This window comes from Lithobates pipiens, unplaced genomic scaffold (assembly GCF_037356315.1).
Source record: "Lithobates pipiens isolate NorthernLeopardFrog02 unplaced genomic scaffold, aLitPip1_a1.2 Scaffold_13, whole genome shotgun sequence".
Classification (NCBI taxonomy): Eukaryota; Metazoa; Chordata; class Amphibia; order Anura; family Ranidae; genus Lithobates; species Lithobates pipiens.
The window spans coordinates 446,048,010-446,120,098 of NW_027507718.1; positions in this window are offsets into that span (position 1 = coordinate 446,048,010).

Below are 72,089 nucleotides of genomic sequence, written 5' to 3' on the forward strand. Positions count from 1 at the left end.
CATTCCGACCTATAAAATACAACACCAGGAACCCAATCTCCTCATCAGCAACCACCCCACCCAAACTCTGTACCAGACTGCACCATTCCTCCCAGGTTTTTGAATAAACCGCCCAAGAAGCCTCACTCACTGTGTGAACGAATGTAATGTACATAATAACAATCAAAAAATGTCTATTTGCTTATGTGTATACATGTTTCTATGCAACTCCTTACTTATTATGTAGTATACAGATTGGCTTTTAAAGATGGCGGGTACCCCTTGCTTCCCACACATTAGAAGAATGCATATGAGATAAGAGAACCAGCTTCAACCAAACTTCAAGCATCAAGTTTCTCCATTTCTCTTGTATTTTAACCGATAAGATGTACCAATTAGACTGACATAGCAATGACGTATCTTTCTGTATAAAATATTAACACCGCACACGAATAAATCAGAAGTTAGAAGTAACCGAGCTGAACGTGTCTCAGAGAGTGTTTACTTCTAATGTGCATGCACGTTTATACTTTTTAATTAGAAACAGCAGCAGATAACCTTGAACTAGATTGTAGTTCTTATCCATTTCAATTGGCGCCCAGAACATGGGGGCTCCAGGCTTCAATCGAAGGGAGACCGCATTCCAGGACTGAACAGCTGGCCAAATCAGAGAAGGGGGTTAAGCGCGCAGCCCTAACATTACGGTAAGCATATTTATTCTTACCATTGTACAACTTCTCTGGTTGGGCCGGTTGATTTTGTCTTGTTGGCTCTTTTAGATTGTCCAAAGAGGCAGGTAACTTATTTCTCGCCTGGGGCTGTTTTAACAAACCTGCCAATGGTTTTCTGCTGACTATTATCTGTTCAGTGTCTGTCATTCTGAAGGACTGCGGAAATTGGCAGACTGAAAGAAGGCTTGCTAGAATTTGGCAGTCTTGCAAACGTCTATAAACGGTTTTCTCGGGTGAGCTTTTCCTGAGGGTTTTTCTCAGCTGCGGAAATTGGAAGTCTGAATAAAGGCTTGCTGGAATTTGGCAGTCTTGCAACTCCGGTGAGCTGCTCCTGAGGCTGTCTTTGCAGTTCAAAGAGTGTCAGGTGTAATGTCTTGTCCTGAGTGTATTTGTGGATTACTATTTGCCATACACAAGGAGGGTTGGGGATTGGTGAAGGTGAGAGAAGGTGGCTACCTGAAGGATCAGTTGGGCCATTAGCCACTGCTCCCCACCACCCCTGACATGCTAGTTTTGAGATTAAACGTACATTACCCAGTGAAAGGGGGGTTTGGACAGACCCTCGAAGAGATAGAACAGAGAGCCACGCAGGAGGGTTATCAAGCTATCAGTTGTCCTTACTCCCCCCTCAAACCGTCAGCCGAGACTGCTGTAGAGGAGCAGAACAGAGGAAAAGACAGTGGTTACGTGTTGGGAGGCCCAAAGAAAGGAGGGGAGATGGGTCACAAGAACACTAAGCCGGAGAAAGGAATACTAGCTTGTGATATTGTGAAGAGGAGAGAGGGCAGTGAAGCAGTTAAAAGGTTGTCCAAAATAGTGAAGGTTTTTGATTTGAAAGACTGTGTTGCTAGACTACAAGCAGAGGAATGGCGTGTGCTGATAAGAGAACAAAGGGGCGCTCTATGTGATAACGGCTTATTGGATGTGGCAGAAGCATGGTACAGGACGGCAAGGGCATTGCACAAAGAGGGTTGGATAGAACAGGAAATCAAGAAAGATGCCAATTGTACTATGTATGTGTATCAGAGAGTTGATAATGTGGCTGTACCGCGCTATGCAAAAACCTGAAAGAGAGGAGGGAAGGGGCAACCCTAAAACCCACTCCCTTCTCACCACTCCAGCCCAAGCACAACCCACTGTGACAACTCTTATTGCAGAGCATGGATTCCAGAAGGCTCCCTACTGATGCAAGCTTTGTATGATGCTCTGAAATCAGACCCCTTCCAGATTTCCAGATGTCTCCTGAAGCAATATCCAACTTTGAGGCCTTCAAGCATACCATCTCTGGCGCTAGGGCTCCCAGACTACGACAAAACGTTCAAGCTTTTTGTATCCGAACATCTGGGACATGCTACAGGTGTACTCACCCAATCACACGGCATTTGCCTACGACCTATAGGTTATTATTCCTGTCGGCTGTATGCGATAGCAAGAGGAGGCCCATGGTGTCTGCGAGCTGTCTTTGCTGCACAAGCCTTGTTTGACAAAACTTCAGACTGAGCTCTCGGACTCTGCCTCGTTCTGCTTGCTCCCCATGACATTGCTCCCATACTCAACCAAGATCCAGCCGAAAAACATCTGTCCACTGCCAGACATTTGACTCCTGTGTTCCCACCTTCTAGAAAGCATTACTCTATTACGTTGTCAAACACTGAAACCTACCACACTTCTTCCACTTCTTGAGGGGGGAAAGGAGGAGGAGTTGAGTCTTGACTTGTCATCCCATGACTGCATCGAACGAATGCGGGTGGAAACCACGCATCTCCCCACCGTGAGTGAAATACCCCTGCAGGATCCAAGTCACCACTGAAAACTCGGTTCTCCAAACTGAAACCTTACCACCGGTGATGTCTGCACAGGTGGCAGAACTGCAAGCACTTACTACAGCATGTTAATTGGCAGAGGCAAAAAGAGCCAACATTCATACAGACTCAAGATATGCTTTCAGCGTTGCCCATGATTTTGGTGTTATCTGGAAGGACAGAGGGTTCCTGACGGCTGCAAGAACACCTGTGAAACAGAACGCCCTGTTTCTCCCAACCCAAGTGACTATTCTAAAAGTAATAGCACATGACAAACTCAACTCGAAGGAAGCACGAGGCAATCTAGCCGATTCAGCTGCCAGACAGCCAGTGGTCCACAGGAAGTGGACAGCAGGGTGGTAGAAGAAGACCACCCTGTGCTTATCCTACAGACTCTCCCAGTGGACAGAGTTTATCTGGAAGAATTAGAGGAAGCAGCAAGTTCGGATGAGAAGGAAAGCTGGAAAATGGAGAGGAGGAACTCTCAGAGATGGACTATTTGAGTGCAACAAGAAGCCTTGTCTACCCAAGAGTATGTACCCAGCCGTGGTGCAATGGGCAAATGGAGCTGCCCATTTGACAAAGACTCTTATGAACTCTCTTATCAAGAACTATGTAGCACCAGGAGTTACTCCATTGACTAACAACTTCTGCAGATCATGCACTATCTGTGACAAATGTAACCCAGAACATACAGAAGAAGCACTTGGCAAAAGCCCTATACCCCCTTCCAGAGTATACAACTTGATCACTCCCAAATGCCAAGGAGTGGCAGATTCAAATACGCCCTAGTGGAGGTGGACATAACTGCTAGGACCACAGCTAAGGAACTACTGAGTGAGATAGTATGTAGATTTAAGGTCCCAGAGGTGATAAGAGAGCGATCAGGGCCCAGCCTTCACAGCAACCCTTACAAAAAAGAGATTTGGGCATCACTGGGGGTTCAGTTGGCTCTACACACCCCTTACCACCCTCAAAGTAGTGGGAAGGTAGAAAGGATGAAAAAGGACACTAAAAAACAGAATGTTAAAGATGGCCCAAAAGATTAACATGAGTCAGCCAGACAGTTTTCCCATTGCCCTGTTCAGTGTCAGACACACTCCCCGGGGGAAACATGCCCTATCCCCTTATGAAATTGTTTGGTTCAGCCCCCAGACTTGGCTGTTACTTTCCACAACAGTTACAGTTGCAATCTGATGTGTTTTATCACGAGAATTAACCCAAATGCATGTCCAGGTGTTTTCTTCCATTCCAGCTCCTGAATTAGATACAGGAACACACCAACTACTGCCTGGAGATTGGGGGCTGGTAAAGAAATTTGTGAGAAAACATTCTCTTGTACCCAGATATGATGGTCCATTCCAAGTTTTGCTGACCTCAGTCGAATTGTCCGGGAAGAACACCTGAATACACGCTTCCCACTGCAAGAAAGCTCCAACCCCTGAGGACAAGATCCCGCCCACTTCACGACGACCATGCTGCATATCCTTTTTCTGTTTGGTCTAGGGGGGGAGGCCCAGGAGGTGGCCATCACAAAAAAAGATAACATAATTACATTTTGGTATAACTCTTCAGGTACACATGTGACCACCTTTACCTTTGATTACTGTGACATATTACCTTGTCCATTTGACTCTTTCATGGCAATGCCATTGGTACAGTGACATCCCTGATGGTAAGGATATATATGTGTGTTTTACAGGCAGTTACTGGGGACAGAATTGTGGTTCCTGGGAGGGACAGTGGGTTGGAACATAGGACCAGATTAGAGGGTATCTGGACCGGTGAAAATGCCCTTGAAAAGGACATTATGCCCCTCCATATCCTAGCAGAAAATACTCCTGATACATACACTGACCCAGCACCTAGTCAGAGGAGGAAGCAAGCAGCTCTCTGCGAAAGCTTTGACCCTCATTTGTACATGTCATAGGCCAAGGGGATCCCTGATGAATTCAAATCCAGGGATCAGGTAAAAGCTGGTTTTGAGTCTTTGATCCCCATAATAACTGTCAACAAGAATGTAGATTGGAGTTTAAGAACTCAGGTATTACAGACCCATGGGATCAATATTTTAGCTGGATGAGTGGGTGGCAAAAAGTGCTCGCCCAGATAGGGGTAACGGTACTAATAATCCTGGTTCTTTTAGCCCCGATTGTATGCTGTATTCTACCTTTCGTAAAGAAGTTAATGAGCAAGGCTGTAGACAACAGCACACCTACATTTCTCCCCCAAGAAGAAGAGGACCCTCTTATGATGGAGGATGACAAACCCTTCACTCCTCTACAGTCACTCCCTGTCCAAAATCTCACAATCCTATAGGGTTATAAGGATAGATAGCACCTGATTGCCCTTCTCCAGCTGTATTGAGGGGGTAGTGAACTAGTTGCTGCCTAACTCTGTATACAGCTTAAAAAGAGTTGCTGAGGAGAATGGGCCAGGTGAGTAGGACCTTTAGATGAGGGACAGAAGAAAATAGCCATTTTAGGGGGGACTGTGAAGGAATGTAATGTACATAATGATAATCAGAAAATGTCTATTTGCTTATGTGTATACATGTTTCTATGCAACTCCTTACTTATTATGTAGTATACAGATTGGCTCTTAAAGATGGTGGGTACCCCTTGCTTCCCACACATTAGAAGAATGCATATGAGATAAGAGAACCAGCTTCAACCAAACTTCAAGCATCAAGTTTCTCCATTTCTCTTGTATTTTAACCAATAAGATGTACCAATTAGACTGACATAGCAATGACGTATCTTTCTGTATAAAATATTAACACCGCCCATGAATAAATCAGAAGTTAGAAGTAACCGAGCTGAACGTGTCTCAGAGAGTGTTTACTTCTAATGTGCATGCACGTTTATACTTTTTAATTAGAAACAGCAGCAGATAACCTTGAACTAGATTGTAGTTCTTATCCATTTCAACTGACCGCCAAATCAGCATTGCAGTCAATCTAAGGCAATTCGCCACAGCTGTGCTGGACAAGGAACTCCCAGTTGCACTGCTCCCGGAGCCAACAATCGGACCTTTTCCCACTGAAACTGAGAAAGAGCATCAGCCAATGAATTAGCTCACCCCAGGACATGAACCGCATATACAAAAGCATTGCAACGCAAACAAGCCAACATCAAATGCCTCAATAAATGCACCACCGGTGGCGACGAAGCTGACGCGCTATTAATAGCTTGCATAACAGCCATATTATCGCAGTTAAAACAGATCTTCTTATTGCCGAACTGAGAACCCCAGAGCTCCACCTCAAGCACAATCGGAAACAGTTCTAAAGGTGCCAAATTCCTGGTGAACCCAGTCTCTTGCCATTCCAACTGCCATGGGCCCACAAACAACTGCTCCCCAGAAATGTGCCCCATAGCCCGCCAATCCCGCGGCATCAGTAAACAGCTCCAAATCAAAACTGGACATAGCTTCCGACATCCAAACCAACCTGCCATTATAAGAATCTAAAAAGGATTCCCAAACACCCAGGTCCGCCTTATGTTCCTGGGTTAGGCGAATGTGATGTCCCGGAGTTTGAACCCCTGCTGTAGCTGCCGCCAGCCAGCGGTTAAAAACCCTGCCATCGGCATTATCCGACAAGCAAAGTTCAGTTTTCCCAGAAGTGACTGAAGGCAACTTGCTGTGCTGAAACCACTGCAGCCCGCAAGTCAGTCAACTTGTCTTCGGGGAGGCGGCATTCCATTGCCTCAGTATCAATTAGAATCCTGAGAAAACAGACTCTAGCAGGTCCTTCCATTTTGTCTGCTGCCAGCAGAACGCCAAAGCGTTCCGCCATGTGCTGAATCATAGCCAACAAAATCCTACACTGATAAGATGTGGCCGGCCTGATGCACAAAAAATCATCCAAGTAGTGGATGGCAGATGGAAGCCCAGACACCTCCCTGACTAAGGATGAGCTGAACACCCCCCCAGTTCAGTTCGCACCAGAACCTGCGAACAGACCTAAACTTCTTGTGAACTTTAGAACCCTATAAAAGTCTATGGGACTTGAGCGTTCCAAATCAAAAGTGCTAATTTTAAAGGCTTATATGCAAGTTATTGTCCAAAAAAGTGTTTGGGGACCTGGGTTCTGCCCCAGGGGACATGTATCAATGCAAAAAAAGTTTTAAAAACTTTTTTCAGGAGCAGTGATTTTAATAATGTTTAAAGTGAAACAATAAAAGTGTAATATTCCTTTAAATTTCGTACCTGGGGGTGTGTATAGTATGCCTGTAAAGGGGCGAATGTTTCCCATGCTTAGAACTGACCCTGCACAAAGTGTAATTTCTGCAGGAAAAAAAAGTAATTTAAAAGCACTTGCGGCTATAATGAATTTTTTATAAAAAAAAAAAAAAAGCGTGGGGTTCCCCCCAAATTCAATTACAAGGTCCTTCAGGTCTGGTATGGATATTAAGGGGAACCCCACGTCAAATTAAAAAAAAAATGACGTGGGGTTCCCCCCAAATATCCATACCAGACCCTTTATCCGAGCATGCAACCTGGCAGGCCGCAGGAAAAGAGGGGGGACAAGAAAGCGCCCCCCCCCCCGAACCGTACCAGGCCACATGCCCACAACCCTGGCCGATGGTTGTGGGGGTCTGCGGGTGGGGGACTTATCAGAATCTGGAAGCCCCCTTTAACAAGGGGACCCCAGATCCCCCTCCCCTGTTTCAAATGGTAAGAGGGTACAAAAGTACCCCTACCATTTCCCAAAGAAAGCGTAAAAAATTGTTAAAAAACACACACACACACACACACACACCCTTTGGAAAAGTCCTTTATTAAAAATATTTTTTTTTTAAAAAGATTCTAGCGGTGGTAATCCACTCTTGTTATCCAGCGATGGGTGATCTCTTCTCCGGGGTCCAGCAATGGGTGATCTCTCCCGATGGTCCAGCGCAGTGCATCCATCCTGTCTCCACTGCAGACACTGCGGGAATCCCGGCAGCCTGACACATCTTAGCTGAGGAGGACAGGCCACCCGTCACCTGACCCCGCCTCCCTCTGACGCAAGGGGAAAGCCAGGCTTCCCCAGTGATGTACGGGTGGCCCCGCCCCCTTTGATGTAACGTAGGTTTCCGTTACATCAGAGGGGGGCGGGGTCACCCGCACATCACTGGGGAAGCCCGGCTTTCCCCTTGCGTCAGAGGGGGTGGGGTCAGGTGACGGGTGGCCCCATCCTCCTCAGCTAAGACGTGTCAGGCTGCCGGGATTCCTGCAGTGTCTCCGTTGGAGACATTACTCATCACTGGACCATCGGGAGAGATCACCCATTGCTGGACCCCGGAGAAGAGATCAGATCACCCATCGCTGTACCCCGGAGAAGAGATCACCCATCACTGGATAGCAAGAGTGGATTACCACCGCTTGAATCTTTTTTTATTTTTTTATTTTTAATAAAGGACTTTTCCCAATGGTGTGTGTGTGTGTGTGTTTTTAAAAAAAAATTACACTTTCTTTGTGAAACGATAGGGGTACATTTGTACCCCCTTACCATTTCAAACGGGGGGGCGGGATCTGGGGGTCCCCTTGTTAAAGGGGGCTTCCAGATTCTGATAAGCCCCCCGCCCACAGACCCCCACAACCACCAGCCAGGGTTGTGGGGATGAGGCCCTTGTCCCCATCAACATGGGGACATGGTGCTTTGAGGGGTCGCAGACCCCCAAAGCATCCTCCCAATGTTGAGGGCATGTGGCCTGGTACGCTTCAGGAGGGGGCCCTCTCTCGTCGCCCCCTCTTTTCTTGGGAACTCCACTGCATTTTTTCTTAAATTTGGTGTGGAGTTCCCCTTAAAATGCATACCAGACCTGAAGGGTATGGTATGGATATTTGGGGGGAACCCCACATCATTTTTTTTTATTTGACGCAGGGTTCCCCTTAATATCCATACCAGACCTGATGGGCCTGGTAATTGAATTTGGGGGGAACCCCACGCTTTTTTTTTTATCAATGACTTTCAATGACTGTTCTCTGTATTACGGGGAGCCCACAATTCATTATAGCCACGAGTGCTTTTAAATTACTTTTTTTCCTGCAGAAATGACACTTTGTGCAGGTACAGTTCTAAGCACGGGAAACATGCGCCCCTTTACAGGCATACTATACACACCGCCCAGGTACGAAATTTAAAGGAATATTACACTTCAGCGAACAGGCAATGTTCGAGTCGAACTCGAAGCTCATCCCTATCCCTGACCACCCACTCAAAAAATGAACTAAAAGTTTCAAACAAGGAACACGAAATGGAGCACCCCATGGGCAAACATTGATCAACGAAGTAGCACCCCTGCCACTTACAACACAGGAAGTGAAAACTGTCGGGATGCACCGGTAATCCGCAAAAAAGCAGATTCAATAACGGTTTTTGCCAATAAAGCCCCCCCGCCCATAAACCCAAACCCAACGCACCGCAGCTGCAAATGATGTATAAGAAACGGAGCATAGGTCCAGATCTATGGACTCATTCACAGAACCCCCTTTGGGATAAGACAAATGATGGATCAATCTAAACTTGTTGGGTTCCTTCTTGGGGACCACCCCCAAAGGAGAAACTCTGTTGCTCTCTCCATAGAATCTATTTGGATAACAACTTCAGCTTGTTCAATTAAGCTTTGACATTAAAACCTGGAAGCTGATTGGTTTCTATGCAGAGCTGCACCAGATTTTGCATGCTCCAGTTTTAGTAAATTGACCCCAATGTCCATGTCCCCACTGAAGAGATATATCTGTGAGGCCCCGGTTGTATCACCAGTGCCTCATTCAACCAGGAAGTAGAAAAACAGTAACTGTAACTAAAAGCATAAAACGATCATTTACCTAAATAATGTAAGATGATTTCAAATCAGGCTGCAGGGCTGCATGCTAACAGGGTTTTTAGTAAAAAAAAAAAAAAAAAAAAAAGGAGGAAGGTCCACTGTAAAACCTGCATAAAATACATAAACACATGCAAAACCACTAATAAAAACACTGCCAAGAACTTCAACCCTTCCTCACTTTTTCCAAAATGAAATTGTTTTTGGCTGGAGCTGAGCTTAAAAAATACTTTACCTACAAGCTTTCACCTGTGGATGTCCATGATCTGTGTAGAAAAAAATGTAAGCATAGAATGGCTGATTTAATTAGACATATTTCTTTATTTTATAAAAGGGTTAACAATGTCTGCAGCAAGCAAATCCCAGTGGCTATAGGTAACCTATTTGCTCTTTTTTTTCCTCCAGAATTGAGATTGATTTTGTCAGCAGGTTTATGAAAATGACCAATGGTTGATTTATTAATGACTTGATTTCGGAGAAAAGCAGAAAGTTATTGGAGAAACACCTGAAATAAAAATTTGATTGAATAATATCTCTTTATTATGAAATGTTAGCACTTGAAAAATTGCATTGATCATTTAATTCATCCATTAACAATAATTTAACATTAATATTTATGGTACTTTCCTATCACTGAGGTCTAATTAATTCTGCAAGGTTCATGCCTCCTGTTTTACACTGAACACAATTAATCAAATACCTATGTAGCAAATCTGTTTTATCATCCTAGTAGTTCAGGGTTTCAGTCATCTCTGTTTTAATTGATTCTGCCAAAGATTTGTTTGCTTTTCCCTTGAGCAGTAATGAAAACTTACCATGTATTATATTTAAGCTACCTTAAAAATATATCAACCATTGTAATTAACACTTTAGCATTAATAAACTGTTCTATATGTAGGGGCACAATGCAATTTTTTCTCAGCCACTTCACCATGCTGAGATTATTTCTCTACGTGTACAGTGGCAACATTTCTCTTCCAATGGCCTTGGTGTAAAGGTTAAAGTGGAAGTAAACCCATCAATTTAAACAGTTTAAAAAAAAGGCATGTCGGGAATGCCAACTGCACATTGGCTGTGCTCTTAGCCAAACTATCAAACCATCCAATGGCTGGTGTCATAACGAATCACATGTGCAGCACCATAGCAGTTGAAGATTAAACAGAGGCAAAGATGGCAGCTTCCTTGGCTGAAAACGATAGGGGAGTTTATTTCCACTTTAAGCAACATATACCCAATGCTACAGAGAAGGTAACAGTGATCTCAGCACCTCACAGATGCCTTCAGTAAGCTACACTCAGGAGGTTGTGCGACCGGGAGCCAAATCTCCATAGGGAGAAAAACTGCAATCGGTTGTAGGGGCGTACCTAGAGCATTTGGCACCCAGGGTGGATCCTATATCTGGCACCCCCCCTCACTGATCAAGCCTGTACGCACTCAGCCCCTCACACCTTTACACACTCAGCTGCCCCCCTCACACCTGTACACACTCAGCTGCCCCCACCTCACACCTGTACACAATCAGCTGCCCTCCCACCTGTACACACTCAGCTGCCCCCCTGTACACAAACAACCTCCTCCCTTGTACTCACAGCCCCCACTTGTAAGATGGTCTTCCTTTTCCCAGGTCTTAATTCTACAAGTCCCTGTGAAAATACATTACTGGCAGCACACACGAGAGGTGCACATACATGAAGCAGCCAGAGGTGGCAGTATAGAGCCAGATGTGAGCTCAATGACACTGAACAACAGAACCTTCCGACTCACACGAACACAGAGAGCCAGCATAGCTACAGAGAACCTCCTGCACACGCCACTGCCTGTGGCGTCTGATAGCCGGCCTGACACCCCCCAATGTGTGGCACCCAGGGCGGACCCCCCCCCCCCAAAGGTAGGTACGCCACTGCCCAGTTGCATAAACTAAACTACATTGAAAGAGGAGGAATCAAAGGCATGTCAGAGGGATAATTAAAAATGCAATAACCCAAGTTAAAAACAAATAAGCTGCATTTTTGAAAAAGGGAAGCAATCACCTTTATAGTGATAATCTATTCATTCTCATTGGTGTTCACATTCACCTGTAAGGCCCCCTTCACAGAAGTGGTCAAATCGGGTCTGCCCATCAGTTTTTCAAACAGACCTGAACAGAAACTCCATTTTGGTCTATGGGTGCGCAGATGTAAAAGACTTGCATACTCTTAGACCTAATTATCTCTGAATCTGTCCAGGTTAAAAAAGTACATTTTTACTTTTTTCGGATCAAAAAAATGATGGATCAGAGGTAATAAAATGTAAATAGATGCAGATCTAATAAGGGTATGGAAAGCTCAGATTTTTAAATGCAGTCTCCACGTCGTCCAAGTTCCCCTCCTCATTGGGCACCAAGCAGGGGTCATGTGTTAGGCTTACCCCAGGGTGGGTCCTACTGAGCTATGTTAGGCACTTTGTACAGGGTCACTGACATGCACATGGGGTACCTTTTCTTGAGCCATGCTCATGACCCAGGTAGATGACTAGACATGAACAAACTCATTAGTTACCTTTGATAATAACTTGTATCTTCACACTGTATAAACTCTTGTAATTATGTCTTCATATCCCAAAGCGTTTAGTGACCCGAATTGTAGTCTATATGTGTCGGTTACCCACATTGCATCCTTTTGGTAACTTCAGACCAGGCAAAGGTTCAAAAGCTTCACGTAAAGAATAAATTAACATGGTTATAGCAACAATGGATAGTACAAGATAAAGTGCAGACAGTCCCTAACATCCCTAGTCCCTAACTACAGGCTTGTGGCTGCCCAAGCATACATTTTTAATCAAAATCCAATGTTGGAGTCCATATCGGGAATTTAACTCTGGCTTCGCCAGAACACCGGCAATTTAGATTCCGACAACAGCACCAGGCAGCATCAATGTAAGTCTCCCCCAGGAATCAGGCCCTCATCCCTTTTATAGCACACAGGACCTGATGGTCAGACCAAAGAAAAATCCGCCATGAAAAACCTAGGAGTGCCTTTAACCCCACTGGAGCAGCAGTAACCATTACCTGTCTACAAAGGGATCTGTTCACGGATCCCTGGCTGATAGGACTGGACACTGCCAATGAAAAAGGAGCATAACACAAAAAAAAGTGGTGTCTCTCTCCTGTCTTATGCCCCATGCACACGATCGGAAATTCTGCCAGCAAAAGTCCAATTTGAGCTTTTCGTCCGAAATTCCGACCATGTGTATGCTCCATCGGACTTTTGCTGGCGGAATTCCCACCAGCAAAAGTTTTAGAGCAGGTTCTTAATTTTTCGCTCGGAAAAATTCCGATCGTCTGTAGCAATCCCAACGTGCAAAATACCTATGCAAGCTCGGAAACAATTTGACGCATGCTCAGAAGTATTGAACTTTATTTCCTCGGCTCGTCGTAGTAATGCATGTCACTGCCTTCTTGACGGTCGAAAGTTCAGAGAACTTTTGTGTGGTCATGTGTATGCAAGCCAACTTTGAGCGGAATTCTGTCGGAAAAACCATCTAAGTTTTTTCTGTTGGAAAATCCGATCGTGTGTACGCGGCATTAGCCGTCTGAAAGATGTACATAAATCACAAATGGTTCTGTACAGAATTAGGGATCCTCTGGAAAATCCCTTGGAAGATAAATCCTTATACCTTACTGATTCACAGAAGCATTTTCAGTCTGAGGAGAGGGAAGTGTTAGATGTATTAGCTGATGTAGACGGACTTTACAACAAATTTAAGTCAAACTCCAGATAACAATGTATAAGCAGTTACAGTAACCGTTTGTTTTCCTTTTCGGGTAAAGGTTTTGCATAAATTAATAAATAGACCATTGCAAGCACCTCTCTCAATGATGAATGGAACTGCCACTTTTGCAGCACACTTTGGTCTGTTAAAGGAAGCTGAAAAATAACAGACTTACTGGCCAGATCACCAGGTGAAAATAAATAACAGCCTAAAAAAAAGAAAGAGTATACAGCCACCACATCTAAGAATTGGTAGGTAATTAGTAATCTTATATATATACACTGTATATATGTGTGTGTGTGTATGTATATATATATATATATATATATATATATATATATATATATATATATATATATACTATTTACCAATAGTATTGATTTGGCCCACCCTTTGCAGCTATAACAGCTTTAACTGTTCTGGGAAGGCTGTCCAGAAGGTTTAGGAGTGTGTCTATGGGAATATTTGACCATTCTTCCAGGTCTTGGGGCCGAAACGATCTCAACCTATGCCCATACAGTTCTAAGCACGGGAAACATGCGCCCCTTTACAGGCATACTATACACACCGCCCAGGTATGAAATTTAAAGGAATATTACACTTCAGCGAACAGTCAAGCCAACAGGGGAAGGTACCTTGTATATCTTGTCTGGTGAAGCATGTTGGTAATAACTTCCAAAGTCTGTGTGGCTATTACATTTTCTAGGCCACCGGGGAGAGGTAGTATGTGCCTCTGGCTTATTGAGTTGTCCCAGTCACACTATTTAAAAATACTTTAAAGTACATCTATCAAGCTAGGATTATTCAGAGTGATCCACGTTTGTAGTACTGGAAGTGAAGTAGTGTTACTCTAACAGGGTTTGCAGTGGAAGATTTGTACAGGAGAAGTGACACTCTGCAGGAGTCAGTGCAGGGGAGGAGAAGCAACATCCTGCAGATGGGACCTGCTGGAGGAATGTGCTGCAAATGTTAGAGATGCAACACTTCAAAGCAGAATCTATTAGTTACTTTTCTACAAATGTGAATCAAGTGCTATGGGCATGTTGAAATAGTAGAAGCAGATAATTCCCTGTATTTTTCTAAATATCCCACATTTTGGTCACTAGATGGAGCTGACAATATAAGAAATCATAGGATTAGAGAAAATAATGTCCTACATAAATGCTTGTGACATTTGTCCAACAAATGTTTTCATAATAGAACCATCTTTAAAAGAATATTATAAAAAAAATAACAAAAATTAGAAACATATAGCATGATTAGTAACTAGTACAATTGCTATTTTTTTTATAAATTGAATCTCTTCTATATTATTAATTTATAGATTGCTATGTATCATAAACAATATGATTTTAATGAAAGCTGCAGATTTTAAAATAAATGGAAAATCATTTTTGAAATTACTAAAACAGTTTGAATTAGATTTTGGTGACTGGTTTTACATATACTGTATATTAAATGTGCAAATAATAAAAAAAACAGCTTGGCCTGGCTGCTATAGGCTGCAGCAATTTTGTACATTGTTTTTTAATAAATACATATGCATATTTAAGTTACTGTGTACTGTTTTTCATAACAATAAACACTTCTAAGAAGGGCTCATATGAGGTTCACCTTACTCGCAGACCTGAAAAACTACAAATCATATGCTTAAAATGGTTAAAATAAAATAATACGGTACAAATAGAGCAGCATCAGCAAATTGAGACATAACAGGCTACAGATTAATAGGCCAATATTCTAAAAGCATACAAAATCCATATTGGTATTGATTCTTATAAATTTGTAACTAATCATTCTTATGTGTCCTGCACTGCAAATCACAGAAGATTATTTGCTGATGGCAAACCTTTTGATCAATAAAACTTATGATGTAATGCAGATTGCCAGCAGAAATGGCCATATTACTCATTCATTGATAATAACAGAAAAAGAAAACTATACTTACCTGATAATTCTATCTTTAAATGGATAATAAACTAGGCAAGTATGCAGATCAATTTGTGCAGGTTTTGTATCATGTTATCAGGTTTTGTATCATGTATACTTGAACTCAGAACATAGCATGTTTTAAGGCAGCTGTCACAAAATTGCATTTGCCAAGCCAGAATTGTCTCTAATCTGTTTTGTGGCTGACCCATTCATCTACCTAGAATGGAGCATGGCTGCTGCTAGCACTAGAACTAGATCGGTGGACTGTGACATTGCGGGGTAGTGGATTATGGTATTACTGACTGTTACAAATTTTAGTCCAACAAACATTTACAGAATAAACTATGAGGGCTCAAGGCTTTGAGCCCGACAGCATGGGCATGCGGTCGCCCTCCCTTTATTAATAAGAGGATAGAAGCAATATTGTAAATATTTAGGGCTATATACAGCTTAATGTATTTGGGTTAATGTCCCTTTAAGAGAATGGAAAATTGGGCTGGGGGCGGGATTAAGGGTCGCAAGGCTATTGGTGATATCCCAAATGGTCACGTGACCTAAGGGGAATGTTCTAGAAAGGGGGCTTATTATATATATGACCCTCTCACAGGTGCACTCATACCCAGCCAGGCAGTGAAGGTGCAACAAGCTTCCCACCCCCCCCCCCTTCCCTTGTCGCTAAGCATGTTTATGTGATCTGTCACCCTACGTGATGTAGGGGGGACTTTGGTTAAAAGATTTATGTATGCTCGAGTCCTTTAAGACTGGGCTGTTTTGAAGTTGATCGTTTGAAATATAAGAATTTTATGATGCAATAAAATGATCAGAATATGATTATTATTTATTTATTTATTGATTTGAATATACCAATAAAATGCAGCGGCCAATTCTTTGCCAATAAGTGTTTTGAGTCATTATTTAAATAGGCTATATAAGTTTTGGTATTTGGGGAGGGTAGGTGCGGCCTGCATTCCCATGCTTGTGACTGGGGTTGGGAGTCACTATTTTTTGTAAGCTGCCTTTGGTTTTAAAGAGACTCTTTTTAAAAAAAAAAATAAGCTGTCATTTAGCCCATTCTTCTAAATGGGCAAAGTGAGTCATACAGGTAGTGATCTTTTGGGGGCTTCCACTACAGAATTTTAATCTCTTAAAAATTAATTGCATGTACAGTTGGAAAACTTGTAGATGGCCTATAGTAAACAATTTGGTAGTGCAATAAAACACCAGAGCCAGTTCACAACTAATTAAATAGGTTCACTGAAGTCTACAGTAAAGGATGGTTCTTTGAATACAAAACCTAATAAGTTGCCACCATGGAGGATTTAGGATATGTTACCTAAGAAGATGTAATGGTGTGCGCATGTTTTTCATGTTACAGTTAGGGAAGCACACTTCATTTCAGCAGGAGGTGTCTGATAAACATGACGCCTCGTAACTTCTCAAAAAAGTACATAAAGAACAATGAAAATGGTACCAAATGGAAGTGTATAAATTTATCTTCACTTTGAGACTAAAGATTATTACCTAACTAATTTATTGTTTTTTTATTGCAAGGTACATTTGTCTTGGTCAGATCTATGCATCATACAGTTGGTGGCTGGTGAAAGTGTCATTGCCTAACATTTCCAAGGAACAGGTTCGTAATATTTTCCCTCAGAAGCCAAGATATCTCAAAACTGTAAACAACGCATATAACTTCTGCTACATTTGTAGCAAGGGTACATTTGCATCTCAAAAGTGCAGTATGACAGACAACAGTGGTAAAAAAAAGACATACCACCTATATTTTGGATGCAAAATAGGGGATCAGGACAAGAGTTGGGCCCTTTATTATTGTTGCATTACATGTGCAACTTATCTGCGTCTTTGGCTAAACAAGAAGAAAAAGTCCATGCCTTTCGCAGTCCCAATGGTGTGGAGGGAGCATGAAAATGATACATGAAAAAACAATAACTGAATTTAAAGTTATGTTATTGGTATCAATAAAATTATAAATTTCTGATTGGTGTGACACCATTCACATTGCTATATCACGTTTTGCAGAAAAGTTATGGAGCATAATCTCACATCCCCCTTCCAAAATTACCTGCAGAAGTTATAGCAGTGTAGCGCCACCTCTGTGAGGGCCATTGGAAGATGACTGACTCCAAAGGTTGCCCTGAACTTGCAAGCCTCCCGACACCTCTGTCACCTTGGGTTTGGACATATTTCAAAGTGATTGTACAATTACAAAGACACCAGACTGTAGCAAAGTAACAAATATTTTTACTTAAGTTTCTTGAAGCAGATAAGAACAAAAATGACTTGGGCAGATATCTTTCAGTATTAAACTCTTATGCCGCGTACACATGATCGGACATTGATCGGACATTCCAACAACAAAATCCATGGATTTTTTTCTGACGGATGTTGGCTCAAACATATCTTGCATATATGCGGTCACACAAAGTTGGTCGGAAATTTACGAAGGTCAAAAATGTGGTGACGTACAACACGTATGACAAACTGAGACGAAATGAAGTTCAATAGCCAGTGTGGCTCTTCTGCTTGATTCTGAGCATGCGTGGAACTTTGTGCATTGGAATTGTGTACACACGATCTGAATTTCTGACAATGGATTTTGTTGTCAGAAAATTTGAGATCTAGATCTCAAATTTTGTGTGACGGAAATTCCAATGGAAAATGTCCGATGGAGCCTGTACATTGTCGGAATTTCTGATAAAAAGCTCCCATCGAACATTTTCCATCAGAAAATCCGACCGTGTGTATGGGGCATAACTCTTGGTAAATATGCAAAGGATATGCAATGCAAAGAAAAACACAATAAGTCAAACAGTGTTAACCAGTAGGTCCTGAAAGAACCTATGACCCCAGGTATAAAAGAAAAGAGAGAATGACCTTTTATGTCAGACTGCTCCCTTCAAATCCTGATGCCACAGGCCCAACAAGTTTGTGGCACAAATAATAAACAAGTAATGCAGTAATTAATCTCTGAGTAGAGTTACTCTTAATTTGTGCAGATAGTGTGCACAGAGTCCTTTAAGTGGGGGAGAAGAGAAGAGTCCTTGTGATATAGATGTTCAGTGTCTTCAGCTAGTTCAACAAGGGCCCAAAAGAATTGCTGTGCAATGGCGACCAACAACCAATGGAATCTACAATCAGTGAAGGGTGCCTGGCCGTGCACCTAGTGACAATGGGTCTGTACCAGTAAAGATGAGAGTGACCCCCCAACAGTCACTCAGTCAACAGGGAGCTGGCAATGATGGATCTGCTCGCTCACGCACTGGAGACCCTCCATTCTGCCTAAACCACGGAGCTTTCTCGCATCCCCCAGAGTGGCTGGGTCGCTGCTCTGCACTGAAGGCCGTGGTCCCAAAGACTCCTCCCTGAAACAGGCTATTTGTGGCCTCACCCAGCATTCCTCTCTCTCTCTCCTAGCCGGCTGGAACTTGCAGTCTGCAGAAGTCTGGCTGCAATGCAAATCCTGGCTCCTCAGATCACATATCCCATGATCCCCTGCTCTCAGCTGGGGTCTCTGCTTGTTCTGCATTCAGGAGATGATGACACAGTGTCCAGACTGAACACTAGAGTGAAACAGGCTTACTGCATATGGTGTTAAAGGATATGCCACAATGACACCAGTAAAGTTAGCCAGCACCTGGCTACAGCAGTATAAAACCTAAAGACAAAATGTATTATATTGTAGCTTACAAATTCTTAAATGTTATGGCTCCCTTAGCATTGTATTTTAGGCTTTTTCCTTTATTGTTATCTGCTGGTCAGGTCAATACATCTATTCATTTTCAACAGACCAAGCTGTCCAAAAGTGGCAGTTAGAGGGTTGCAACAAACCATTTAACACTAAAAGGGTACTTATAGTAGTCAACTTTTATTCCTTTATTTTACAAGCCTTGTGATGATGTCTCAGGGAGTAATAAAATGCAACTGAGCCATAGTATTTGTATTGGCAACAACTCGGTTTAGTACATTTGGTGATACTTTTGTTATTTTCTCTAAAAGTTGAAACTTCAGGACACGTTTTAAGGGTGTTTTCTTTCTTCTCAGTCCAATCTATGCTAAGGTGCGAAGCTTTAGCAAATTTGCTAATAAAAATAATGGGGGGGGCACAAATATGAAAACGGTCATAAAATTTTGTCATACAGTATTTGATAGTGACTTACAAAACTGAGGTCCACAAGCTGACCAAATCCTCTTACGTCAAACAGAATTACCATTCATAGTTCAAAGGTTTTTCCTTTCTTGAGTGTTTTTTTTTTTTGACTCACAGTAAGCACTTGCCTACTGGGCACTTTTACCCCCTTCCTGACCAGGCCAATTTTCAGCTTTCAGCACTGTCACTCTTTTGAATGACAATTGGGTGGTAATGCAACATTGTACCCAAAACAGAATTTTTATAATTTTTCCACACAAATAGAGCTTTCTTTGGGTGGTATATACTGTAATCACCACTGTGTTTTTACATTTTTTGCGAAAATTTAAAAAAAAAAAAAACATTTTCATAGTTTGTTATAAAATTTAGATAATTTTTCTCCTTCACTGATGTGATCTGATGAGGCTGCACTGATGGACACTAACGAGGCGTCACTGATGGGCAATGATAGGCTGCACTGATGGGCACTGATGAGAAGACACTGATGGGCATTGATAGGCAGCACTGATGGACACTAATAGGTGGCACCGATGGACACTGATAGGTGGCACTGATGAGGAGGCACTGATGGGCATTGATTGTCAGCACTGGTTTGCATTTATTTGCAGCACTGTTGGGCACAGATGGGCAGTACTGGTGGGCACAAATTGGCAGCACTGGTGGGCACTTTAGGGACCGTACTGATAGTCAGAACACTGTGTTCTGATTATCAGTGTACATTTCCCTTTTAGAGAAGGCGGTTATCGGCTCTCTTCTCCTCTCCTCATGCTGTCAGCATGCTGTCAGCATGCTGTCAGCATGAGGAAAGCAGTGTTGATAACTGACTTCTATATACATGCATGATCAGCTGTGATTATAAACAGCTGATCATGTGGTAAAGAACTGCTGATTGGCTCTTTACCTCAATCTGTGGTCAGCAGCCCCACGGCGGGCGCGATCACAGGAGGCCATCATATAATGGCCTCCCAGAACTAACCGCCTGTTCTGTAGCTCCGCCTGTTCTGTAGTTCTGTAGCTGTTCCGCCATTCAGCTATAGCACGGTCGACAAGTGGTTAATAACCAAAAACATTCATGTCTTTCACAGAATGTAATTTCTGTCCTGTTTCACCAATGTAATTCACCAATCAAATATCCCTAGTTGCACTTGTTACACTAAATACACTACATTACTGTTGGTGCAGCTGTATAATCTAGTAATATTCCCTTTGAGTGTGTGACACTTTGTATTGGGTTGAGGTGGCTGCACCATTTGCAGCATTTATTGTTGCAAGGTTTTCTTTCCCTTGTTTGAATACCTGTAATCAGAATTATGTTTCCTGCTGCTTTGGGGCTGTTGGAAGATTTTTTTTTTTCAGAATTTCATCCTGTTATGACAGTTACAGCTGGATTATCTTTGTAAACCTTTCTACTGTTGGACTAGTTGTGGTCACTGGAGGTAAATGGTTATTTGTTATTTGTTCTCTTTCTCTTCAGGCTTTCATGGCAGTGTTTGTGCTTGTACTGATGGTATGGTGTTATACCCATTCCTAAAAAAAGATTCTGTTTGTTCTCTGACATGTAAATGTAGCACTGCCCATGTAGGAGGTGTTGGATAGGATGGGTCCATCTCAAGAACCTCAGCCACTCTAACACACCAAGTTGAGTGTACAAACGTACAATATCACAGGAATTCACTGAAAGTAAAAGTACCCAATAGTAGTGCTAAATCAAAGAAAACAGGCACCAAACCATGTACTAAAGGTAAACTTAATACATTGTCAACCAAAAAGGTTGGTGACTAGGCAAGCACAAAATGGATCAACAGTGCTAATACAATTTAGTATACAAAGTGATTAACAGTACGGACTATGAATAAAATTATATTCAGATCAGCATAAAAAGTTGCAAGGCCACCTCAATTGCAGCAGAGAGCAGCAGTAAAATGTAATCTACAGAGTGCTGGAACTACTGCCAGAGAGCATGTATAGCGGCAATGCTAGTCCTAGACCAACTGGGTATGCACTGTTCAAAAGAAAAGGAGGATGGTAGTGGAGGGGGCATGGGAACAAAGGGGGTTTGCTAAATATTTATAATGGGAGGGGCAGTCGTTTGGGATGTTCTTCTGCCAGCTATCGCTGGGGCCCAGTTAACCTGCATGCAGTATTGGTACGGTATAGGTACAGTATAGGTACAGTATAGTCTCTACCAGTGGAAGCTGGTGCTCAAAAATTTGGGGGGGGGGGGGCGCAAACAAACTGAAAAATGTAACTGCTAGTGATGCAGGACTGTAAATAGCCATTTATCAGGTGATTATGTATCATTACTGCTAGATAAAACTGCGCCCATGAAATGCAGCCTCACTGTGCCCAACAATTGCAGTCTCACTGTGCCTGTCAATTGCAGCCTCACTGTGCCAATCAATTACAGCCTCACTTTGCCACTTAATTGCAGCCTCACTTTGCCAATCAATTTCAGCCTCGCTGTGCCCATCAATTACCCATCAATTGCAGCTTCATTGTGCCCGTTACAGTAGGCTAATCACATTCACATTTCAAGTAAAATAAAATAAAAAAACTTAATATAAGGTGTCCTCATCAGAGCCCCCTTTTACATCAGATGTCCAAATCAGAGTCCTCATATACATTAGGTGTCCCAATCAGAGTCCCCCTTTACAGCAGGTATGCCTCCCTTTATATCAGATGTCCCAATCAAAGTCCGCCTTTACAACAGGTGTCCCCATCAGCATCCCCCTATATATCAGGTGCCCTCATCAGACTCCCCCTATATATTAGGTGTCCCAATCAGAGTCCCCTTTTACAGCAGGTGCCCCCCTTTGCAACAGGTGTCCCTATCAGCATCCCTCTATGAATCAGATGTCCTCATTAGAGTCCCTCGTTTACATCAGATGTCACCCTCAGAGACCCCTTTTTCATTAGATGTCCTTATCAGAATCCCCCTTTACATTAGATGCCCCCATCAGAGTCCTCCTTTACATCAGATGTCCCCATCAGAGCTCCCTGTTACATCAGATTTCCCCATCAGACTCCCCCTTTACATCATATGTCCTCATCAGAGTCCTCCTTTACATTAGATGTCCTCATCAGAGTCCCCCTTTACATTAAATGTCCCCATCAGAGTCCTCCTTTACATCAGATGTCCCCATCAGATACCCTATTTATATCAGATGTCCCCATCAGAGTCCCATTTTACATCAGATGTCCCCATCAGAGTCCCTCTTTACATCAGATGTTCTCATCAGAGTCCTCCTTTACATTAAATGTCCCCATCAGAGTCCTCGTTTACATCAGATGTCACCCTCAGAGACCCCTTTTACATTAGATGTCCCCATCAGAGTCCCCCTTTACATTAGATGCCCCCATCAGAGTCCTCCTTTACATCAGATGTCCCCATCAGAGTTCCCCTTTACATCAGATGTCCCCATCAGAGATCCCGTTTACATCAAAAGTCCCCATCAGAGTTCCCCTTTACATCAGATGTCCCCATCAGTGTCCTCCTTTACATCAGATGTCACCATCAGAGACCCCCTTTACATTATATGCCTCCATCAGAATCCCCCTTTACATTAGATGTCCCCATCAGAGTCTCCCTTTACATTAGATGTCCCCATCAGAGTCCCCCTTTACGTTAAATGTCACCATCAGAGTCCCCCTTTACATTAGATGTCCCCATCAAAGTGCTTCTTTACATTAGATGTCCCCCCTCTCCTCCCCCCCCCCCCCCCTCGTACTCACAGCTCTCACAGCAAGTCGCCTTCCATCCACCTTCAGACCAGCCAGAATGAGTCAGAGAAACCGGAAGTGACAGCGCGGGACCCGCCAATCACACACCACAGCAGGAAACAATGTTATAGAGGGAGTGTTCAGGATGCAGAGCACACACTTAAAGGGCCATTATTCATCTGTTTTTGTTTATTTGTTATAGATGTGTTATAGATGTGGTGTAGATGAGGTAAAGGTTCAGTACAATGCCATATAGGGTTGGTATAGGTGCAGTCTAGGTTTGAAATAAATGTGGAATAGCGTGGCGTCCGTGTCTGGAACCAGGATGGTTCTCCATTGTGGGCACTTCACAGGTTGGGCTATACACCTTTCCTTCCCCTTCCCAGCACATTCACATATAATTTTCACACAAACTTCCCTTGCCCTATCACATTAGGTTCCCCCTAAGCTCTCACTCCCCATTCTGTTTTCCCCCCTTTTTTTCTTTTGTTATGGTGGTCTTTGTTCTTTGTTAGTTTGTTAGTTTTATCACGGTTTTCCTTTTTGCCCCTTTGTCACTTCACCACATTTATCTCCAACACATATATCTTACACACAACACATATACAGATCCATATGTGGTCTGTTTCTCATAGATCTTTCACATAGATATCTTCATTCATTCCACAGACCCTGCACCCTCTACCCACCCTGGGAGTGCCCATTTTGGTGGTTACCTGTTCTGCAGGCTGCCTCGGTGCTTGGCAGCTATGCACTGCGGCTCTTTCTGTGGACCCTGATGCCGTTTCACTGGCCCGCTGATGCAGACGTGAGTTGGACGCCTAGCCTTCAAATTAATTATAATTATTAAATTATTTTGCTAATTTTTACCTAATTTATATATTAAATACATTTTTTTCTTTTCATACATTTTGTAGAATTGTGCCATGATGTATGCTCCTGATGAGCGGTTGGAATACCGCGAAACGCGTAGAGCTTTTAGCCATTATCATCTACCCCAATCATGGAAAATCAAGATTCATATGATCTTTTTTGATTCATTAATTATTATTCAGGCATCTTTAATTGATTTATTTATTATTCAGTTACCATGGTTATCTTGGCCATTTTGGGTTCAACCACAGCAAAATAATGTATATACATGCATACTGTGTTTTTTTTTTTTTGTGTTTTATGAGAATGCTTTTAGGATTGTAAATTATTGTGAAATATTAGTCCATGACTCATTGTATGGAGGCTGTATGCCCAGAGCATTGTAGAGGTTGATGCCCAAAATGTTTGTATGACTTATCATGGACTATACAAAATAAATATTCATTGCAGTCACTTAACTTATTTTCTTACTGATGTGTGCTTCATTTAAAGTCCCAATTCTGTTCTCTCCTCTCATATAACATTGATAGGGATGGAGGCAGGCATTCCTTTAGTGCCAGCCTCATTTAAAGTCCCAAAAATCCTCCTTCTATTTTTTATCAAATACCCGGGATGGAAGCACACATCAGTAGTTTGCACATTATTTTTACTAGTATGTATGGGCTGTTGTTATAAATGGTCCTATTGTTACTATTTATTTAGTTTTAACTAGGCAAATGCGTCCCGCTTGGAATGCATCCGCGGGCCCTTGGCGGTGACTCGGGTCTCGCAGACCTGTCCGTCATTGCCGGCCTCTATGTGCGGAGGTATGCTTTGTGGATTTCCTCCCCTCTCCCCGCCTGTTGGTCACGTGGAGGGGGCGGATACTTGGTCTCTTTTCATGGACGTCATGCTATATGTGCCGGGCACTAGGCGTCCTCGTGGCGCGCTGGTGCCGTCGGATTGCCATCCCTTAGCGAACACACTGGGGAGATGGACTGGCGCTAATCGCCAGACGGCTGAGCCACCCAGGTGAAGGCGGTCCTACTCTCCGGCAGTATGGTCGCCAGCATGGCGTCCGTGTCTGGAACCAGGATGGTTCTCCATTGTGGGCACTTCACAGGTTGGGCTATACACCTTTCCTTCCCCTTCCCAGCACATTCACATATAATTTTCACACAAACTTCCCTTACCCTATCACATTAGGTTCCCCCTAAGCTCTCACTCCCCATTCTGTTTTCCCCCCTTTTTTTCTTTTGTTATGGTGGTCTTTGTTCTTTGTTAGTTTGTTAGTTTTATCACGGTTTTCCTTTTTGCCCCTTTGTCACTTCACCACATTTATCTCCAACACATATATCTTACACACAACACATATACAGATCCATATGTGGTCTGTTTCTCATAGATCTTTCACATAGATATCTTCATTCATTCCACAGACCCTGCACCCTCTACCCACCCTGGGAGTGCCCATTTTGGTGGTTACCTGTTCTGCAGGCTGCCTCGGTGCTTGGCAGCTATGCACTGCGGCTCTTTCTGCGGACCCTGATGCCGTTTCACTGGCCCGCTGATGCAGACGTGAGTTGGACGCCTAGCCTTCAAATTAATTATAATTATTAAATTATTTTGCTAATTTTTACCTAATTTATATATTAAATACATTTTTTTCTTTTCATACATTTTGTAGAATTATGCCATGATGTATGCTCCTGATGAGCGGTTGGAATACCGCGAAACGCGTAGAGCTTTTAGCCATTATCATCTACCCCAATCATGGAAAATCAAGATTCATATGATCTTTTTTGATTCATTAATTATTATTCAGGCATCTTTAATTGATTTATTTATTATTCAGTTACTATGGTTATCTTGGCCATTTTGGGTTCAACCACAGCAAAATAATGTATATACATGCATACTGTGTTTTTTTTTTGTTTTGTTTTTTGTGTTTTATGAGAATGCTTTTTGGATTGTAAATTATTGTGAAATATTAGTCCATGACTCATTGTATGGAGGCTGTATGCCCAGAGCATTGTAGAGGTTGATGCCCAAAATGTTTGTATGACTTATCATGGACTATACAAAATAAATATTCATTGCAGTCACTTGACTTATTTTCTTACTGATGTGTGCTTCATTTAAAGTCCCAATTCTGTTCTCTCCTCTCAAATGTGGAATAGAGTGCAGTATGGGTGCAGTATGATTTGGGTACAGTTGGTGTCCGGCTCTCAGTGGCTCAATCCCTGCCAGCAGTATCAGCAATGGGCAAATAGCCCTCTCACCAGTCCTCAGGATGCTGCGTAAAAAGGGGGGCCCTCGGTCTTTCCAAGAATACCTTGTGTGATCGGTGGTGGGAAGCAGAGGGTGAGTAAGCGCTCCAGTCTCCCTGTGGCAGTGGTGCAAGTCCTGTGATGTGGGTGGCGCTGTGCTAGGTGTCCTCACTCCCAGTCTCAGATTTCTGCTCAAATTGTCTCCAGCTGGCAGACAACTATCCAGACAGAGGTGCTCTTTCTCTAATTTCTTTGGTGCCAAGAGGAAACACTTTCCAAGGTAGTTTAAAAAAAAATCACCTCTCCAGTCCTTCTACTGTGCCTATTGGAATCTGTAGTGCAAGAAGTCTATTTTTTTCCATTATATGGCTGCCATCTCAGAATAACATTTCCAAGAGTCTCAATGCTCAGCATAGAAGCCTATGGGCATTCTTGGCTTTAGCTTTCCACCTGTTGGCCAGAGGAGAATGGTGCAGCATACCATCAGTATCTCAGTAGAGGGAGAAAAGAATAAAAGGCAATGTCTCTGCCCCATATTGCTGTAGGCCAGCACCTACCTACATGTCTTTCTGTCTCTTGGGTTACAGCATATCAGTTGGTATTTAGTAGCCTGGCTATGTATGATGGCCCTTTTGGTGTGTTGGGGTGGAAGCTGAAACTGTGAAAATAGTTGTATCACACGATGGGTTCTCTGTATATGTACAGAGACGTAGGGAATACTCAGAAAGCTCATCCTGAAAATTGTTCAAACACAAAAGTATCATATACAATACTTGACCAGTGGTTATCATTTAAAGATTTGCAAGTAAACTATTTTTTTATGTTGTAACATATGGTATTTGTATATTTTATGTATATGACAAAGACTTGCCTCTTTATATAAATTGCTTTCTTTTTATTGCAAGTATTTTTTAAAATCAGATATATTATACCATTCTAACCTTATATTTGTATTTATCCTTACTGTATGTGCCTGGATTAATTACTCGTGTGGGTTACATTCACTTGTTTGCATTTGTACAGTATTCAGCAAACTATATCTTAAATAGTAATAAATGTTACTGCATATAAATCATGTCTAAAATACAACACACCCCAATAGCAATGTATAAAACCCACAGAGGTGTGAAGACAGCCAAGTGTTTTGATGGTCTGTTAATGTTTATGTTATAATACAATTATTAGATATGCTTATATACAGGAGCACACCTTGGTTTCTTCTTCCCTTGGTCTTATGATAAAATGATTTTCCTTAATCTTTTTATTATTGCACTGCAATTAATATATATGAAAGGTGTAATTTTAATTATTTTCACCTGTCCTAAAATCTAATTAAAATACAGCAGGCAATTAAAATGTAAAGCTGGCTTTGAAACAAAAATAAATTTGCAGTGCCAATGAACATGTGTCCTTATAGTACAAGTTGATGTCAATCAAATAAGGTGTTAAGATACAGTAAACCTTTCTCCACCTATCGTCACCTTTGGTTAATTATGACTATTTTTATTATTATTATTCCTTGTCTATGATTGTTTTTGAAAAATACTTTTAATTATACAGGAGATAATCAGTTCTGATCTTCAAACCTGGTTTTGTTGGTGTAATAGTACGGTATACTGTTTACGTACTACATATTAAAACTAACCACAGTCGTCATCTAATAAGTAATATATTTTATTAAGATAAACACATCTAATCCTTCAAAGCATTTGCATATTCAGTGATACTTACAAAAGTAATTCGATGAAGATTAACCTACACATACAGTATGCTGTATTACTATAAAACCATCAATATACACTAGACTTGCACAACGGAAAATTTTGTTTAGTTTCGGTTCGTTGTCATTCATAAAATACATCATTTCGTTCTGTTATATTCGTTATGTTACGTTAATACGTTTTCGGATAATTAGTTATTATTTGTAGAGTGTCGAATTCATTTGTTCGTATTCGTTGAAATTCGCTATTTATGTATGTATAGACATTCGTGATAATGATTCGTAGTTTGGAAAGTCGTTTGTTTTTTGAATCTTTTAACACACAATGACAACGTCTCTTCTCCTCGGCTCAAATACAATACAACACCCTTCTCACTCAGTTCTCAGGAATGCACTTTGCCAGTAATCCAACCTCCGGCACAAAATTAATTAGCTGATTGGACTATAAGATTTACTTTGAGCTGACCTTTTGTTTCATTAGATCTTTAACCACTTGCCGACCGCCTCACGCCGATGTACGTCGGCAGAATGGCACGGGCAGGCATAAGCACGTACATGTACGTGATTTGCCTCCCGCGGGTCGGGGGCCCGATCGGGCCCCCGCCCGGTGCCTGCGGCGGTCGGTTTTCGTTCGGGAGCGATCCCGGACGAGGGGACGGCCATTCATTCATGGCCACCCCCTCGCGATCGCTCCCGACGAATGGAAATCCCCGGTGACATCACTTCCTCTCCTGTAATGTAAACACAGGAGAGGAAGTGATGTATTCTCTCCTCCGTGTCGGTATTTTTCGTTCCGACACGGAGGAGAGCGGATCAGTGAGTTGCACCAACACATCCCACACACAGTAGAACATGCCAGGCACACTCACACCCCCCCTTTACCCCCCGATCACCCCCCCAATTACCCCTGCCCCCCCAGTCACAGTGACACCAATGTCATTTTTTTTTTTTTTTTTTTGCATTGGTGTCATTTGTGACTGTAATAACTGTTAGGGCAGTTAGGGTTAGCCCCCTTTAGTTCTAATGTACCCCCCTAACCCCCCCAATAAAGGTTTAACCCCGTGATCACCCCCCGTCGCCAGTGTCACTAAGGCTGGGTTCACATTGCAGCGGTTTATGAGAACGAATGTGATTCGCACCGCACTGCAGTGCAAATCACATCCGATCTCTGTGCGATTCGAGTTCAGCCATTCGCCGCACCCGCCACACCCGCCGCACCCGCCGCAAATTCGCACGGGACCCTTTTTTTGGCCCGCAGCAGAATCGGATCGCATGGGTGTTCACACCATGCGATCCGAGTTTGCAGATCGCACTGCGATATGCGAACTGATCTGGGGGTGTCAGTAACATTTCACTGACACTCCCAGCAGTTCGCATAGGGCAGTGTGAACTGCCGCCGGGAGGCATGCGATGCGGGAACCCGCCGCGGATTCGCGGCGTTTCCGCATCGCTCCAGTGTGAACCCAGCCTAATAAGCGATCATTTTTCTGATCGCCGTATTAGTGTCACAGGTGACGCTAGTTAGGCAGGTAGGTATTTAGGTTCGCCGCAGCTTTTTATAGCGCTAGGGACCCCCATATACTACCGCATAAAGCCCCCTGATTGCCCCCTAGTTAACCCTTTCACCAGTGATCACCATATAACTGTTACAGGTGACGCTGGTTGGTTAGTTATTTTTTTATAGTTTCAGGGCACCCGCCATTTATTACCTAATAAAGGTTTAACCCCCTGATCACCCGGCAGGTGTCATTTGTGACTAATAACTGTTAGGGCAGTTAGGGTTAGCCCCCTTTAGTTCTAAGGTACCCCCCTAACCCCCCCAATAAAGGTTTAACCCCGTGATCACCCCCCGTCGCCAGTGTCACTAGGGCTGGGTTCACATTGCAGCGGTTTATGAGAACGGATGTGATTCGCACCGCACTGCAGTGCAAATCACATCCGATCTCTGTGCGATTCGAGTTCAGCTATACAGATAGTATGGCTGAATTCGTGTCGCACCCGCCGCACCCGCCGCAAACTCGCACGGGACCCTTTTTTTGGTCCGCAGCAGAATCGGATCGCATGGGTGTTCACACCATGCGATCCAAGTTTGCAGATCGCACTGCGATATGCGAACTGATCTGGGGGTGTCATTAACATTTCACTGACACTCCCAGCAGTTCGCATAGGGCAGTGTGAACTGCCGCCGGGAGGCATGCGATGCGGGAACCCGCCGCGCATTCGTGGCGTTCCCGCATCGCTCCAGTGTGAACCCAGCCTAATAAGCGATCGTTTTTCTGATCGCTGTATTAGTGTCACAGGTGACGCTAGTTAGGCAGGTAGGTATTTAGGTTCGCCGCAGCTTTTTATAGCGCCAGGGACCCCCATATACTACCGCATAAAGCCCCCTGATTGCCCCCTAGTTAACCCTTTCACCAGTGATCACCATATAACTGTTACAGGTGACGCTGGTTGGTTAGTTATTTTTTTATAGTTTCAGGGCACCCGCCATTTATTACCTAGTCTCACTAGTGTACCCCTAAATTTAGGGGTGTCTACTTTCTAAAATGGGGTCATTTGGGGGGGGGGTTTGTGCCATCTTGGCATTTTATGGCCTTCAAAACTGTAACGCCCTTAGAAAGCCTGAAGGCGGTGCTTGGTTTTTGGGGCCCCGTACGCGGCTAGGCTCCCAAAAAGTCCCACATATGTGGTATCCCCGTACTCAGGAGAAGCAGCAGAATTTATTTTGGGGTGTCATTTCACATATGCCCATGGCATGCGTGAGCAATATATCATTTAGTGACAACTTTGTGAAAAAAAAAAAAAGTTTGTAATTTTCCCGCAACTTGTGGCAAAATATAAAATATTCCATGGACTCAACATGCCTCTCAGCAAATAGCTTGGGGTGTCTACTTTCTAAAATGGGGTCATTTGTGGGGGTTTTGTGCCATCTTGGCATTTTATGGCCTTCAAAACTGTAATAGGTAGTGAGAAGTGAACTCAAAAAATTACGCCCTTAGAAAGCCTGAAGGCGGTGCTTGGTTTTCGGGGCCCCGTACGCGGCTAGGCTCCCAAAAAGTCCCACATATGTGGTATCCCCGTACTCAGGAGAAGCAGCAGAATTTATTTTGGGGTGTCATTTCACATATGCCCATGGCATGCATGAGCAATATATCATTTAGTGACAACTTTGTGAAAAAAAAAAAAAAAAAAAAAAGTTTGTAATTTTCCCGCAACTTGTGGCAAAATATAAAATATTCCATGGACTCAACATGCCTCTCAGCAAATAGCTTGGGGTGTCTACTTTCTAAAATGGGGTCATTTGTGGGGGTTTTGTGCCATCTTGGCATTTTATGGCCTTCAAAACTGTAATAGGTAGTGAGGCGTGAAATCAAAAATTTACGCCCTTAGAAAGCCTGAAGGCGGTGCTTGGTTTTCGGGGCCCTGTACGCGGCTAGGCTCCCAAAAAGTCCCACATATGTGGTATCCCCGTACTCAGGAGAAGCAGCAGAATTTATTTTGGGGTGTCATTTCACATACGCCCATAGCATGTGTGAGCAATATATCATTTAGTGACAACTTTGTGTAAAAAAAAAAAAAAAATTTTTTTTTTGTCATTATTCAATCGCTTGAGGCAAAAAAATAAAATATTCAATGGGCTCAACATGCCTCTTATCAATTTCCTTAGGGGGTCTACTTTCCAAAATGGGGTCATTTGGGGGGGTTTTGTACTGCCCTGTCATTTTAGCACCTCAAGAAATGAGATAGGCAGTCGTAAACTAAAAGCTGCGTAAATTCCAGAAAACGTACCTTAGTTTGTAGATGTGACAACTTTTGCGCAAACCAATAAATATACAATTATTGACTTTTTTTTTACCAAAGACATGTGGCTGAATACATTTTGGCCTAAATGTATGACTAAAATTGAGTTTATTGGATTTTTCTAATAACAAAAAGTAGAAAATATCATTTTTTTTCAAAATTTGCGGTCTTTTTACGTTTATATCGCAAAAAATAAAAATCGCAGAGGCAATCAAATACCATCAAAAGAAAGCTCTATTTGTGGGAAGAAAAGGACGCAAATTTTGTTTGGGTACAACATTGCATGACCGCGCAATTACCAGTTAAAGCAGCGCAGTGCCAAAGTGTAAAAAGACCTCTGGTCATTTACCAGCAAAATGGTCCGGTCTGAAAGTGGTTAACCACCTTCAGACCGGACCATTTTGCTGGTAAATGACCAGAGGTCTTTTTACAATTTGGCACTGCGCTGCTTTAACTGGTAATTGCGCGGTCATGCAATGTTGTACCCAAACAAAATTTGCGTCCTTTTCTTCCCACAAATAGAGCTTTCTTTTGATGGTATTTGATTGCCTCTGCGATTTTTATTTTTTGCGATATAAACGTAAAAAGACCGCAAATTTTGAAAAAAAATGATATTTTCTACTTTTTGTTATTAGAAAAATCCAATAAACTCAATTTTAGTCATACATTTAGGCCAAAATGTATTCAGCCACATGTCTTTGGTAAAAAAAAAGTCAATAATTGTATATTTATTGGTTTGCGCAAAAGTTGTCACATCTACAAACTAAGGTACGTTTTCTGGAATTTACGCAGCTTTTAGTTTACGACTGCCTATCTCATTTCTTGAGGTGCTAAAATGGCAGGGCAGTACAAAACCCCCCCAAATGACCCCATTTTGGAAAGTAGACACCCTGAGGAAATTGATAAGTGGCATGTTGAGCCCATTGAATATTTTATTTTTTTGCCTCAAGCGATTGAATAATGACAAAAAATTTTTTTTTTTTTTTTTTTACACAAAGTTGTCACTAAATGATATATTGCTCACACATGCTATGGGCATATGTCAAATGACACCCCAAAATAAATTCTGCTGCTTCTCCTGAGTATGGGGATACCACATATGTGGGACTTTTTGGGAGCCTAGCCGCGTACGGGGCCCCGAAAACCAAGCACCGCCTTCAGGCTTTCTAAGGGCGTAAATTTTTGATTTCACGCCTCACTACCTATTACAGTTTTTAAGGCCATAAAATGCCAAGATGGCACAAAACCCCCACAAATGACCCCATTTTAGAAAGTAGACACCCCAAGCTATTTGCTGAGAGGCATTTTGAGTCCATGGAATATTTTATATTTTGCCACAAGTTGCGGGAAAATTACAAACTTTAATTTTTTTTTATTTTTTTTTCACAAAGTTGTCACTAAATGATATATTGCTCACACATGCTATGGGCATATGTGAAATGACACCCCAAAATAAATTCTGCTGCTTCTCCTGAGTACGGGGATACCACATATGTGGGACTTTTTGGGAGCCTAGCCGCGTACGGGGCCCCGAAAGCCAAGAACCGCCTTCAGGTTTTCTAAGGGCATAAATATTTGACTTCACTCCTCACTACCTATTACAGTTTTGAAGGCCATAAAATGCCAAGATGGCACAAAACCCCCACAAATGACCCCATTTTAGAAAGTAGACACCCCAAGCTATTTGCTGAAAGGCATGTTGAGTCCATGGAATATTTTATATTTTGCCACAAGTTGCGGGAAAATTACAAACTTTTTTTTTTTTTTTTTTTTTTCACAAAGTTGTCACTAAATGATATATTGCTCACGCATGCCATGGGCATATGTGAAATGACACCCCAAAATAAATTCTGCTGCTTCTCCTGAGTACGGGGATACCACATATGTGGGACTTTTTGGGAGCCTAGCCGCGTACGGGGCCCCGAAAACCAAGCACCGCCTTCAGGCTTTCTAAGGGCGTTACAGTTTTGAAGGCCATAAAATGCCAAGATGGCACAAACCCCCCCCAAATGACCCCATTTTGGAAAGTAGACACCCCTAAATTTAGGAGTACACTAGTGAGACTAGGTAATAAATGGCGGGTGCCCTGAAACTATAAAAAAAATAACTAACCAATCAGCGTCACCTGTAACAGTTATATGGTGATCACTGGTGAAAGGGTTAACTAGGGGGCAATCAGGGGGCTTTATGCGGTAGTATATGGGGGTCCCTGGCGCTATAAAAAGCTGCGGCGAACCTAAATACCTACCTGCCTAACTAGCGTCACCTGTGACACTAATACAGCGATCAGAAAAACGATCGCTTATTAGGCTGGGTTCACACTGGAGCGATGCGGGAACGCCACGAATGCGCGGCGGGTTCCCGCATCGCATGCCTCCCGGCGGCAGTTCACACTGCCCTATGCGAACTGCTGGGAGTGTCAGTGAAATGTTAATGACACCCCCAGATCAGTTCGCATATCGCAGTGCGATCTGCAAACTCGGATCGCATGGTGTGAACACCCATGCGATCCGATTCTGCTGCGGACCAAAAAAAGGGTCCCATGCGAGTTTGCGGCGGGTGCGGCGGGTGCGACACGAATTCAGCCATACTATCTGTATGGCTGAACTCGAATCGCACAGAGATCGGATGTGATTTGCACTGCAGTGCGGTGCGAATCACATCCGTTCTCATAAACCGCTGCAATGTGAACCCAGCCTTAGTGACACTGGCGACGGGGGGTGATCACGGGGTTAAACCTTTATTGGGTGGGTTAGGGGGGTACCTTAGAACTAAAGGGGGCTAACCCTAACTGCCCTAACAGTTATTACAGTCACAAATGACACCCGCCGGGTGATCAGGGGGTTAAACCTTTATTAGGTAATAAATGGCGGGTGCCCTGAAACTATAAAAAAATAACTAACCAACCAGCGTCACCTGTAACAGTTATATGGTGATCACTGGTGAAAGGGTTAACTAGGGGGCAATCAGGGGGCTTTATGCGGTAGTATATGGGGGTCCCTGGCGCTATAAAAAGCTGCGGCGAACCTAAATACCTACCTGCCTAACTAGCGTCACCTGTGACACTAATACGGGGATCAGAAAAATGATCGCTTATTAGGCTGGGTTCACACTGGAGCGATGCGGAAACGCCACGAATCCGCGGCGGGTTCCCGCATCGCATGCCTCCCGGCGGCAGTTCACACTGCCCTATGCGAACTGCTGGGAGTGTCAGTGAAATGTTACTGACACCCCCAGATCAGTTCGCATATCGCAGTGCGATCTGCAAACTCGGATCGCATGGTGTGAACACCCATGCGATACGATTCTGCTGCGGGCCAAAAAAAGGGTCCCGTGCGAATTTGCGGCGGGTGCGGCGGGTGTGGCGGGTGCGGCGAATGGCTGAACTCGAATCGCACAGAGATCGGATGTGATTTGCACTGCAGTGCGGTGCGAATCACATTCGTTCTCATAAACCGCTGCAATGTGAACCCTGCCTTAGTGACACTGGCGACGGGGGGTGATCACGGGGTTAAACCTTTATTGGGGGGGTTAGGGGGGCACATTAGAACTAAAGGGGGCTAACCCTAACTGCCCTAACAGTTATTACAGTCACAAATGACACCAATGCAAAAAAAAAAAGCAATTGGTGTCACTGTGACTGGGGGGGCAGGGGTAATTGGGGGGTGATCGGGGGGTAAAGGGGGGGTGTGAGTGTGCCTGGCATGTTCTACTGTGTAGTGTAGTGCTTGTGCAACTCACCGATGCTCTCTCCTCGGTGCCGGAACGAAAACTACCGACACGGAGGAGAGAATACATCACTTCCTCTCCTGTGTTTACATTACAGGAGAGGAAGTGATGTCACCGGACAATTTCATTCGCCGGGAGCGATCGCGAGGGGGTGGCCATGAATGAATGGCCGTCCCCTCGTCCGGGATCGCTCCCGAACGAATACCGACCGCCGCAGGCACCGGGCGGGGGCCCGATCGGGCCCCCGACCCGCGGGAGGCAGGGGACATACATGTAAGCCCTTATGCCTGCCCGTGCCATTCTGCCGACGTACATCGGCGTGCGGCGGTCGGCAAGTGGTTAAAGAGGAAGTAAACCCTGATGAGTTTACTTCCTCTTTCATTCCCTGTAAAGGCAAAGCATAATGGACTACTATGCATCGCATAGTAGCCCATTATGTGTCACTTACCTGACACAGGAGCCAGCGAAGTCGCCGCTGTCCCCTGTAGTCCGCCGCATCCATCTTGTTGGTGGTGTCTCGCAGCTCCGCCGCTGTCATTCGGCGAAGCCGCGATGACGTCACTCCCGCGCATGCGCACGGGAGCCGACACGCGCAGCAGCTCCGTCGCAGAGAATGCCGCGCCGTAGACAGCGGTGCCTGTTTTCGGGCAAATATCTCCCAAACCATATAGGTTTAGGAGATATTGCTTGGACCTACAGGTAAGCCTTAATCTAGGCTTACCTGTAGGTCAAAGTGGTTTGTAAGGGTTTACAACCACTTTAAAGAATTACCGAATCATGTCAAATTCATTCGTTATATCTCTTTCGTATTCGTTGTTATTCGTTATTTTTTTATTCGGATGCTTCCGAATGTCTGAAAGATGCAAAATTCGGCCGAAATTTGATTCGTTACGAAACGAATTGCACAAGCCTAATATACACTATACGGGCAAAGGTTTGTGGGACAAGAACCTCAAACCTATATGAACTTACTTGACATCCTATTCTAAAACCATTTCATTAATATGGGGTCACCACCACCACCATTTGTGGCTATAACAGCCTCAACTCTAGGAATGCTTCCCTCAAGATTTTAGAGTGAGAATTTGCAGCCATTAAGTCAAAATGAGCATTTGGACAGATACTGGTTTTTAATAAGGCCTGATATGCAAACAGCAATCCAGTTCTTCCCAAAGATGTTCAATGGGGTTTAGGACAGGGATTTGTGTCTTTTTTGAGTTTCTCTAACCAAACCTGTCCACTTGCATTGCAGAGCAAATTTGAAAAAGGAAGTAACATTTCAGCGATCTTTATTGGAGATAGTCTTGTCTTTTAACCCTTGATCGTATAGCTTAGTTTAAAGATAGATCTCCATAATCACAGGGTAATTTCATATAAAAAAGCAGTGGCAGAAGTTGCTGAGCCCCGGACCCTGGCAATGGAGTAGTAGTAAATACTACTAAAAACTAAAATTGACATTTGACAGTATAGTAAATTGACATTATTGTCATAATTCTTCAAAATCAAGGGATACATTCAGATCCTATTACACAAATAGAATATATGTATATATATGTATATATATATATATATATATATATATATATATATATATATCATAGGGACATTTTGATTTGACTGTTTACATTTCAAGGATATATTACAGTATGCTATCTTGACCATTTATGCAAAGAAGCTTCATAGTTTCATAGTTAGTAAGGTTGAATGAAGACACCAGTCCAACCTGAGTGAGTGTTTACAATTGTCCCTATTCCTGTATATTGCACACTCACATTGGTCCCTGCCCTCAAGGAGCCCACAATCCAAGGTCCCCATTCATATACTAGGGCCAATTTTGGACAGAAGCCAATTAACCTACCTGCATGTCTTTGGAATGTAGGAGGAAACCAGAGTACCGGGAGAAAACCCATGCAGGCACAGGGAGAACATGCAAACTCCAGGCAGGTAGTGTTGTGGTTGGGAAAGGTGAGAGTGCTAACCCCTACACCACTGTGCTGCCCCACTGTGCTGATTAACATACAGTATGATTTATCCTTGCTAGTGCCGCTACAGTAAAGTTTGGTACACACACTCAGTTTTTTTTATTCTTTCATCCAACAACTGAACTGGCAGATCGCCATACTAACACACGTGATGTTAGTGCACCAATCGCCCCCTCTATGCCATTGCATTCTGACGGGGTGGACTGCCCCCACCAGAACACACTGATTAGCAGTCGCAGCCATTGACTGCCAGCATTGATTGGATACTGGTCGGATGCAAATACCGATTTTCAGCCGGTTCCTGCTAAACCAGCTTATCAGGAAAGCAAATCCACAGGTTTTCACAACCTACTGCAGATTAGTTTCTTCCGCAGTGTCCTATTTACAGTGTTGAGTATGTTTGACATTCTCTGATTCCCAAAAGCACGTTCATGTTATTTCAAAACGTTTTACCTATAGAATTTTTTTTTTAAAACCTACCTAGAAGGCACAGACTTACCTAAACCACTAGGTTCTTTATCTTTTTTATTCAGGATTGTATCCTGGGAGGGTCTTTTTTCAGGTGGCCACATTACTGCCTGGTGACACGAATACTTACCGTTAGCTGTCCATTAGCTGGATCCTAAAGGGCGCGCTGACATTACAACAGAGTGCGGGCATGGATTGAAGCAAAGTGTGAACATGGATTGCAGCCATGGATCAGCAGGCACCAAGAAGGGTCATTTAACTGCAGACTTAAAGTAGTGTTGCCACCAAAAAATAAAAAGCTGCCTAAAATTCGTTAAAAAAATAAATAAAAAATAATTGGCAAAAAAAAAAATGTAACTCACTTCTAAATACCTGTTGCTAGGGGGTCCCTCATAGTCTGCCTTCTTCCTTGCCCGGGCTGGTCACATCACTTCCCCTCGCGCCACACATTCACCTGGGACCTGTCATGTGTCCCAGTTGACTGTACGGCGTATCACAGCGCCCTGCACCGCTTGCGCATGCGCAGTGGGTTCCCGGCTGTGAAGCCACAGCCGGGTGCCCACAGTACGCATGACAGTGCCGCGAGCGGAGTGGGGAACAAGGGGGGGCTTTGTTCCCCCGCATCGCTGGACCCTGGGACAGGTAAGTGTCCGATTATTAAAAGTCAGCAGCTGCAGTATTTGTAACTGCTGACTTTAATTTTTTTTTTAGGGGGTACCCCACTTTAAGTAAAAACAGGCTTCAAAACGTGGCACTGGAGTTGGAAGGAGATGGGCTTTGTTAATAATGTTTAGAGGCATTACTCATTCTGGTGCAACTTTTAGAAAAAATATAATTTTGATAAATGTTTGCACAACCATCAAAGTGTGTACAAATTTAACTATACTTATTAATTATATACAATGCCTTGAAAAAGTATTCATACTTGTTGAAATTTTCCACATTTTGTCGTGTTGCAACCAAAAATGGAAATGTATTTTATTGCGATTTTATGTGACAGACCAAAACAAAGTGGCACATAATTGTGAAGTGGAAGGAAAATGATAAATGTTTTTCAAGTAAATATCTGAATAGTGTGGCGTGCATTTGTATTCAGCCCCCTTTACTCTGATACCCCTAACTAAAATCTAGTGTAGCCAATTGCCTTCAGAGGTCATCTAATTAGTGATTAATTTAATCTCAGTATAAATACAGCTGTTCTGTGAAGCCCTCAGAGGTTTGTTAGTGAACCTTAGTGAGAAAACAGCATCACGAAGGCCAAAGAACACACCAAACTGCTCAGGGATAGAGTTGTGGAAAAATTTAAAGCAGTGTTAGGTTTTAAAAAAATATCCCAAGCTTTAAACATCTCACGGAGCACTGTTGAATTCATCATCCGAAAATGAGTATAGCACAACTACAAACCTGAAGCCAGTGACCCCACTTATTCAGGGAGGTTACAAAGCACTTTGTTGGATCTGTGATCCGCAGAAAAGATGTCCTGACGTCTCTCCCCAGTAGACTCAGAAGATACACGCCAGGAACTTCACAGCTGATCAGGGCTTGGTGTTTTAGAAAAGCATCAGAGCCAGAGTATATAGATAGACAAAAGACTCCACATAGTATAATATTGTCTCCTCTTTGCAGTTTATTAGCAGCAGTGCATATACACAGGATAGCAAAAGTTCAAGCTGAGAGCATGTCTCAATTCAAACAATCCAAACACTTCCTTAAAACTTTGTGTGTGTACATGTCCATCATAAATAACGTCATCGGAATGATCATTTTCCATGATAAAATAGGAAAATTTCTTGCTCTGTTTTACGTTACCTAGCATTAAAGTTGGGTCCAGGCACATGCTATAGGTCTTAACCGCTTAAGGACCGCCCCACGTACATATACTGTGGCAGGGCAGCCCTTAAGTGCAAAATCACGTACCTGGTCTGGGGCATGTGCCGTGCACACCTGCTCCCGCTGTGATTGGACGAAGCAGGAGTCAATCAGTGGGTCCAGTGGACGCGATGTCTGCCGGGAACCCAGCAGACGTTCGGAGTGAGGCAGAGCGACGGTCTGCCTATGTAAACAAGGCAGACTGCCTGTTCTGCCAGAGGGAAAATGGAGATCTTGTATTTCTGCTGAGCAGAAACGAAGATCTCTGTTTTCCTTTAGTCAAGGCACATCCACCACAGTTAAAAAGCACCCCCTAGGGAAACATTTAACCCTGGTGTTGACTCCTTCCCTGCCAGTGTCATTAGTACAGTGACAGTGCATTTTTTTTAGCACTGATCACTGCATTCGTGTCACTGGTCCCTAAAAAGTATCACTTAGTGTCAGACCACCAATAAAAAGTCCCTAAATCTTTCCCATAGTTTGTAGACATTATAATTTTTGTGAAAACCATCAATTTGCACTTTATTAGGATGTTTTTTTTTCTTTACCAAAAACTTTATTAAGTTAATTAAAAATATTATTTTTCTTTTCAAAATTGTCGGTCTTTTTTTGTTTATAGCGCAAAAAATAAAAACTGCAGAGATGATCAAGAGGAGCTCATGGGGGAAAAAAAAAGCAGTTAAAGTAAGGCAGTGCCGTATTGCAAAAAATGGCCTGCTCAGGAAGGGGGTAAAGCCTTCCAGAGCTAAAAGGGTAAAGTGAAAATAAATAAGTTTATACTTACCTGCTCTATGCAATGTAAGAGCAGCCCCAACCTCATCTTCTCAGGTACCCTTCCAGCACTCCTGGCTCCTCCTCTTTAGCGAGTACCCCCTATGGGGTGCACTTTTCTTTGGGAGCACTCGTCTGTGCTTGCTCCCAAGCCCCGCTGTCGGCATCTATAGTCACAGCCAGTGGGACTTAGCCCCACCCCCGCTCTCTTGCCACTTTCTTTAGTTGACAGCAACAGGAGCCAACAGCTTATGCTACCTCAGCAAAGCCAGTGAAACCAGGAAGTAAGGGGAGAGAAGGGCTGCAGACAGGCACAGCACTGGATCGAATAAAGGCTCAGGTAAGTAAAAGGGGGTGAGGGGGCGATACTGATGCCTAAAAATTTTTTACCTTAATGCAAAGAATGCATTAAAGTAAAAAATGTTTAGGCTTTATAACCACTTTAATGATCTCTGTTGCCAAATGTGCACCTGCACCTGCAAGGAATGCAATGAAATTATGTAAAAAGTGTTACACGGTTGTATTTACTGATTTCAACAGCTCTTAATTTAAATATCCTACTATTTAATTGAACTGAAGTTCTTGTTTTATTTATGTGCTATGTAAACAAAATTGTAATTTAAATAGCAAAATAAATAGCAACAAGGAGCTCCTTTCTCACTGTACATTGGTAATGATAATGATTTTTCATCCAGTAAGGGGACTGGAAGTACAAGTTGACACAGGAGGCTCAGAAAGTTGAAATGTTTATTCGGTAAACTATTTAACAATGGCTGCACAGTTTTAATAGTGTACATTAAATGACTAATTGACTGCACAGAATTACAAATACTGTGGAAGCTAAACAAATAAGCATTAGCTGTATGTATTTCAATTATGTATTTTGTTGATTTCAAGGGGGGTTTGCATTAAGACATTTGATATTTTTGTTACCAAGTCCCAAAAGTTTTTGAGGACTTAAAAAAAAAAAAAAAAGAATGCACATGAGCTAAGATCTGTTAAAAAAATACTGTCCTTTTGAAAATTACATATTTTCGACTGTTCATAGAAACCTTCAGTTGAGTTCTTGTGATTTCTTCCCCTACCCATACTCCACAAAGTATATGGTCTGTTGTGTAAAGTGAAACTCTGGAAAGCTTGGGGGTCTGGGTTCATGGAGTAACTGGAGATGAAAACATCTTATAGATATCTGTTCATCTATTTTGAATGCTGTTACCATGACCTCTTCCATTTCTTTTGTGATAAAAATGTATTCAGCAGGTGTTTCGTTGTCCATGTGTACTGTGCTGCACAAGTAATCCTTTCTTTAAGAGCATCCATGCTATTAAGATGTGAATACCATTACATATTGAAGAAGTTCTTTCATGTCAAACAGCTTATGATGTGCTTAGTAGAGATGAGTGAATCTACCCAAAATTGATTTCCAGGGGGTTTGCTGAATCACATTTTACGTACAGCAACAGCATGCCAATATGACTCATTTCAACTTTAAGAAAAAAAGTATTTTTTATGTAGTTTTGGCTGCAACACCTGATTTGGTTTTATCAACAGTAATAGTCCTCAATTGATTAGTGGAAAAAGTATCAGCCACAACAGATCTAAAAGCTAAAGGAAATTTTACTCTATAAAATAAGCTAAAGCCCTCAACTTCCTAATTGATCAGTGACAAAACAGTTTTGTGCAAAATTTTCAGGTATGCGTTTTGTAAAAAATGCCTAGTATCAAAACAGTGTGCAAGCACATGAATACACGGCAAATAAAAAAATCAAAGCAGGTAGTCTCTTGCAATAAAAAATAGAGTGCATTATCTGAGATAAAATAGCCACACACATTGTTCAGTGGCTGGACAGTACAGTATGTAAGCAGCTTGATTAGGGCACAGTATAAGAGAGAAAAGGCACGTTTTATCCTAAAATGGTAGTTAGAGTGTATTATGTGAGGGACAATAGCCACAAGATATTGTGATGTTACTATACAGTATGTAAGCAACTTGGTAAGACCGGTGAGGGAAAGTGAGGCAGGTTTTAGCTTTACATAAATAGATCCTATAATTTGAGATTCCATAGCCACAAATAATGTTCAGTGGCTGGACAGTGTGTAAGCAGCTTGATAAGAGCACACTATAGGAGGGAGAGACAAAGCAGATTTTATCCTACATAGAAATTAGAGTGTATTATGTGAGAGACGATATTCATACTATACAGTGTCTGCACAGTATGTAAGCAGCTTGTAAGGCCATAGAGAGGGAGAAATGATTCAGGTTTTATCTTTTAAATAAAAATTAGTGTAGTATTTAAAAAAACAATAACCACAAATATTGTACATTGTTTGACAGTATGTAAGCTTTCTAAGGATAATATTTAAGGGGAAGAGCTGAGGAAAGTTTTATCTTCAAATAAAAATTGGAGTGTATTATATGAGATACAGAAGCCACAACTATTGTTCCATGGCTTGACAATAGGTAAGCAGCTTGGTTAGGGAGCATTACAAACTGGAAAGATGAGACAGGTTTTACCTTGAAATATAAAGTGGATTGGATTATGTGAGAGACAATAGCCACAAATATTGTTCAATGGCTGGACAGTATGTAAGCAGCTTGGTAAAGCCCCAAAACATAAGAGAGAGAGAGAGATGAAGTACCAATTTTCCTTGTTAAATCTTTTTATTGAATTTCAAGAGAAAAAAAAGGGAAGTTTACAGATCATAACGAGCATCATATCATGAGTATCGTATATTAACAATATAGTTATAATCAGGTATTGATCACATAGATTAGGTATGTTATAAGTGAAAGTAAAAGTAACATAGAGATTGTATACTATAATATTATAAGTATTGAACTAAATTAGACCACCTCCAGACCACCTGTCCACCCCAAATGGGTTCAAGCTGTGAACAGGTGGGGCAGATATAATTAAAAAGTAAAACTCTTTTCCTGAAGTACCAATTTTAAGCCACAAGAGCTTTTTCCCTACATCCGATTGCCCAAGAAAAGGGGATTTTTTTAGAGCATTTTAGAAACCTGTAAGCATCCTTTATCAAAATGGGGGCTCCAGATATCTGCCTCTCCCAGGGCAATGAGTGCAGAGGTACACTGGTAACCCTTACCCATTCCTCAAAAATTGCTAAAGACACCAAAACCATGAAAGTCTTTTTTTGCCAAAAAATAATGTCTAAAAGTAAAAGTAATGTCTACTGATGGAAATGCATCTTCAAGCAAGCCACCTAGTGATGTAAATCCATAACTCACCATTATGACCCACTACCAGATGATGATTTCCTGCTGCCATGAAGACCTGTCGCCCAAAAAAGTTTTCCTCTCCGCACTACCACAGTTTTTCCCTTCTGCACTACAACTGCTAAATAACTGGTCCCCGAAAAAATCAGCAGGGGATCCTAGGTGATGTCACTGAGCAAATATGGTCAATGAAATCTGCTGGATTCCCCAGCTGGTCCTGTACATGCAACAGCTGGGGATTTTGTCAGGCAAGCTGGCCAATTTTGCCCAGTCTGCAAACAGAAAACAACATTGGTTTGTGTCTAATCCACATTAGACCCGAACCCAAATGTCATCATTAGTATATTATGTCCTTACATGTCTACATGTGATCATCTAAATAAATATTTCCTACTGTAACTGCCTTCTTATTGAACATTATGAAATGCTATTATATAAAATCATTATTTTCAATTCTAAGGCCGCGTACACACGCGCGGACTGTTCGCCCAACTTTGTCCGTCCAACAGTTTCGGCAAACAGTCCGCTCAAACTTGGCATGGACGGACATGGCCACACACGACGGACGAACAGTTTGCTGAAACCGTGCGCGATGACGTGAACGGCACGTACGACGGGACGAAAAATACGACGTCCTATACACTGCAATGCAACCTTCCGACGTGGAAATCCTTTCTGAGCATGCGCGAGACTTAGTTGGCCGAACAAGCCTACACACGAGCGAACAGTCCGCTGAAACCTTGTTTCAGCGGACAGTTTTTCGGAATTTCCGTAAGACCTTGTTCGTCCAACTGTCCGCTGAAACTGTCCGCTGAAGCCCCACACACGAGCGGACTGTCCGCCCAAACACTGTTCAGCGGACAAGGTTGGGCGAACAGTCCGCGCGTGTGTACGCGGCCTAATGCAAATTTTAATAAAGTGGCAATTAGCCACAAGGAATTTAATACATTGATGTCCATTATATAGTTTCCATTAGTGTTGTTACACTAGTATTTTTATTTGCAAGCAAACTTTGTTGCTAGTCATTTCTATTTTATACACAATTGCCTCCAACAGAACAACAACTGTGTCAACTTGAATGGCTCTACTGGTTGAGGAGCACATCATGTGGTGATATTGCTAAGAAGCAGGCTCATCTGTATTTATAGGAGTATGCCATGTATCATCAATGCCACAGTAGGATAGCACAACTTTTTAGACCTATATGGACTTTGTTGGGTATTATAACACAATGGGGGTTATTTACGAAAGGCAAATCCACTTTGCACTACAAGTGCAAAGTGCACTTGGAAGTGCAGTCAATGTAAATCTGAGGGGTAGTTTTGAAATAAGGGGAAGCTTTGTTGATTTTCTCATCCAATCATGTGCAAGCTAAAATGTTGTTTTTTATTTTCCTTGCATGTCCCCCTCGGATCCACAGCAACTGCACTTCCAAGTGCACTTTCAGTGCAATTTCAAGTGCACTTTGCACTTGTAGTTTGCACTTGTAGTGCAAAATGAATTTGCCTTTCGTAAATAACCCCCACTAAACGTCTTGTCCCATAGCCAATAGAGGAAATCCCTTCAAAGTGAGAGGATCCTTGGCTAGCTTCCCACTGTGTATGAGCTGTGGTGGATTTTGTAAATGGTCCCACAGCCTCCTGGAACTTATGACATGTCCCAGAAGACTGCAGGCAGTGGGAGGGGAGCTGAACATTCACTTTTACCTGTTAAAATGAGGTACCCACTCCATAAATTAAAAAAGAGTCCAAAAGTTGGAGAGAAGGGAAGTAGGAGGCAGAAAAACAGAACTTCCCCTATTGGGTGAGGGGTTGTTAAGGCAGTGCACACCACCACTGCCAGCCACTATGCTAGGATTACATGTAATATATAGTGTATGCCGTTTTGTAAAATTCTTCTTTTAAATACTTTTTTTCTTCTCACCGATCAGCAGTCATGTGACCGCCCATCGCTCTCTTCCTCCATTGTATGTACTACAGAAGAGGAACTCTGAAGTCTGTGGGGTGGTCACATGACCTCCCTCTGTAGTACATAGATCAGAGGAAGAGAGCAAGGGGCGGTCACGTGACTGCTGATTGGCAAGAAGAAAACATTTATTTAAAAGAAGAATTTTAGATAACGGCATACACTATATACTACATGTAATTCTAGCAGAGGGGCTGGCAGTGGTTGTGAGCAGTCATTTGTATACTGCTCTGGACAGTGCTAGAAAGGGAGGGAGGAGCGGGTCACACACAAAGCTGACAGGCATGGAGGGGAGGATACAGGAGAGCAGAGAGGAGAGCTGCGGATGACAGTGGCACTTAAATTGACCATGGTGTCAGGGCTCAGCAGCCATGATAAACCGTGATCAGTTTACAGGGGTGAAGGCATTTCAGGTGATACAGGGGGCAAAAGTAAACAGCACAAGCACTGTGCTGTATAACATGCTTTAAAGGAACAGGATCTTTTTTTTTTTTTTTGGGTAACAAACTTTGAAATGATTAAAGAATTTGAGGATATCTTGGAAACACATACTATATTCTCTCATCAAAGGCCGAAGAATCCCATAAATAAATTTCTGTAAAGGCTCAAAAACAAAAACAACAATTTTACTGCAGAGCCCATGAGGTTGATTTACAAAAGGAGAAGATAATTGTATAAAGTGAATGTTCAGTTAGCTTTGTAAAAGGGAAGCTATGGTTATTTCAATCATCCAATCCTGTGCAAGGAAAATATTTGTTGTTTTTATTTTTAAACTCTCTTGCACATGACTTGGTTTTCAAAGTAAACACGGTTTTCCCTCATTTAGCAAGCTAAGTGAACATTTACTTTGCAAGGACATTCAATTTATTAGGTGAACATTACCTACATCTTCCGTAAATAAATCTACCAAGAGCACCATGCACATTTTTATTAACTTACAGAGAGTATACCTCAAGGCTTCTGGTGGATACGTACAGTACATGTCAAAATTTCTTTAAACAAAATTAAAATACGGTTGTAATTTTGTCTTAGATTTTTTACGTTTTTATGTATTTAAACTGTTGCCTATTTATATTTTAAATATATGTAGACAAACTTTGATTTACAAGTAAATTGATGACAAATTATTCCCTAATCACTAGCAAAAGATACAGCACAGTAGGTTAATCTCTCTTTAAAGCTCCCTTTGGTAAAAACAAGCAGAGCTGTCCTTTAAGGCCTAGTTCACAGGTGTGTGAGTGGTTCCCGCAGCCTCAACCACGTGCACAGAAAACACAGAAAATGCATGTGGGTACTGTTAATCCTAATGGCATCCGCACGCACTGGGAATTGCAGCAGCCACTTCCCACACTGTGAACCACACTGCACTTGCAGTTTCCATGCCCGCTGTGATTTCAAGGGACATTTTCCGTGCATTTCAATAGGCCCAGGAGCCTATTCAATTGAGTAGGCTGCCGTACTGGCATAAGACACAGATTGCAGAGCCACATAGGTGTTGACCAGGCCTAGGTGAGCAGTCACTGATCTAAAGCTTTATTCAAATCCTGGAAACAAAGGGTTGACTTGAGCATAATTAATGTTAAAATGACCAAGGACTTTAATGCTCCATGTGCTGGCTGGATAGAAGACTGCAAAAATTATTATGTATTAATTCATTTCCACATGACTAAATTATATATATATATATATATATATATATATATATATAGTGGGGGGAAAAAAAAGAATTTAGTCAGCCACCAATTGTGCTCTTAAGTTCTCCCACTTAAAAAGATGAGAGAGGAAAAATATTTTGAGAGACAAAATATGGAAACAAATCCCGACAATCACATTGTCTGATTTTTAAATGAATTTATTTGTAAATTATGGTGGGAAATATGTATTTTGTTACCTACAAACAATCAAGATTTCTGGCTCTCACAGACCTGTATCTTCTTCTTTAAGAGGCTCCTCTGTCCTCCACTCATTACCTGTATTAATGGCACCTGTTTGAACTTGTTATCAGTATAAAAGACACCTGTCCACAACCTCAAACAGTCACATTGTGAAGACCAAAGTGCCGGATACCAGAAACAAAATTGTAGACCTGCACCAGGCTGGGAAGCCTGAATCTGCAATAGACAAGCAGCTTGGTGTGAAGAAACCAACTGTGGGAGCAACAATTAGAAAATGGAAGACATACAAGACCACTAATAATCTCCCTCGATCTGGGGCTCCATGCAAGATCTCACCCCATGGGGTCAAAATAATCACAAGAACAGTGAGAAAAAATCCCAGAACCACATGGGGGACCTAGTGAATGACCTGCAGAAAGCTTAAATGTGGCTGGGTCTTTCAGCATGACAATGATCCCAAACACACCATCTGGGCAACAAAGGGCTGGCTTTCGTAAGAAGCATTTCAAGGTCCTGGAGTGGCCTAGCCAGTCTCCAGATCTCAACGCCATAGAAAACCTTTGGAGGGAGTTGAAAGTCTGTGTTGCCCAGCGACAGCCCCAAAACATCACTGCTCTAGAGGAGATCTGCATGGAGGAATGGGCCAACATACCAGCTAGTTTTTGACAACCTTGTGAAGGCTTACGGAAACAGTTTGACCTCTGTCATTGCCAACAAAGGATATATAACAAAGTATTGAGTTGAACTTTTGATATTGACAAAATACTTATTTTCCACCATAATTTGAAAATAAATTCTTTAAAAATTCAGACATATGATTGTCTGGATTTGTTTCCACATTTTGTCTCTCATAGTTGAGGTATACATATGATGACAATTACAAGCCTCTCTCATCTTTTTAAGTGGGAGAACTTGCACAATTGGTGGCTGACTAAATACTTTTTTGTCCCACTGTATATATATATATATATATATATATATATATATATATATATATATATGTGTGTAAGAAGGCCAGTAGGGTGGCCTGAATTTATGGGAGGAGCCCGGGGGGTATTTAACCAGCCCACTCGCCTGTGGTCTTTGTCGGTTTCCTGTGCGCAATACTACGTCACTAGGCCGACTGCTCGAGTTTCGTTGCCATTCGGATAACTTCTCTCTACTAGAAGTCTCGTGGTTTTCGTTCCCGTTCGTGTTTTGTACAACGTCTCTGGCTCGACTGCCGCAGGTAAGGGTCTCGATTGACCTTCCTTTACTAGAAACATTTCTATTTTTGAGTGTCGTTAAACCCTGAAATCTCGAGTCATTCGTTGCGAAACCGGGTTGTTAGTCACTCAAAACGCACCATTTTCGCAGCGCCCTTCATTTCACGGGCCTCATTTCAGTAGAAATTGCTTGAACAAAAATATTGCACTATTTTCGTAACTTGTTATGTTGTCTGCCTCATCACCGTGTTCCACAGACAAATCGTTGCCAGTCGCATCACACGGCACAACGATTCGTGCCTCTGCCACGGCTGGCTCACGTAGGTCATTTCATCATTTCACTCATTTCTGTCACACACTGCGCTCCGATTCGAATCCAGTCGCATCTGCTAAATGCGCCGATTCGTTCCGGTGTGCCCCTAGTTGCTCGGCCTCATTTCGGTACATGCTCCAGAGCCCACTCGTTGCTAATCGATCCAGGTCTCTGTCATGGGAATCATTTCACTGTCACCTATTACGTCCTGAATCGAAACCAGTCGCATCCTCAACGCACAGGTTCGATCGACGTGTCCCAGTTGCGTTGGCCTCATTTCAGTACATGCTCTAGAGCCCGCTCGTTGACGGTCGCAGACTGCGTCCTCTCCGATTCGCATCTCTATCATGGGAAACATTTCATTGTCACGTAGTGCGTTCAGTTCGAATCCGGTTGCATCCCTGTGCATCGATTCGTCCGGACGGCCCCAGGTATTTTTTCAGCCTCATTTCAGTGCATGCTCCAGAGACCAGTTCGGTTCCAGTCTCAGTTCGCGGCCGGCCGATCTAGGTAAAAAAAAAAAAAAAGGAGAGAGGGGAAGGTGTAGAAAATGTGACAGCAACCATGCTGGCATACATATATATGTATGTGAAGGCACGTGACAATATATATATATATGTATACACGTTCGCTTCCCGCCTTAGTACTCAGCAACAGGTGGATTCGCTTGGCAAAATAGAGAAACAGTATTGACTTATGTCACCCTCTATAGGTTCCGGTCGTCCATCCTTCATCCCCAAAGAGATAGGACATCACTCCTAGGGCACAATTCACCTGGAGCCATGTCCCAAGTCGGCAGCGAAGACCTTACTGCCCCCTTGTCTCCTCGCCCGCCTTCAGTGAGCGACAGCATACAGTCCTTCAGGGGTTGGACTATCCCCAGGCTGACAGCAGAGCTGAGACACAGGGGCATTCCCTTCCCCGCTACGGCTAGGAAGGCAGAGCTTTTCAGGCTCCTCTCTACCCCGCCAGCTACGGCCGGGCCCAGTACCCCGCCTCAGGCTTCTCTCCAGTCCATCTCAGCGGCTATAGGCCAACTGCATTCTATGGTGTCGTCCTTAATCAATACAGTCACGGACGTCCAGGCCAGAGTGACGCTCCTAGAAACTCACCCAGCCACAACCACCCCTGTTCCAGTTCCAGTCCCGTCACCACTGCCGACAGGTAACGCAGGGACATGTCCCGTTGTCTGTCCAGCACATCTGGTGCCGGCCAGCATAAGGAAGGACATCTTGGATGGCAAGGATGTCAACCTTGCCTCCCTGCTTATTTCGGTCCATGACCTCACAGAGAACAAGGCTTACACCTGGGGAGATGTCTCCGTAGTCCTCAAAGCTAAGGAACCCAGGCTGAATCGTAAACTTTCCATCCCAGAGTTTGCCCTAGCCTTTGGGATGCTGAGAGAGGTAATTTGCTCAGCATCCCCCACCAGGAGGGAAGAGCTGGATTTGTACCTCCACACGGTGGTGGACCCAGGGTACAAATACGGAGGCTTCTTCTTCTACGATTATCATCGTTCGTTCTCAGCCAAAGCAGCCGCTAAACTGGCACAGTTCCAGTCACCCACAGACTGGAGCTTTATGGACACCGAACTGTTCTGCCGGCATTTTGCCGGCCTTCGTTCACCCCTGTGTGCCATCTGCCAGTCCTCCACCCACACCACCTCCTGGTGCGCCAACATGTCGGTTAGCCGCCCGGTAGAGTTCCCCTCCACCTCTGGTGCAGCCCAAGGCCCATCAGGCCCTGCGCCAAAGAATCAAGTGGACAAGTTTGGACGTTCGGTTCGAACCGTAGGGGGAGCGGCCATCTGCAACAATTACAACTATGGCTCATGCAATTTTAGCCAGTGCCGCCTACTGCACGTCTGTGTCATATGTCACAGAGCGCACCCCAGAAATTTGTGCGAGGTCAAAGCTCCCAAGGGCTCATGACTGAGCCGCATAGACGTCCTATGCTTGGGCTTCTACCTCACCATGCACCCCACTCCTTCACTAGCCACCTTCCTCATCGGTGGCTTCACGACAGGCTTTCACACCGGCCTCATCTCCCTGCCCCACACAACCTACGAGTGCAGAAACCTCCGCTCAGCAGCCTCTGACGAGCAGGCCATTGACCAACTGCTGCAAAACGAGGTGGAACGAGGCTTCGTCATAGGTCCCTTCACACAGCCCCCCTTCAATACGTGGAGAGTTAGCCCTATTGGGCTTGTCAAGGGCAAATTTTCGAATAAAAATCGTTTGGTGTACGACCTGTCTGCGCCTCATTCTTCCCACATTCCCAGCCTAAATTCCTTGATTCCTTCCGAAGAGTTCTCATTAAAATACGCCTCTGTGGACATGGCGATTCAGGCCATCCTTAAAGTAGGCACAGGTGCGTGGCTGTCCAAAGCCGACATATCCGACGCCTTCAAGCTGTTGCCTATCCACCCGTCCCTCTGGTGCTGGCACGGCATTAAATGGAGAGATCAATATTATTTTGCCACTAAGTTAACGTTTGGCTCCAAAAGCAGCCCTTGGCTGTTCGACACATTCGCTCAGTCTCTAGCGTGGATCCTCCTGCACAAGGCTTGTTGTCAGCAAGTTATCCACTACCTGGATGACTTCCTATTGATTGAACAGCCGGGCACACCTCCAAGGGACCTCGACAAATTAAGAACCGTCTTTGGGAACCTCAACGTTTCCATCGCTGAACATAAGGTGGACAGGCCCGCACAATCGATCACCTTCCTCGGAGTCAATCTCGACACCAGCTCCATGCAGGCCAGCCTGCCCCTCGACAAACTGACCCGCATCAGGTCAGTTCTCCGCGAATTCACCCACACCAGGGGATGTACAAGGAGGCAGCTACAGTCGCTATTGGGCATGCTCAACTTTGCCATGCGAATAATTCCACAAGGTCGCTCCTTTATCTCGCACCTGTTGGTCTACCTTTCTCAGGCACAAGACCCGGATCAAATTCTCAGCCTGGATACCTCAGCCATAGCAGACCTGTCAATGTGGGACGAGTTCCTGTCCATCTGGAACGGTATCTCCCTGTTCATCCCGTGTATCTCACCTCTCTCGCCACAGGTAGTGACAGATGCCGCAGCCTCCACAGGGTTTGCGGCAATTTTTGGCCACCATTGGTTCGCCGGACCCTGGCCTTCTCAAATACTCATGATCCCTGGGTTTAGTCAGTCTTCATCCCTTTTCGAGCTCTACCCCATTGTAGCAGCCGCCCAGCTCTGGGGTCATACCTAGACAGGACAAACCGTAGGTTTTACCACCGATAACCAGGCCACAGCCGAAATTGTCAACAAAGGCAGGTCTAAATCTCTCTCCGTGATGTCCTTCCTACGCAGGCTGGTGCAGCTGTCTCTGCAGCATCAGTTTAATGTATACTGCACGTTTATCCCAGGAAAGTACAACCTTGCAGCTGACGCACTGTCCCGCTTTAATTTCCTGTCCTTCTTTCAGCAGGTTCCTGGAGCAGATACGGTGTCAGCTCCTATCCCGCATTGGTCTCAGTTGACCCTGGACTAGAGCCGCATCTACATAGAGCCACTCAGCTCATCAACCGATCACTCTCAGACAATACTCTGAGAGCCTACCGGGTAGCCTGGAAAGCGTTCAATACATTTCTGGTTGCCTCCACAGTAGGCACCCCCACAGATGCCAGGCATATACTAGCCTTCACCTCATACTGCCATAATCAACTGGCATTGTCCTTCAACACCATCCGTTTATACTTAGCTGGCATACAGCACTTCCTCTCACTTCAGGATCCTACCAAACCATCCATCTTCTCGTCCCACGCGATCCGAGCCATCCTGCGTGGCATCCAGAAGCAACAGCCGCCAATAAAAGTCAAACGGCTCCCCATCACCAGTTCCATCTTCAGGGACATGTCCACCATGCTTACCAGCTACCCCTTCAGTGTTCTCCCCAGTCTGTTCATACAGGCAGCCATTTACCTGGCCTACTATGGCTTCCTACGGCCCAGCGAGTTCACTCATAACAGCCCACACAGTCCAGTCCTTCGCAGACGTCATCTGCTCCGTCACCAGGACCACTTCATCCTCCACCTCTCGGTAACCAAGACCCAGCAGGCAGGCACCGGCGTAGATATCCACCTCTACAAAACCAACAACGCCTGGTGCCCGGTCGCTGTGCTTACGCAGTTACTCTCTCTGCTACCCGAGCTCCCGGACTCTAGCCCTCTTTTGCCCTTCCCGGTCAAACCATTAACAAACTGCCAGTTCAATAAACATGTTAGGATTCTCCTCCGCAACTTGCTCCTCAATCCTGGTGAGTACTCCAGCCACTCCGTCCGCATCAGAGCAGCTTCATCCGCATCCCGACATGGAGTCCCGGACCACGTCATCAAAAGATTGGGCAGGTGGAAATCGGCCTGCTTCGCTCGATACATCCCTAACCCACAGGCAGAGATGTCTCGGGCATTCACCCAACTGGCTCAATAAAGATTAAGCTGGAAACAATAAAACTCTCTTACCCCTACCTAAGTGTTTTGCCCCCTTATTTTGGTATACCGTCAATTAGACCAGGGCACACTTTCAGGTCCATTTCATATAGGGTATCTCATGATAAGTTTGTATTGTTCAGATACGTATCGGTCATAGGGCTTCAGCCATAAGTAAGAAGGCCAGTATGGTGGCCTGAATTTATGGGAGGAGCCCGGGGGGTATTTAACCAGCCCACTCGCCTGTGGTCTTTGTCGGTTCCCTGTGCGCAATACCCACCCTCCCATCCCCTTTTTTAGGGCATTTCTCTAAACATTTCTCTTCAAACACATTCATTTCTAATCACTGGGTATGCCCCCTTATTTTGGTATACCGTCCATTAGACCAGGGCACACTTTCAGGTCCATTTCATATAGGGTATCTCATGATAAGTTTGTATTGTTCAGATACGTATCGGTCATAGGGCTTCAGCCATAAATATATATATGTGTGTATATAGATCTATAGAGCTAAATCTATAAATCTACATATATATAGATCTATATAACTATATATATATATATATATATATATATATATATATATATATATATATATATATATATATATATTTTTTTTTTTTTTTATGTTACTTTATTTAGCTATGACCATAATAAATAATCATGTACAAAAATACAAAATATATACAAAACCGCAATGCAGTCAGTTACACCACAAAACAGGGTTAACGGACAGCTGCAAGTTAATATTCCGCAGCCAATCCTCAATGATTAATTTGTCCATAATATTCAGTCTTCACTTTTACGTACTGTATATACAAGAAGCTGAGTATGTATTCAACGGCCAAATTACCTGTTATTCTAACAGATACTACAATCTTAACCAGTTTTTCAAGAGCATGCTAGGCTCTCCACTTGAGTTTCCATTCAAAATTACATAAGTGCACCTGAAACTTGAAAAAGTCAACAACTAAAGTTGGCCCAAAGCCTAGTTCTTTGTTTAGAACACATTGCTCATTGTCCTTTAAAATCCAAGCCTAGCCAAATCATTTCTTTATTAATAAAGTGAGAAGGAATTAGCATTTTTGTCAGGTCTGTTAGAGACTGCACCAAAAAGATTTTCCATCACCATTTTAGCCATGTGACACCAGGACGAGGAATTAGGGGAATGTGCTATCCAGACAGCAACAAAAACTTCTCAATGATACTTTTTCATAAAAAAAAGTTTTATTTTATATGTTGTGCCCCAGCCTTCCAATGTAGATATATTTTATGTGATGTACTGTGATCATTTGGTATTATGAAGCTGTCAGCCCAGTGACAAAGATTCATAAAAGATTAAAAGGGAGTGATAGCTAGATTCCTTTTACAAATGGTGGAAGATGTTACCTCATCTATTACTATTATTACACCAATCTTTTGAAATCAATTATGCACCAATTGAAGTTAAATATGTACTAACTGGTCTAATAAAAACTCAATTGAAATTCCTTCTTTGTATATCTGTTTGAGCAAAAACTACGTGTTGGTCCTGCCAGAAATCAAGTGAATGTTTACGTTTCTGAGAACTCTGCACTGTTACAAGCACTTCCCAGTTCACCTCAATGAACTACTGTATAATATATCTTTCCCATATGTTATGATGATGAGAAAAGGGTTTGGAGGTTCTTTATTCCAAAACAGACCCTATCCTGGGGTGATAATGCTGGGCCTCCATAGATACAGTACAGTGAAAGGGTGTTGTCACCCTAGGACAGGAAGTGTGTTATTGCCAGGATCACCAGGTGAAAATAAAGTAAAAAGACAGATGAAAGAAAACTAATGCAACCACCTCTAAGGGCGGGCAAGCAATAAATATTATATAAGTATATAACATTTTTGTTCTTAGATTTAGATACACCATGAATTGATTATTATAAATTTACCCAGTCCATTAGCAGATAAAAGACACATCATGCTTGCTTCCCAGCAGGGACATCAGCACAGAACTGGCTGAAACCAGTAGGACCTACTGTCCAGAGAAGTCTGGCTAGAAGAGGTCTTCATGGAAGACTTGCGGCCAAAAAGTCATCCCTTAGAAGTGGAAACAAGCCTAAGCTACTCAACTATGCATGAAAACATAGGACAAACAAAAGAAACAAAAGATTTCCCAGCATACTTAACAGCCAGCCTGCAAAATAACCAAATTGACCCCATCTAACAGTTTACTAATTAATTATTATTATTATTATTATTAATAACTAATTATTAAAAAGCAGAGGGTTTTGTTTTCACACATTTGCACACATATATCACTGATATCCTGTACTGATGGACACTAATAAGCTGCACTAGTGGGCACTGATGGGGCTGCACTGATCATCAGGGCACTGATGATTAGTGCCCTCATTATCAGTGTAAATATGTGCTGTCACAGGATTGACGGTTATCGGTTTTGCTTTCCTCACACAGTGACAGCGCTAAGGAAAGGAAATGCCGATAACTGGTATTTGTTTACATGGGATCAGCTTTGATTGGACACAGTAGAGCACATGGTAAAGGTGGTAAAGGACCGCTGTGATTAGCCCTTTACCTTGATCTGTGATCAGCTGTGCCCAAAGAAAACAGCGATCACAGAGTATGTAGCTATAGAGCGGTCAGCAATTTAAACAGAAGGTATCTGCCTTTTTATGTTTTCAAAACAAATCCAGAACGCGTTGAGTACCTCATTTTAGGACAGTGGATGGGGTCATGCAAATCATTCCATTTTTTTTCCTGAGCCAACTGTGCATTCAGAACCTCTGGTTAACATCATGGATCCATCCTAATATTGTAGAATCACTTATTCCAAACATCATACAGCTGTTACAGACTTGTTGCCATGATCAATGTATTTAATAGAAACCGTTGCCTCTATGCAGTAGGGGTTATAGATCAACAAAACAGTATAACCAAATAGGTTATGGTGTGGCTAATCTTAAACGTTAACTTTAAAGCTATGTACTAAACAAATGCGATAAATCAAAGATTTCGCACACACAGAGTTGGCTAAAAAAGCAAAAGGGAACAATTCGTATGGATAAAGAACTTATTTTGGGGGTTTATGAGGAAGTGTTGCAAGCAGAGGCCTTCTATTTTAAGAAGGCGTTACTTGTGCCTTACACTGGTTTAGCTTTTTCAATGACAAGTTGAATTTCCAAATGGCACTAAGGGATCATTAAAGTAGTGTATTAAAATAAAAACTCAGACATTCTGGCTTTGTAATCAAGCTGTTCTATTTTATTTTAAGGTGACTCAATTACTAGAAAAATATTAAAGTCTATAGACAGAGAGGCAGAGTACTGACAAAAACACTTCATTTCTTTTTAAGTCACATGGGCTTTTCTTTCCAAACATGTCACCTCCTGTAATTGTTAATTACTTGATTCCTTTAGGACCTTTGAGACTAATAGTTATGTTTTGTTCTACTAGAGCTATTTTTCTCTTAAGAAATATTCCCACTGCTTATGTTTATATGGGAGATCATGTTATCATATCTGTCAAAGAATTTCCAAAATACTTTTTCTATTAGGTCAAGAGCAGAAAAGTGAGTGCATGAAAGGGTAGAAATGGTCATGGTTGGCCTCATATTTGCATTAATGGATGTCTGTACAGGTAGACCTCAGTTTGAATATGCAGTTCATTTTGGGCACCATTTCACAAAAAGGATGTTGCTGTACCCCAGAGAGTATAGAGTAAGGCAATTAAATGAATAAAGGTCATGGAGGAGCTATGAGGAAACAGTAATTTAATTGAATATATTCTTCTTGTAGAAGAATCAACTAAGGGAGGGTATGATCAACTTTATACTCAGACTACTTGGTTCAAAGTTGTTTAATTTAAAATCACTGCAAATTGCAAGTGGGCACTTGGAGAAACCAATGTTCAAGCTCCTCATTTGGAAAGGCATATTTACAGTAGAAACTGTAAAAACTATAGAATGGACTTTAATGGTTCTAGCCAATATTGTTTAAAAAAAAGGCAGTTTGTGTTTCTAAACGCACAAAATATAGGTTTCTGGTTCTATTTTTTAATAAAAACACTGGAGATTGTTGATCTACAGAACATCTGATTGCTGTATGGAAAAGAAGGAAGACATTTTTTCCCTGTTGGAGCAATTTGGACCATGTATTATAAAAAATATTTGTCCTCCTCTGAAGGAGCGGGCTTAGGGTTGTGAGGACACTTTTTTTGCCTTTTGAGTAATTTGTTTAGAGGAAAAACTAAGATTTGATAAGAAAGTAATACAGGCTCCGTATAAACACAGACAGTATGTCATAAATTCTTGTCATAAAATATCAAGTTTGCATGTATTGCAGGTAACCTTGCACATTCACAAGTGGATTAATCCATATCTTATGAAAAAATACAAAACCAAACTGGGAACCTGTCAAGTTGTATATATATGAGGGTACCTCCATCAATAATGGCAGGGTGTGTATACAAAATGCAAAACTGGGTTATCTCCTCAAAATCTATTGTTAAAAATTGCATCAAAATATAGCTCTAAAGCAATAATAACTCCTTCCTCACATAGATCTCACATCCCCAAAGAAAAACGCAAAAACGCAAAATCCCCTTCAACCCTCCCACCCATCAAAACATAGTGTAATATAAGAGCTAATTTCTGTCCCCTGTTGAGAACCCTCAAATTATAACCATGCCAGAGCTGGAACAAAGGGACTGTGATAAACCACCGTATATGTTACCCCTGATGACTGCACCTGAATCCAGGGCCTACCCAATGATGATTCCAGACCAGGTATTTGCTCAATTGCCTAAGTATAGGGCTCTGCACCTTATAGCCACATTGGGCGAATGCAGTAACCCAATACCAGGACAGGGAATCCTCAGATGGACCGATCTCACTGGATAATGATCACCTCTGTGTAGACGATTCCTAAATGAACCAGACCTAATCCCACCTAGATTGATGAAACAAAAGTTCTGATGATCCTGGTTGTACGAATAAGGGAATCAAACCGTGAGTGATAACTTGATAGTGAGGGAATGCCCTCATTAGTGATGGATGAACTTCCGACGGGACGTTAAGCGAACGTGAACGTGGGCAAAAAGTTGCAGTTTGCGGCAGACCCCATTGACTTTAATGGCAGGCGAATCTTAAAAACCTCCAGGTCATATTTTCAGCCACAAAATACTTACTAGCTGTGCACACATAGTCCCACAACATGGACACTGACATAACAAAAGTATAAAGTGAATCTGGGATCGACAATGACAAGCATTCTTTTTTTATCTGTGAAATTTTGACAATTCAGGAGCGCATGAAGGCCATGGAGGAGAGGCAAGCTCAGGGCATGCTACGAAGGGGGTGCAGGAGATGATCAGTGTCACACTCAGGGCAGTGTAGTCCTGTGCCAGTGTCCCAGTGTGCCAACCTGTGCTTGAGCCCCTCCCTCTGCCTGGCCCTTACCCCCACCTATGCAGGGCTCCACTACGGTGGTCCGGAGGTGCCAGTCCAGTGCTGATCCTCAGCCATGGTGCTGGCACTGCCTGCTGATTGGCTTCTCCGCTGCTATCTCCCTCACTGTCTGAAACCAGCACCACGATAGAGACTGAGCAATGACACCAGCACCGTGATAGAGAGCACTGACACCAGCACCGAGATAGAGAGCACTGACACCAGCACTGAGATAGAGAGCACTGACACCAGCACCATGATAGAGAGCACTGACACCAGCACTGTGAGAGCACTGACACCAACACTGTGATAGAGAGCACTGAGACCACTGTCTTGTGATGGATCGGAAAATAATTCCTGTGACTCAAGCGGAGGGTATATGGTGGTGGTGGTGTTGGTGGTAGTGTCTTTGGGGGTGCACACAGCAGAGAGTGAAGAAAAGGGTGCAGATCGAGAGGATGAGGATGGTGCAGAAGAGTACGGCTGAGTGAGTCACTCAACCAAGTCTGCTGCGTCCTTTGATGTAATCGAACGCACCATCTGCAATTTCCCACTTTGGCTCAAGCCTGTTGCTCCTGCACACCAAATAGTACACCTATATCAGTCCTTAAAAGGACCTTTGTGGACCTAATAGTAGCTAGCTAGTAGCTAGTGAATTGAAGACTGTCCCTGCTCCAAACACCAAACTGTCCCTCCCTACACTGAGAAACGACAGCTGCAGAATTGGTCAGCAGCACAGCAGTGCAGTGCACTATAATATGCTTTCTATAGTTGAAAGAAAGTATATTATACGTGTACAACCCTATATAATATACACCTATACTAGTCCTTAAAAGGACCTTTGTGGACCTAGTAGCTAGTGATTTGCAGACTGTCCCTGCTCCAAAACACCAAACTACCCCTCAGTCCCTACACTGATAAAAAACAGCTGCAGAATCTGTCAGCACTCAACAGCACAGCAGTCAGCAGTGCACCATAATATACTTTCTATATTTGAAAGAAAGTATATTATACGCGTACAACCCTATATACTGTACAATTATACCAGTCCTTAAAAGGACATTTGTGGACCTAATAGTAATAGCTAGTGATTAAACTGACTGTCCCTGCTCCACACAGCATCCTGTCCCTACACTGACAAAAGACAGCTGCAGAATCGGTCAGCAGTGCACTCAGCAACACAGCAGTCAGCAGCAGTGCACCAGAATATACTTTGTATATTTGAAAGAAAGTATATTCTAAGTGTATTACAACCCTATATACTGTACACCTATACCAATCCTTAAAAGGACCTTTGTGGACCTAATAGTAATAGCTAGTGATTAAACTGACTGTCCCTGCTCCACACAGCGTCCTGTCCCTACACTGACAAAAGACAAAATGGAAAATGGCCTCCAGATCAGGTCTATTTATAAGGTAGGGGGTATGTCCAATTGTCCATGTGCTGAAATGTCTCAATTGGCTGTCCTGTACCCCATGATGGATGTATCATCATGGGTCAAAGTTCTTTCACAATGTAAACGCATATGTCCGCCGCGCGAACAGCGGCAGAAGTTCGCCAGTTTGGCGAATCATGAAAGAGCAAAATTCGCCGCGAACCGACTGCTGGGTGAATCGCAAGGCCATCTCTAGCCCTCATCCACTGGTAATACCGCTGATGGTACCTCACAATGTCACACACAGATATAAATCATATGGAGGTGACCTCACAGATGGAAAGTGCTATACTGTGTCACTGGGATGCGCAGATAAATACATACATCGGGTCTGGCCAGTGAATGAATGAGTCCCAACAATCCGGTTTCGCCAATAAAACTGCCGATTTGATCAGTAATGTGTATGAGTGTACTCACAAACCTGCTTCCTCAAGTGACAGCTGAAAGTTTGTAGTTATGGCAGTCCTCCAAAAGGTTGCAATCAACAAGGTGATTGAATGGAGAAGATAGAAACGGCTATCCCATGGGTCAGGCAGGTAATACAGGACAAAAAAAATAAATATTCAATGGGCTCAACATACCCATCAGCAATTTCCTTGGGGTGTCTACTTTCCAAAATGGGGTCATTTGGGGGGGTTTGTACTGCCCTGCCATTTTAGCACCTCAAGAAATGAGATAGGCAGTCATAAATTAAAAGCTGTGTAAATTCCAGAAAATGTACTCTAGTTTGTAGACGCTATAACTTTTGCGCAAACCAAAAAATATACGCTTATTGACATTTTTTTTACTAAAGACATGTGGCTGAATAAATTTTGCCCTCAATGTATGACTAAAATTTAGTTTATTCGATTTTTCTTATAACAAAAAGAAGAAAATATCATTTTTTTTCAAAATTTTCGCTCTTTTTCCATTTATATCGCAAAAAATAAAAATCGCAGAGGCAATCAAATACCATCAAAAGAAAGCTCTATTTGTGGGAAGAAAAGGGCGCAAATTTCGTTTGGGTGCAATATTGCATGACCGCGCAATTACCAGTTAAAGCAGCGCAGTGCGAAATTGGAAAAAGACCTCTGGTCCTTAAGGTGTTTATTGGTCCGGGGCTGTAGTGGTTAAATTACACACAGGTGGACTCTATTTACTAATTAGGTGACGTATGAAGGTAATTGGTTCCACTTGATTTTAGTTAGGGGTATCAGAGTAAAGAGGGCTGAATACAAATGCACACTACACTTTTCTGATATTTATTTGTAAATAATTAAAAAAAAACTTTTGTCATTTTCCTTCAACTTCACAATTATGTGCCACTTTGTGTTGGTCTATCTTATAAAATCCCAGTAAGATACATGTATGTTTTTGGTTGTAACATGACAAAATGTAGAAAATGTCAGGGGGTATGAATACTTTTTCAAGGCACTGTATTTGTTGACAACCTCTAGTGAGCACATGTGAGTCTCTGACTGCACATAATTTCTAACTGTAGCACACCCCCTAAGGAACTACAACTCCCAGGACCGTCTGGCACGGTTTGGATGATCTGACAAAGACTCAGTCAGACTAGTAGCAAATGCCCTTTACAGGCAGAGACCGCGGGCCCGTTTTTTGTGTAGAACAGTCCTAGTGTCCTCCTCCTGTTGCTACTGATCCCAACACAACCTCTTCAGGCACTGCAAGCCCATCAGGATGCAGCTGCCCCTTTCTCTAGCCCTCCTGGCTAATCATCCTCAGTCCTATCAGACTGACTCTGCATCCATCCCAGACTGCTCTCTCCCAGTCCTCTCCAACTGTCTCACTCACCAGCCCACCTGGCTGTCTTCCTCCCTGGAGATTTGCCCAGAAGTGTTCTCCTACTGTCCTCCTCCTGCTCCTGTGCCTCTGGTCAGGACACCTGTGTGTCGTGAAGAGAGTCCCGTCTGCACCTGAGCCCCCCAGACTAGAGGGCTACCCTCAAGGGCCACCGACAGCCTAATACTCCATCTCCAGCTTCCACCCAAACTCCACTGCCCCAGATGGGCTGATCCTGCGTAATGAGGGGGTCTGCCCCCTGCCAACCCATCTGTTGGTGATTGGTCAGGGCCCTCAGAATACTCCAGGCAGCTCCTCCTCACCTCCACTCCCATTCTTATAGACTCTTCTGCAAGTTTATAGAAGTAGGGGGAGATCTCAGAGATGCTGTCTGTAAGTCATCCAGCCCCCTCTGAGTCACTCACCTGACCCAGATTAAGGCATAAAGGTTTGGCTGACAGGCAAGCCTGAATTTACCTACACTACAGAAAAATCCTAGCATTCTAGGAACACAGCAGGGGGTGCTACAAGATTATTTGGGCCTCCTACGTCAAATGTTGTGAGGAGCAACAGCTAGAAGCTTATATGGGGTAAATTAGTAAAAGAGGAGAGACTGTGGTATAATAATGCCTTCTGGGGGAAAATGTGCCAAATCCAGAAAAAAACAGGAACTAAATCACAAGAAAATCAATTATGTAGACCTAAAAAGGGCCATGTAACATAAAATCACATGTTACAAAGCATTTAATATATATTTACTGCCTTAACATCTTGTCTCTGTCTGCCATGAAGCATATCAACAATGATAAGTGTAGATTCAAAAAGGATGGAAGCTTTCAGGTTCGCAGTTGGTTTAAGTGGCATTAAAGTGGTTGTAAAGCCTTAAGGTTTTTCACCTTAATTCATTCTATGCATTAAGGTTTTTCACCTTAATGCATTCTATGCATTAAGGTGAAGGTGAAAAAAAAAAAGTTCTGTGCTGCAGCTCCCCCAGAAACCCCCCCCCCCCCTTTTTTCTTATCTGACCCCGATCCAATCCAGCAATGTGCACAAGTGCAGCAGCTCCAGCCACTGTTGCTTTACTCATTGGACAGATTAATAGCAGCAGGAGCCATTTGTTCCTGTTGCTGTCAATCAAAACTTGTGACATGGTAGCGAGGGGCTGGGCCAAGTCCTGCTGTTGGTGTCAATCGACCCTGGAAAATGGCTTCCCGTGGAGGCACCCAATGAATAGAAGAGGTTTGGGGCTGCTCTGTGCAAAACCATTGCACAGAGCAGGTAAGTATAACATGTTTTTTTTTTTTTGTTTTTTATCAAACTTTTACAACCACTTTAAGCTGATGCATTTTGCTGCTTCATCAGGAGTGCAGTATAGAAGAAATCTACAATAAAATTTGTATAAATACAGATGTTTAATTTTAAACTTGAGGTCATATCTGTAGTATCATTAAATTATTCACATTACTGTTAACATCTCACCACAAGGTCATATATGCAAATGCATGGACTCCCACAAAGAGATTGCCACAGTGCGTAGTCATTCCTTCTCTTGGGGAAGTCAATGGAGCAACCAGGGGCTAGTGAGCACACCCCTCATGCACAGTACTAGTAAGCCCTTGACTAAAAATAATCTGCTACAAAAGGACCATATACAGTATAGCAACAATTGGGGCAAGCTGTAAGTATTACATATGCATCAGTATTCCTACTACAACAAGAACAGGGACACGCTATTAACCTTGAACCTTATAAATACATGAAAAAAAATTAACAAATAGGTTTATAATTGTCTGCTTTGTGCAATTGTATTGCACAGAGGGGCCCTTACCGCCTCTTGTGAAGTCCCCACCTGTGCTATCCGCTGCTATTCTTTGTGGTGCTGGCTATTGGGGCACATGTGTCGAAGTCCCACACTGGACGTAACAGGTATAGGGGCAGATCAAGATAGCCATGATGTCATCACGCTGGGTGGATTAAGAGTTCCTATGTGACGAGCGATCTTTGTACTGCTCTTACTGGATGAGATGTTTTGGATGGAATATCATCATGTGCTAGGAATACAATGCTTTGTTAGTATTTTTAACCCTTTGTTTTAATAAAATATATTCATTGGAAACTATATATTTTCTTCTTTATTATGGCGGCTTGCATATGGCAATGTAAGCGTAATTGCAGTCAGAATTGCCAAGTGAACCAACATTATACAGGAAGAGCAGTGCAGGGAATAAACTTCACATTTTCCTCAGTAGTTCGACAGTAGTTCGACAGCTTACAGTCTTAACTTTTTTTTTTATTATCTTAAGGCTTTGTTATAAAATTTAAGCCCCTCCACCTCCCCAGCCAAATATATGTATATTTATATTATTATTACTGTTAGAGCGCAGTTACTCTATAACCTTAATTCAAACTTTTGGAATCTGTGACTTGTTTTACAGAGTTTTGTAATGTGGGCTTATGAGCAAACCCATGACTAACCCAAGTGCCTCTTTATTTGTGTCTGACATGCTCCTCTTCTTAGACACTGGAGCTCACAGTGAAAGGGTTTCATTAACATAGACAGTGCTGTCAATCCAGAGAGCAGTGGGCAGGACTAGTTGTGACCAACTGCTCAATGACAAGCTACGGGCTTGTGAATAAGCAGTGACAATGCTAATAGCCATGCTCATTGCAACATTTTTTTTTGCAACCATTTGAAGTGCAAGCAGCCACAGGCTACATAACTGCAGCAGCTCTGAATTCAGGAGCAGAGGAGTATGTTTGCCACACCATCATTGGAAGCGGCATTTGTAGACGTTATACATCTGCTAGAAGTACTGCTGTGGCCATCTTGTGTTTTTGTGTACATGTCAACTATGACTCATCAAAAGAAAATCCAGCATTAAAAATGTTTAAGAAAAAACAGGTTGGGATCCACCCCAGTTCAATACCAGGCCCTTTCACCCAGCATGCCCCAGTCGACGATGTCACAAGGAGGTGGGTCTTCCAGTGAAATCACAAGGTGACGCCGTCCCTTAATTTATTTATTTGATTTCATTTTTTTGTTTTATTTCATTTTTAAACTGTTTTTCATTTTTAAACTGTTTTTGACCAAGGTAGGCCCTCCCTACCTTGGTCAAGCAAACACCTTAGGCAAGATAAAGGTTTGAGATCTCAACATTACTTTGCTCCTATGCAAAATAAAAAAACTGATTTCCAAGACAAGATCGCTAGCTAAGAGAGTATGTTAGAGAAGAGAGAGGAATGTCTCTAATGAATTTAAAAATGGTTTACGAAGTACAGAGAGGACCAGATTCAGTTCTCACAGAGTCACAGGGGAACAAAAGTAGAGCTACATGTGAGACTCCCTGTACCAAGGTCTTAATTAGGCTGGGATAAACCAATTGTCTAAAACAAGAAAGGAAGGGAAGAAACCTTTGATAGTGCTGAAGGCTAAATGTTGGTACAGACCAAGCGGCTATTTTCCCAAATAATATCACTATTTTGTTAGCATTATTTGCAGATTCACTTTCTTAGTCATTTGAATTTGTAATTTTTTACTCGTAGTGCTGTCTCCTCCCCAGTAAAGCAAACAAAGGCATGTACAATAAGGTTGTAACTAAAATTCTTAAAGGTGATCATATCCTTGAATGTAAGTTGTCCAATATGTAAGTTGTACAATATGTCCAATATGTACTTAAGTACTAGCCTGCCATGCTGCATGTGCCATGTCAGAGAGGGCCTTCAATGCAGCGGTGGAAATTTGTGACCGAGAACGCTTTTTAATAAAATTAATGAGACTTAGATCACAGCGGGCTACCAAAAACCCTGTGCAGATGTTACTGCCAAAATCAATACATGTATTTTATGTATGATTAACTAAAAGAAGACCAAACACTTGTTTGGTAAATGGCAAGGGGTTGTGATGCACCAGAGAAGATGGTGTGCAGAGTTTTGTGTGCACAGTGTTTTACATTTTTAAATTTTGTTTTCAAACAATACAGTATAAGTGAAAAATGACTGATAGAAACCACCTACTGTGATATGATCACCCCAAGATATAAGCTTATATTTAAAAGAAAAGGTAAAGACCCCAATTAAAGGTATTGAAAATTGAAGAGCTAGCTCTCAAACACTGCAAATTAAAGAAATCAAGCATAGTTTGTTGAAGTAGATATAAGCCCATCAACTAAAATCTCAATATAAGCCGTAGCTTGATAATATTATATTTTATTTTTATTTCTAGCATTCAGCATTCATTGAAATAATGGCCGGTGATATAGACATAAAAGTCTTTGTTTGGGAACTTTGTGTTATGGGGTGACAAAGCTCTGCCCCATCTTCCACAACCTCCTGCCTGTAAGTTACCCTGTCACATGCTCCTCCAAAGGAGGCTACAAGCTTCTGCACTGATGCACATTGCCCAAGCATATTCTACTGTTGTCACTATTTAAAAAAATGCCTGTGAAAAAAATAATTACAGCTAGCAATAACTGAGAAATATGCCCTGTGAAGAAAAAATACATGCAGTCTGTCATCGCTGTAGTGCATTTAGACAGGAATAGGCTGTAAAGAAGCTGTAGGACATCAGCAACATTTAAGAGGTTGTAAACCCTGGTGAAAAAAAAAGAAAAGAAAAAACCTCTAGAACAAGGGCGTAATGAGCTAGTATGCATCGCACACTAGCTCATTATGAAATACTTACCTTAGAATTAAGCCCTCCAGCAGCGCCCGCACACAGCTGAGGTGGCTGACATCTTCCCCGGTGTTTCTTCCGGGCTATGGCAGGCTCTGGCACTGTGAGTGGCCGGAGCCACGATACCATCAATCCAGCACATGCGCGTAGGGTTGCCACATCATCCCTTTAATCCAGGACACACATTAATTACACAGGTATAATGGCTGATTAAGGTGGTAATTAAACTCACTTGGTGCCTTATCTGTATTAAATCAGCTTCAGAACCTGTGTAATTAATATGTGTCCTGGATTAAAGGGATGATATGGCAGCCCTACATGGGCGAGGGAGCTGCCGTTTGCGGCACAGGCTCTGAAGGTCTGGCTGCATGCACTCTGAATAGAGTTTACTTCCTCTTTAAGATGTAACAAATGCTGAAAAAAAGGTAAAATCCCTCCCCTCCCCCACCTGAAGAAGCTCAAAGATACATCAAATTTTGCTGCAGGGCATTCAAGGGCTTACATCTATTTTAGGAGACCAGCCTTACTCTAATCTCTCCCTATGCACTTTATCATTATCAGCTGCATTTATATACTTTATCAATCAAAGTTAATGTGCATTGTCAATATGGATGCAGGTAACCCATCTTTTCATAGCAAGGGTAGCAAAAATTGAAATTGAGGCACCACAACTTTGCAAATATGTCCAGAGACCGCTTTATTCCAATAAAAGTCAGGGGGACAATCCAAAAAGAACCTGGCTGCCATACCACCTGCAGACAAGGCCTGTGCTTGTAATCATACTAGAAGAACCCTGATAAAGAGGCATTTTTTAAACCCCAAAATGCGTTGGCTGCTCCTTGGATTGTCCCCCTATATTTTATTGGTAAAAAGTTGTATCTGGACCTCTTAGCAGTGATGTGGAGCTTTAATTTCCAAAGAGACTGTGGAGATCCCCTGGGGTGTAGAAGTCACCTGCATGGGAACTGAATTATTTACATCAACATTAATACAAGATAGAGGTATTTATGGAAGATGGCTTTGGACTTCAGGCTCATCAGATGCGGTAAGGGCATGAAATAAAAAGGGATGGCTCCTTAGTGTAGTAATTTGTAAAAATGTATTCATAAACAAACGTAGCAACTTACATTTAAGATTTCAGCAATCCGACTGCAATAAGAGTACTTCTGGTCTCGGCCATGACCGGAAGTGACGTTGCGTCACTTCACACGTGACTTCATCAAAGGGTAAATAATATGGTAAATTCCCATATTAGTTTGGTGGGTCCACGAACCTGCAAAGTTTGTCTCGATGGTTATTTCTGGGAATGTGCAGGGGGACTAAGGCTTAATGTACACAGGACGTTTTACAACCTATCCTGAACGATTTAACTTGACAGATAGTAACCAACGTTTAAAAACGTCTGTTTTGCCGCGTTTACATTCAGCCGTGTTTGCGTTTAGAAGCGCTTTTTTTTTCAAACTGTTACAGGTGTTTTGGCGTTTCAAATGCCTCTGAACATCCGTCATAACCACATTTTTTGGTTTTACAAAAAATGCTTCTAAACTTAACTGCCTAGAAACGGCTATAAGCGACCCTGTGTACATGTACTGATAAGATAACCTAAAGGGGATTTCAGGGGCAGTCTGTTTACCAGCAGCAGTGTACATGAAGCCTTAGGGAAACCATAAGTGCAGATGCACTTATAATCAAGGTATAAACATACCTTGGTGTAAGCAAGAATACCCCTTTAATAGTACAGAAAAAAAATGAAAACTCCACCTTCCCCAGTATTTTGTAAAAAATTCAATAACCTCTACTGTCATATGGGCGATCAGAACAGAACATTCATTACCTGCCATTGTTACAAAATATGTCACTATCAAAAAAATAAATAATGTTTTTAAGCTATCCGAGGGCATAAATGGCTTCACTTAATTACATTTGTCGTCCAAAAGTTATTGTCAGTAATTCATTGCTTCAAATCAAATTCACTATCCACATAAGTAATAAAAACTGCATACAGAGTATGCAGAACATGATTAAAGCCATAACAAAAATATATAAATTCTAAAAACTCATAAATGTCAAGAACACTTTGTACAGGTACATCCAGCATGTTTCAAAGATATGAATTGCATCCTGCACAATATGATTTTATACAATACAAAAGATATTTAAATGCGAGATTTCACATAACCTTATGCAACTCATCACTTAAAGGAATGTTTTGACACATCTGTCTGTTTTTATTCTTCTGTAATGAAATACTGTGTCACTCAGTGGAAAAAATTCCACGGTATAGCCTTCCCATCTGTTGGCAAAAGAAGAAAAAATGTATGTTAAATTTTTAACAGACTGAACACAACACGAAAACCTCAAAATAAAGAAATATGTGTGTGTGCAATTAAAATGGCAAGTGTTTTCAACATTTCACGTAACCTGAAAGAAACGCACAAGGCTCTCTGGAAACTGCTTCTCTTAGCCAATTATTATTTTAATTGCATGTCGAAGGCACACAGAACATAGCAACTTCTTAAATATTACAGATGGCTGGGATGAAATTGCTGGGTATCATGTTGCATTTTTTTAAGTGCTAATGAATACACCAAGGAGGGTGTCTCACAAACAACGTTAGCAAAATTCTAAAATTGTTTCTGTGCAATTAGGGTACAAAAATAAGTCTGTTGACACTCTTTTTCTCCTTTTTATAATCGCTTGCGCCTGGAAAAATTTCTGTTGTAGATGGGCACTGTTACAATTAAAGTTAGCTATGCATACATTTTCTTTTTATCATGTACCATGTTAGTACATTCTTTTGAATAGCTGTATTGTGTAGTCTAAGTGGTACAAACATAATAAACACACATATCATTTATAAAATTGATCAGCAGCATGCTGCCTCTAACAGCATTAGAATAGGTTAGACTCAATGGTATTTTGCCCTTCTTAATGTTAATAACTATGTTGCTATCTATGTTAGATCTCACTCATACTGTGTGCATTTTTCTTTTCTTTTTTTTTTTTTTTTGTAAGTCATGATAGCTTACTCATGGAGCTAATGGAACCCATTTACTGACTGATAAATAATAGATGGATAATTATATGAGAAAATGATAAACTGTGAAAGAAAAAAAATCAGCTGTAAATACATTCTTTAAAGTATCCAGCTAAAAAAGGCTAAGGTCACAAAAATGATAAAGTGTAAGCATATGATCTTTAAGTTACCATGTTAGCAGGGCCCTCTTGAATTGAATTGTATTATGACTGTACTGTCTGCCCTAATGATGTAAAGCGTTGCACAAACTGTTGGCGCTATATAAATCCTGTATAAAAATAATAATATCAATAATGTTAGTATTTAACTCAAACCCTGTGTCCATGTACATTCCTTTAATCCTAATCCCAAATTGTACACAAAACCTCAACTTTTTGCTAGGTTGAGATTACGAGACCCATCCCACACTAAGCCCTATCACTTAAACCGGGAGTCCGCGTTTTTTTTTTAAAAGCCAGCAGCTACAAATACTGCAGCTGCTGACTTTTAAAATAATGACACTTACCCACCCAGCCCGCCCGCGATGTCGGCACCCGAAGCCGATCTCTCGATCGTCTCTCGGGTGCTGCCGCCGCCATCTTGGGTATGGGAATCAGGAAGTGGAGCCTTGCAGCTTCATTTCCCGGTTCCCTACTGCGCATGCGCGAGTCGCGCTGCGCAATAAGGATGGTCCCCGCTGTCTCTGGGATCCGTGTGTTTCCCAGCAGACAGCAGGGGACCTTCGGGAAGGGGCATAGATTCTGCGGAAAGGGGCGTACCTTCTGCAGATATCTATGCCGGAAGTGGGTGCAGATACCTGTACTGTACAGGTATCTGCACCCCCTCCCCCCTGAAAGGTGCCAATTGTGGCGCCGGAGGGGGGAGGGTTCCAATGAGCGGAAGTTCCACTTTAGGGTGGACCTCCGCTTTAAATATCAAATGCCCAATGCTTCAAAAGGACGGGGTTGCAAGTGGCATTTTACAATCAGAATAAGGCTATGAAACTTCGTGCCAGGAGGTGCTTTTTTTTAGGATTTGGTCAAATTCACATGCACAGCCAGAGCTTGGAATCCAAAAAACAAAGACACAGTGATGTATTTTACAACTAAAACACAGTGGGGGTTATTTACTAAAGTCAAATCCACTAAAGTCAACTCCACATGCAAAAAACAGCATTTTAGCTTGCACGTGATTGGATGATAAAATCAGCAGAGCTTCCCCTCATTTCAGATCTTCCCCTCAGATCTACAGCAACTGCACTTCCAAGCGCACTTTCAAGTGAACTTGCAGTGCACTGGTAGTGCAGAGTGGATTTGCCTTTAGTAAATAAACCTCAGTTTTTTGTAAGCATCCCGAGGTATTTTTACTTCAGCACTGTTATTACATAAGCTCTTTAAGACCAGGTTGGCTTTGTTTAAAGCGTAATTTTATCAACGAATGGACATAAATTTGCAGATACCAATCAGAAAGTTGCGGAAATACCAGAAAATGTGATGCATTTAATAGTATGTCAAATCCGGTTTAAGTTTCTGTGGCCTGCTTTGCTTCAAACAGCTTTGACACAACTGAACTAAGAAATGCCTAAGCCAAGAGTAAAGTAGTGCTTGTCTAAAAACCATTACTGAGGTGGATGAAGTGGTGAATTGTCATAACTTATATGGAAGACTCATTTCTATTCCCAACCCAGACATCCACAACAGTAGATCGCACTCCTGATCACTAACAGATAGAAATATTTTACAGACTACAGGACTCATATGAAAACGTCACAGCGAGAGCTTTGAAGTCTCCATATGAGTGCTGCCTTCTGTAAAAGATTTTATTGCGATGACCAGATTCTTTTATATTTATGCTAGTCGAGCTGTTTATTTGTGTATCAAAAACAGTGTAGCACAACGCCTCACCACATGCTAAAAATCAATATTATATCAATATAAATAATATATACTATAGGTACAGGTGCATCTTTTAAATTTAGAATATCATCAAAAAGTTAATTTATTTCAGTAATTTAATTGAAAAAGTGAAACTCATATATTTTTTATAGATGCGCTACACACAGAGTAATATATTTTGAGCATTTGTTTCTTTTAATTTTGATGATTAAGGCTTACAGCTCAAGGAAAACCCTATATTGGCATTATGTAATATTCCTATTTTCTGAGATACTGAATTTGGGGTTTTCACTAGCTGTAAGGCATAATCATCAAAATTAAAAGAAAGAAATGTTTGAAATGTATCATGGGACAGCAGGCCGGAATTTTTTTTCCATAACTTTTGAAATAAGACAAGAAGACAAGTGTTTGGATA